The sequence below is a fragment of the Heloderma suspectum genome, chromosome 7 (assembly GCF_057233095.1).
Source record: "Heloderma suspectum isolate Gila_16-S chromosome 7, 16-S_ref, whole genome shotgun sequence".
Lineage (NCBI taxonomy): Eukaryota > Metazoa > Chordata > Lepidosauria > Squamata > Helodermatidae > Heloderma > Heloderma suspectum.
This window is the reverse complement of record NC_139464.1, coordinates 41,136,482-41,197,429: the sequence shown is the minus strand read 5'-3', so window position 1 is coordinate 41,197,429 and position 60,948 is coordinate 41,136,482. Positions and strand designations below refer to the sequence as shown.

At 45.5% G+C, this 60,948-nt stretch overlaps 2 protein-coding genes across 4 annotated transcripts; one reads left to right on the top strand and one right to left on the bottom strand.

Annotated features, from left to right (window-relative positions):
• The first annotated feature begins 7,433 nt into the window (after positions 1-7,433).
• On the top strand, positions 7,434-16,311 carry CIMIP4 (ciliary microtubule inner protein 4). Its single transcript, XM_084811739.1, has 5 exons — positions 7,434-7,509; positions 10,418-11,082; positions 13,534-13,684; positions 15,447-15,557; positions 16,137-16,311. The coding sequence occupies exons 1-5, from the start codon at positions 7,443-7,445 to the stop codon at positions 16,226-16,228; spliced, it is 1,086 nt and encodes a 361-aa protein (XP_084667865.1). The 5' UTR covers positions 7,434-7,442; the 3' UTR covers positions 16,229-16,311.
• A 2,898-nt stretch (positions 16,312-19,209) lies between these two features.
• On the bottom strand, positions 19,210-56,973 carry CSF2RB (colony stimulating factor 2 receptor subunit beta). Of its 3 annotated transcripts, none has more exons than XM_084809730.1 (15): positions 56,696-56,973; positions 53,318-53,485; positions 53,046-53,227; positions 50,188-50,311; positions 46,975-47,138; positions 45,604-45,761; positions 43,279-43,450; positions 39,932-40,073; positions 39,675-39,838; positions 37,329-37,477; positions 37,070-37,238; positions 33,793-33,883; positions 31,885-31,954; positions 24,628-24,713; positions 19,210-22,840 (listed from the first exon to the last, which is right to left on the bottom strand). In XM_084809730.1, exons 3-15 carry the CDS (start codon positions 53,104-53,106, stop codon positions 21,742-21,744), a joined length of 2,649 nt encoding a protein of 882 aa, XP_084665856.1. In that variant the 5' UTR covers positions 53,107-53,227; positions 53,318-53,485; positions 56,696-56,973; the 3' UTR covers positions 19,210-21,741. The 3 variants fall into 3 exon arrangements, with proteins under 3 accessions (XP_084665856.1, XP_084665857.1, XP_084665858.1); XM_084809731.1 differs by having other exon boundaries at positions 53,046-53,224; positions 56,696-56,915; XM_084809732.1 differs by lacking the exon at positions 53,318-53,485 and having other exon boundaries at positions 56,696-56,970.
• Positions 56,974-60,948: the final 3,975 nt, after the last annotated feature.

Here is a 60,948-nt window from a genome sequence, read left to right as displayed (position 1 = left end):
TCTTTCATTATAATTTCTTACTGTGAACCATGGTGGGGTATATTTGTAATGAAGGGTGATATAAAAATACCTCAAATAAATAAATAAAAATAAGCTCCAAATAACTACTATTATTTTATGACACAACTTAGGAAACAAAAGGCTGGACAACCCTCTTGGTATGCGAACTTCTGTTAAACTACTGCAGATAACTCTCAGCTGGTACCTATGTTTACTTGGGTTTCTGTAGCAACTACAGATCACAGATGGGAATAGTTGTTCCTTAGCAACCGTCCTTGGTGACTGCTCATAGTTCCACCTCTTTGTCTACACTTCTAGACTTGTCCAGGACCTGCTTGATTCACAAGAACTCCTTTGGCACCTCAGTTGAGACCATGGAAGAGGTGAGGTACACCTTTATGAGGAGGATTTAACTTCTGGGCACCTCAGAGACAAAAATAACCCCTCCAGGGCAGGTAGGCAGGCACACACAACCAAGGGCACTGAGACCCTATGACCTACACAAAGGGTCTTGGTTTTTAGGCACAAGTCCATGCAAGGAGCCTTGCTGCTTCCTTGCTGCTAGTCCAGGCCACATGTGGCAGGCATGTGGGGCCCTCCTTGGCCACCTCTGGCAACTGATCTGGAGCCACTTCTGGTTGGTGACTCTGGGACAGGCCTGGCATATATATAGCTCATTTATAATCATAGTCGTGCTCTTCCCAGCCAGAGGTTTTATGAACCTGGTCAGGCAATATCTATACCAGCCTAAGGAGGCCAGTGGCTTGCTTCAGTGCCAGAAGGAGCTTGAGGGGTTTAGTCCCTTGCTTCAGTGCCAACAGCAGCCAGAGATGGCTCGGCCCTCACTCCAATACATACATGAGCCCGAGGAGACGAGCCCCGTGCTACGATACCTGCAGCACCCAGAAGAGTTTCCTATCTTGCACCAGCAACTACCACAGCCTGAGGAAAAGGCTGATACCTCAGTCCAGCAGTCGAAGGAAATCAGTCCTGTGCTCCAGTACCTACAACAGCTGGAGGAGATTGGTAGTAACCTACTCCAACGGGACAGCTGCCTCATGTCTTCCTGCCCAAGAAATGCCAGCAAAGTGGAGGATGTGACTCAGGTGAAAAATACGTGGGGGCTGGTGAAGCTCATGATTTCTCAGGATCTTCAGGGGCAAAGAGCACACCACTAGGTGCTGATATGGAGAGAGGGGAAAGTGTGTGTGGGAGGGGATACAAGTGTTCATGTTCAGCAAATGTATCCCTGAGCTGAACTTGTTTTAGGCTGTGCCTTATAGCCTACCAAGGCCACCCAGTTCTGGTAATAATAGGAATTTGGTAACATATTTGCAGTTTCACGCATTGGTAGGATGGTAGGTAACCAGCCACAGGACTTACTGGAATCTGGATGGTTTCACCACAAACCCAGAAAGCTTTACCAACATTGTGGGCCATTTAACTCTTGAGCTCATGCTTATTACACCCAATGCAACGTGATGACATTCAGTATATCTGAGCTTCACAGTATTCTTGAGTGACAGCCAGAAGCATTTGATTAAAACTCAAAATCCAGGTCTACTCTGAGCCATTGTTAATACTGTGCGCGTGTTAACAGAGGCATAGGGATGAAGTGACCTGTCAGTGCCAAAGGCTAGCATAGCTCATTTGCAAATCTTAGTGACATAATAATGATGGGAACAATTAAGGTGTTGGGAATTGTGGTAACTTGTCTGTCCCAGCTATGTGTTGTAGCCAACTAAGATGAGCAAGGGCCCTTGTATTTAAAAACAAACCAACCCTATATTCAAAAGTCAGAATCACAGTCCCCATATCATCAGGTCGTCTTCTTATTAAACCCCCACCACCCTGTGCTGTTTCTCAACTTTGTGTTGTTCCTCTCATGGCTCCTTAGATGTGGAACTCAGCTAGACTCTTTGTCTCACTCTTAAGAAATTATTTTTAAAACTAAGCTTTTCTCGCCTATATTCCACTCTTCCTGTACTATTTGATTTCTGTTTCTATTTCTAGGTTAATTATTTTGTCCGCCAACTCTCTCTCTCTCTCCCTTGCTTCCTTAGCTTGTGCTAAGTTCTTCTTTCCTTTCAACTCCCGTCTCCTTTTTTGTCATGCTTTTTAGAGTGTGTGAGCCGGTGGGAAGGGAGTTACGTGTTTTCTATTTTTGTACAGTGCCTACAACTACATAAAGCACCTTTACAAGCAATATATGGTAATGAGGTTGAATTAAATTCATTCGATTTGAAAACAATACATTGGATTGGGAGGGGAACGCTGTATTTAACTTTGGAGACATAAAGTAATCTCTTGCTCACATTTTCAAAAATGTTTAAGAAATCACAAAAGCCACACATATAACCATTTTGAAGAAAGACAGGGAGGAACCGCCCATTTCCCCAACAAACACAGGTTCTCACATACCCACGATTTCTGAGGTACCATGAATGAGAGGAGCTGGGGAGGGGGCATCTGCAAGGGCATATTTAACTCTTCCCCCACCCACCAATTCTCCCTGCACTTCTCTCCTAGTCCCCTTTTTCTAAAGGACATATTTCTGCTTCCAGAGCCTGGTTACTGGGGAGGGGACAGAAAACCAGCAACAGCCTGGGTTTGTGGAGGGAGAATGGTCAGACTGGGGAATAGGTTTGCCAAATTTTGAAACCCCAAACCCCCAAAGTTTTGCTCTTTGCAGTGCCAGCTTCAGGTTTTAGGGGGCCCTTGGGCAAGATGCCCTCAGTGGGCCCCTACCTGAGTGGGTCCATCTACTCAGAAGCAAGGGTCTACCTGAGTGGGTCCACCTACTACTCCCCACTGCCCATTCACTTGCGATTTCCCTCTGGACCTGGAGAGCACAAGGCCAACCAAGGATGCTTGCTCTATCTTCACACCCTGGTCAATGCTTACATGCTTGGGGAGGGCAGGTGAACTGAGTGTGGATTTGAACCCGGGTCTCCCCAGCCCTAGGCCAACGTTATAACAACTTGTAACAGTGTGCTGATATACCATTTCAAAAACTGTTGTTCAGGAGTGTCCCTGGGGAAGAACGTATTTCAAAATGCATTGCGAAGATGTTTTCCAAAAAATTAGTTTTTTGTGCACCTCGAGCTTTCCCTCACTTCTTTCCCTCCAGCATTGTAATGACAACAGCACATGGACTGTAGCCCTTTACACAAAGCTGTCATACTCCAGGGACTCTCCCGTGCTTTGTGTGACCAATATTGTTTTAAAAAAAAAAAAAATGGGGAAAGTGTGGTATTTTTTCTGAATGGCCTCTATAACACCAAAGAAATCTCATGTAATTGCACAATTCCACTATACCACAGCACCACCTAGGGGTTGTGTAATGTAACATATACAAAGGCGGAGAAAGAAAACCCCTGGGGAAAAACATGTAAAGGAGCTGATTTTATTCCTGCAAAGAATCCAGAACCAGAAGCCTCAGTAAAGGTGCAGGTTAAAAGCTTCATGTACAAAAGCCCCCTGGCTTTTACAGGGATGCCCACTGCACTGAGAAAGCCTATCCCTTGCTTGTGCATGGGCTCCATTCAGACGATCACGTGGAGGTCAGAAACACTGACAGCAGGTGAAATCCCAATACAGACACAGAGAGGCAGAGGAGAGAGAGAGAGAGAATATGTGAAAAAAAGGAGTTCTGCGTTTAAGTATGATGGCAGCAGATGAATGTTTGAGAACACATTTTGCTGACAAAGATGCAAAGGTTTCATGGGAGATTATTACGAGGTGTGTGTGCTGAATAGGGCAGCCATGAGGTAGTACCCAATGGTACTCCTACAGAGAGTAGACCCATTGAAATGAATGGGACAAGTTAGTCATTGGGGGAGCAATCCTATGACCGCTAGTCAGAAGCTAGAGGGCCATAGGATATGTGGTTTTCCGGGAACCGACCTCAGAGCTCAGACTCCGAGGTCAGTTCCCAGAGAACCAACCTTCCCCCACTTCCACGCTGCCTTGCAGGCAGTGAGGATCTGCCCCATGCTCCGCGCTCGGAACAGGAGCATGGAGTGTCCAAAACAGGACATTCCAGTGGGCGTTCCGGGGTGGGGAAGGCAGAATGCCAGCACAACACATCTTAAGTGTGTCCAGCAGCCTCCTCCCTTGCTCCACCTTCCCATGGCTAGACAGCCACAATTGGCTGTCTAGCCGCAAATGCAGGGCAGGAGAAGTGTGGAGGGAATTATCCCCTCCATGCTACTCCTGCCCTGCTTTGGATAGGTGGTCACCTCCAAGTTCAGAGGCAGCTGCCTATCCCCATAGGATTGCACCCTTAATGGCTTTACTTTATGTACAACTAATATTGAGTAATAAATTTGGAACACTCAACAGTGGCCACAAGACTGGAAAAGGTCAGTTTACATTCCAATTCCAAAGAAAGGCAATACCAAAGAGTGTTCAAACTACCGCACAATTGCACTCATTTCACATGCCAGCAAGGTGATGCTCAAAATCCTACAAGCTAGGCTTCAGCAGTATGTGAACCGAGAACTACCGGAAGTACAAGCTGGGTTTCAAAGAGGCAGAGGAACGAGAGATCAAATCGCCAACATTCGCTGCATCATGGAGAAAGCAAGAGAATTCCAGAAAAACGTCTATTTCTGCTTCATTGACTATGCTAAAGCCTTTGATTGTGTGGATCACAACAAACTCTGGCAAATTCTTAAACAGATGGGAGTACAAGACCACCTTACCTGTCTCCTGAGAAACCTGTATGAGGGTCAAGAAGCAACAGTAAGAACCAGACATGAAACAACCGATTGGTTCAAAATTGGGAAAGGAGTACGACAAGGCTGCATGTTGTCGCCCTGCTTATTTAACTGATATGCAGAGTACATCATGAGAAACGCCGGGTTGGATGAATCACAGGTCGGAATTAAGATTGCCGGGAGAATTATCAGCTGTCAAGGGCTCCTTGGAGGCCTCTCTCAGTCTAATCCAGTAGCCAAGTCCAGACACAGACAAAGGGATTCCTTTCAAAGCTTTATTCTTCTTTTTACAACTTAAAACTCTACCGTTTGCACCTAGATCTGAGCAGCACAGTACCTATGCCCTAAGTTGGAACAGTTGGTCCCCGTTTGAAAGGGAATTACTGGCAGACACCTGAACTTAAGGACTAGGGAGAGTCCCTCCCCTTTTCCCTTGGATCCTCTGGGCGCAGCCGTTGTTTGCGCGCCAACCGGGCACTACGCCTCTTTTCTGCGCCCTCCATTAGGCGCCGCTCTCTGCGTCGGCGTTGCGCGTCCACCAAGTCTGCTATCCGCGCTCTGTCACTCCCTGGACTGCTATCTAAGCTAGGAATGCTGGTGGGAGGAATCTCCGTCAGCTGTTGGCCCTGGGAAAGAGGAGCGTGGTCCTCTCCCAGGAGCGACGGCTCTTCCTCAGAATCAGAACTACTCTGGGATTCTATGGGCTCAGTGTCCACCCTGACATCAACAACCTCAGATACACAGACGATACCACCCTAATGGCAGAAAGCAAAGAGGATCTAAAGAGCCTTTTGCTGAGGGTGAAAGTGGAGAGTGAAAAAGCTGGTTTGAAACTCAACATTAAAAAAACTAAGATCATGGCATCTGGCCCCATCACTTCCTGGCATATAGAAGGGGAAGAAATGGAAGCAGTGACAGATTTTATTTTCTTGGGCTCCAAGATCACCACAGATGGTGACTGTAGCCATGAAATTAAAAGACGCTTGCTCCTTGGGAGGAAAGCTATGGCAAACCTAGACAGCATAGTAAGAAACAGAGACATCACCTTGCTGACAAAGGTCCGCATAATCAAAGCTATGGTTTTCCCAGTAGTAACGTATGGCTGTGAGAGCTGGACTATAAGGAAGGCTGAGCGCCGAAGAATTGATGCTTTCAAACTGGTGCTGGAGAAGACTCTTACGAGTCCCCTGGACTGCAAGGAGGTCAAATCAGTCCATCCTAAAGGAAATCAACCCTGACTGCTCATGGGAAGGACAGATACTGAAGCTGAAGCTCAAATATTTTGGCCACCAAATGTGAAGAGAAAAGTCACTGGAAAAGTCACTGATGCTGGGAAAGATTGAAGGCAAAAGGAGAAGGGGATGGCAGAGGATGAGATAGCTAGATAGCATCACCGATGCAATGGATATGAACTTGAGCACACTCCGGGAGAGAGCAGAGGACAGGAAGGCCTGGCGTGCTATGGTCCATGGGGTCACGAAGAGTCGGACATGACTTAACGACTGAACAACAGCAACAATATTGAGTAATATGTGTCTTCTTTTACAGAGGACAGTCCTCTATTTGAAGAGCTGTCAGAGGACTGACCTCTATTTGAAGGTGTCCTCTAATTGAAGGATGCTTCTTGTCCATTGGTTTGGGGATTTGTTTGGTCTCTCTCTACTACTTCCTCCTTTGTGAAATCTGGAAGTTAATAATAGAGGAAAAGGAATGAAAAGGAACTAGACAAATTTAAAAAATTACATCCATGGCAGAAATAATTTACAGCTAAGTGTTCGGTTAAGTGTAAGAAGTTTTGAAGTAAAAGAGGGAGTCAAATCTGGTCAGGGAGCTGGGTTAGGGTTGCCAACTTTTCTACTAGTTCCTGTAGTCATATTTTTAACAGCTATTTGGTCCATAGGAATTGACGGTGGATAATGTTTATCTTCACGCTGTGAAATGATTCGTGGGCTAATACTGATTACATGTGTTACGTGAATTTCCTGTCTTTTGTCCATGAAGCACATGGGTGTCGTTCCCTCCACCCCAACCTCCTATTATATCCTCAGAACAACTCTGTAAGGTAGGCCAGGCTGTGAGATAGTGACTGGCGCAAGGTCACCCAGGTCAAAGACCAGAGCAATACGTGTGAATATTACAAATACCAGATCTAATACCACAGGGGTGGGCAAATGATGGCCCTCAAGTTATTATTGGACTCCAACTTCAATCAGCCCCAGCCAACTTGGCCAATGGATCAGGAATGATGGGAGTCAAAGTCCAACAACATCTGGAGGGACATAGGTTGCCCACCTCTGTAATACTAGATCAAGCAGCTATTTAAGGCTGGTTAGGAATTTGGCAAACCTATGTTCTATCCATTTTCAAACCAGAAGCTTTATAATAAAACATTCTAACAAGATGTAATGTCAATGTATTGACACAGATATAATACTTTTTTTTTTTTTTTACAAAGCATGATGTGAGAACTGAGAATGCATCCAATAAAGTTTACACTTGGAGACATCTACAGGAGAGCTGGTATATTGTAGCAATTCAAAGAATGTACTGTGAGTTGCATGTTCCAGGTTCTAATCTTGGTTCTAATCTTGGTTTAGCAGTAATTTCACTGCATAGCCCTACAGTGGCGACTTTCACCCCCAACTCTTCTGGAGATATATTACAGGCTGCTTTAAATTGAGATAATGACCCATACTTTATTTTTCTGTACAACAGGTGCCCATGGACACGGCCATCTCAATGCCTGCCGCCATGTACCATGAAACCAGAATGGCCAATGGTCCATCAGGTAAGGATGGATGAAACTGCCAGTTTCGGTTTTGCTCAGTTTCTCATTTTCCCAACCTTAAGTTTGTTTTGTCCCGTTTCCACATCGGTCTGTGATTTTTAAAAAAAAAAAAAACACTATGAAAATTCAAGATTTTTGTGCACATTTCTTGTCATAGATGAGATGCATTTTTATATGCATTTTTTCCTAATATACTCATTTTTGCAAGCAATTTCCCCTAATAGAATGGGGTTCCGTATGTCATATTCACTAATATGCACATCTTTGCCTAATATATCACACATTTTTTGACTGGAGAGCCCCATCGTAAACTTCAGAAATGTGCAAATATCAAAGTATACCTGGGTGTACATGCATTGATTCATGAAGTTCAAATGAGATAAGTTCACATTAAAATGTGTGGCGAACTCATTTCTCCTGGATCCCTACCACCAGGTAGGAGATATAATATGGGGATCTTCTATTTTTCTCCAGAACACTCTACCTTGTTTGGGCTGATATAGATCCCCAGGCTATAAGGGTGTGTTGCCCCGGCTGTAGGCTTTGAACTCTTAGGTTAGAGGTGCCAAGATAGTGATAAATCAGATCCAGGTTTACTTACAAGGAGATACTTTATTGAGTACAATCAGCACACAGGCGTAACCAATGGTTGGATCAGACAGCTTCTCTGAACCCAGAGCCAAGGGGTTAAATGGGTCTTATACCATACATATTAGCAGTGAGGCAGCATGACAGCAGCAAGCGCCCCCTAGTGTTGGTTCTCAGCATAGACTAGCCATGCTTGGTTTTCAGCACAGCCACCTGCAGTTCAGCATAAACACATAGCTTCACTTCCCAGGCCAGTCTTGATAAGATCTTCTAGCTTGCTGGTGTGGAATGTATCAGGCTTTGACTCATCTCACATGCTCAGAGGCCTACTGAGCATGTGAGATGAGTCAAAGGGAATTGTACCCACAATGAACTTAAGCAAGCATTATGGATCTCTAGGCCCATCTAACACTACAGGTGACTTGGTTATGCTCCTGGGGCCAATACATTGGGTTTGGCCATCATCCTCTTATTTGCTGATGTCAGATCCAGCTCTTACCAAACTGAAGACAAAGACAGTCCTAGACATTCAGGTGCAGCACAAGCAGGCTCTCCTAGTGGCTCAAGCCAACCAAGAAGTCTGACCTGGAAGCCCTTGTGGAGGTAAAGTAGTACCACCTGACCCACTCCGACCTATCAGCGTAAAGGACCTTCCTTGTGAGTGTGGCTGGTCTCCCCGCAGTTCCTTCTTTGAGCCAGAAGTGAATGGTGAGGTTTAGGTCAAATCCTGGCCTGACATCTCTCAGGTCTCCAGGATCCATTGTGAACTTGAGTCCTGATACCTGAATGGATTCTGACAGGTTTGCATGAGAAAAGATACATACATGGGCATGCAGTAAAAGTGTATTGATAACGTGTGTTTCTGTGAATGCCAATTAGATACATAGAATCATAGAACAATAGGGTTGGAAGGGGTCTACAAGGCCATCGAGTCCAACCCCTTGCTCAATGCAGGAATCCAAGTCAGAGCATCCCTGACAGGTGGCTGTCCAGCCTCATCTTGAATGCCTCCAGTGTGGGACAGCCCACCACCTCCCTAGGTAATGGGTTCTATTGTTGTATTGCTCTAACAGTCAGGAAGTTTTTCCTGACGTTCAACTGAAATCTGGCTTCCTGTCACTTGAGACCATTATTCCGTGTCCTGTACTCTGGGATGATCGGGAAGAGATCCTGGCCTTCTTCTCTGTGACAGCCCTTCAAGTACTTGCAGAGCACTATTGTATCTCCCCTCCGTCTTCTCTTCTCAAGGCTAAACATATACGCTGCTGCAGGAATACGGCATCTGATTCATGGCACTGTCTATGCCATCAATGCCTAAACTCACTTAAATCGTAGCACCATCATGACTACAGAGTACAGACATCAAATGGAGTTTGGTTCTGATGCTGTCATCACCTGCTGCTCTCTGTAGTCTTTTTGGTGGTGGGGGGGGGCTGCAGAACCCTGGACTTTGCCCCCAAGTTCCAGTCCTAGCTGTACCACTGTCCATAGCTGATAGTTTTGGGGAACATTTTGGGGAACATTTGTAATGTTCCCCAAAACCTCTGTAAGTCCCCCAGTACAGTGTCTCTTGAAGTCTGGTGTATCTTGAAGTCATGGCAATGGTGATGCATTGTTAGCTCTGTGTGTGTGCTTAAGAACACTTAAGGACAATGCTTAGAGATGTTGAACCACTTAGAAATATTTTTAAATATGTTCAGTGGTATATAAATATATTCTGTATGTGTGTATACACGCACACACAAATAAATTTGAGAAACACATAATCTGCTTCATATTCTACCCCATGCACATCAGGAACAGGAGGGTGATGCTGCTGCTTTCCCCAGTGAGGTTACCAGTTTTATGATCTTTCCAATAAAACCAACCATAAGCTATGGCAAAATGTGGCCATTTGCTGTTGTATTTCTAGCATTTCCCAACACTCCCTCAAATAGTGGACTCGGGTGGTGGGTGCCGACAGAAATAGAGCCAAAACGGTGCCACTGAGAAACAAGAGGGAGGTATTGGCATGCTTGGGGGGAAGCCCAATAATTGCAGATGTACAAAAACAACAACAACCCACGCCTTTTTCCAAAATCCTAAGGGGCAACCCTTCTCTCCCTGAAAACAGTCCTATGAGGACTGAGCATGCTCACTAGCTACAGAATGGTAAAGGAAACCAGAACACTGGTGTGGGGGGAACAGAATGGCATAACTTAGAGATCAGCATGGCTGGCTGGAACCCTGAAGAGAAGAACTCCTCTTAAAACATGAGGAGGATACACTGCAACTTTTTGTTGCAGGTCCTACTTGTTACACTTTTCTTTCTGTCTTCCAGAAATGCCTGGATATGGAAACAAGGAGCAAGTCACATACAACGTGGCTGGGGTACAGTCCAACAACAAAAGACCCCCCTCAAGGAATTCTAGTAGGAACTCCCGTAAGAACTCCAACAGCCCAGCAGAGAACAGAACAACTACGGGCAGGCCTCCAGTCATGCATCAGGCATTCCCTTCCACACAGCTTTTCCAAACCAGAAACAACAGTAAACAGAGCCTCAGACCCAAAACTCCCTCTGCCCTGTGCATTCACAGTGGATCACCGAAAATATCTGCAGGGAGGAAGGATAGCCTGGATAGCAGCACCTCCAAGGGGCTAGGGAATTACCAGAAGGGGAGGCCTGCAAGTTCCTGGCAGCCTGCCAACGCTAACCAAGAAGAAATGGAAGACAGCTATACTAATTCAGATGAACTAACAGGCAGGCAATATCGGCCTCTAGGGACCCGATTGCTTGGATCTCCCCGAAAAACCATAAAGGGCAGCCGTGAAGACACGAAAGAAGCTGAGAATGTTTCGAGTGCCAAAGAATCACTGGTGTCCGGTGGCCAAGATGTTAAAGCAGAAGGAAAGCCCTTGCAGGAGAAGAAAAACAGCCTAATACCTGCCAATATCAAGGCTAAGTATGGCACATCTGTGGTGGAGAAGCTGATCTCTGAAGAGCAGGTAGAAAAAATAATGATCTTACCTTTTAAGAGGGTTGATAGTAAGAGCACCTCAGTAACAGGACACACTACTCTTTTTTATTTGAAAATATTGAGCCCCTCACTGGAAAAAAACTCTTATTTGGCACCTCACACATGGCGCTAAATAAGCAGTACTAAGTAGCAGTAGTTGCATCAGGGCTGGTCCTACCATTAGGCAAAGTGAAGCAGTTGCTTCCGGCAGCAGATGCTGGGAGATGGCAGAAAGGTGTTGGAGGAGAGAAATGTAGGCCATATGGCCTGCTCTGCACCCCCTAAGTTAGCCTGCTTCCTACAGGTGCGGAAGATGCTGTCCCATCATCAGTGTTGAAGACAGATTCATCTGCCAGTCCAGTTGGCTTTGGGGCATAGGATGGGAGGGGGCACCATCTTATTTTCTGCCTCAGGCAGCGAAATGTCTTGAGTCCGTTTTGAGTTGCATACTGGACATTATTTTAATTACTAACCAAGAAATTGCAAAACAAGGCATAATTACATCATGACAGCCAGTGTGATGTAGTGGCAAGAGTATTGGACTGGGAGCTGGGAGATCCAGGTTCTAGTCTCCACTCAGCCATGGAAGCTCACTGGGTGACTTTGGGCCAGTCACACACTCTCAGCCCAACCTACCTCACAGGGTTGTTGTTGTGAGGATAAAATGGAGAGGAGGAGGATAATGTAAGCTGCCTTGGGTTCCTTGCAAGAGGAAAAAAAGCAGGATATAAATGCAATAAATAATAAATAAATAAATAGTGATTATTATAGCATACAGACATTTCTATACCTGCCAGTTCTCTAATTGAAGAGACAAGAGGTTAACGCCAATGTAAATCAGAGGACATATATCAGTTAAGGGCACAATCCTATCAATTGCACCCTCACTGCTTGGAGACCTCTGAACTCAGAGGCTTCCGAGAGGTCAGTGCCCTGCTGGGCTGAAGCCGGCGGGGCGGGAGGAGTGACAGAGGCGATCCTTGCCTCCTTGTCCTCTGATCTCCTTTATTTTTGCTAGATGGGTTTTTCAGCCCATCTAGCAAGGGCACTTTGGAGGGGAAGAGAAGGAGAATGGAGGAGGTTCAGGATAACTTGTATCCTGGGCTTTCTGGTCTCCTTCCCTCCTTGTCTACGGGAACGCCCCCTTTCCTGAAGCTCCGAGGTGACTTTTCTAACCTCGGAGAGGCAAGCTGGCATGGTCCGTGCTGGCTGTGAGGGGTCAGGGTCTGAGGTCAGATCTACAAGTCCTCCTTCTGAGGTTGGAGCGCTGTTTCTCACCTTGGAGGGATTTTCTGAGCAATCTTATGGTCCCTGGGACACTCTTCCAGGGACCATAGGGTTCGCTAAGCCACTGATATATTACAGAGTAATCCACCCTTCCCTAACCTGGAGCCCAAAATGTTTTGGACTACAACTCTGATCAGTTCCAGGCAGCATAGCCAATGGTAAGAGATGATATGTTCCCTTACTATTGCTAGGAGTTGTAGTCCAAAATATCTGGAGGACACCAATTTTGGGAAGGCTAAAGTGGCAAACATGTCATCTGAGATTAGTCTTTTATGTAAAACCGACTGTTGTTCATTGAGACTGATTTTTTAAGGAGAAAAACCAACAAAATGATGGAGAATTGCTGTCACTGATTAATTTCCTACTTACTATGGATAGAAGTCCCAAATATGAACATTTCATAAACATTATGACGAGATGGCAACCCTTGTTCTAGCCAAGTTTATAGAAACATGGATAGAAACATAGGTAGAATCATAGAATAGTAGAGTTAGAGGGGGCCTATAAGACCATCAAGTCCAAGCCCCTGCTCAATGCAGGAATCCAAGCCAAAGCATCCCTGACAGATGGCTGTCTAGCTTCATCTTGAATGCCTCCAGTGTGGGAGAGCCCACCACCTCTCTAGATAATGGGTTCCACTGTTGCATTGCTCTAACAGTCAGGAAGATTTCCTGATGTTCAGCCCGAATCTGGCTTCCTGTAATTTGAGCCCATTATTCCATGTCCTGCACTCTGGGATGATGGAGAAGAGAGCCTGGCCTTCCTCTCTGTGATGACCTTTCATGTACTTGAAGAGCGCTATCGTATCTCCCCTCAGTCTTCTCTTCTCAAGGCGAAACATGCCCAGTTCTTTCACTTGCTGAAAGAGACTGAATATACCTGGTAAGGTTATCCATTCAGAGCATGGAAAGGACCACTAGTTCAGCCTTCCCCAATCTGGTGCCTTCCAGCTGATTTGGACTTCAACTCCCATCAGCCCCAGCCAGCATGGCCAATGGTCAGCAATCCTCGGACTTGTAGCCCTAAACATCCGGAGGGCACCAGGTTGTGAAAGCCTGCCTGAGTGTCTTGAGTGCACTCAAACACAGCTGGTGGTCCCAAGAACCTTGGAACCTCGGATGTATTTTGACTCCATCATGTTCCTGTATTCCAGGCACGCCGTGCTCTCTGTGAAGCCGGACTGATTCAAGGACAGAAACGACTCAGCGACTGGACATTCAAGCCACTAGAGAACCCTATGTCAACTTCACCATATGCAGATTATTACGAACTAGGTTACAACCTGAGGGCCAACGTTTTCCAGGGTGAGGGACTTTCTTAGATCTATCTATGTGTGTCCCATGATGGCTGCAGTTATGGCTTGAACTGGTCTTGGAGTTCCAAGTTTACTGGTATCCCACAACTAACACCACTTTTTATGCTCTGCTCTCTAGGAGGGGTGAAAAAATATTGCATCTTTTAAAGGGTCTGTTCCCTTTGGAGAGGAGACCAGCGGAGTCTTGTGTCTTTGGAACAGGGATGGGGGGACAGCCTAGGGAAGCCTCCCCCAACTTGGTGCAGTCCAGATGTTTTGGACTGCAACTCCCAGCATCCCTGGTCATTGGCTATGCTGGCTGGGGCTGATGGGAGTTGAAGTCCAAAACACCTGGAGGGCAGCATCTTGGGGAAGGCAGGCCTAGTGCCACCCCCTTTGCCTTTAACAGAGGTTTGATATGCAGAAAACAGCAGGGGAAGTTGTTCATGTCACAGAGACAAACAGTACATTTGCTAACTGCTGCAGATCAAACAGCTGTTAATGATACAGCTAAAGGAGCCTCAGAAGTTGGCAACAAATGCTTTTCTCACAAAAACATCAATTCAATTCAGCCCCAACTCAACCCAACCAGCTCTCAGCTTAGGAAAATCCCAAGTGGTTGCTCACATTCTTTTGGCAGATCTCTTACCAGTATCTTCCTGTGCCTTGAAGCTTTCTTGGTGGCTGGTATTTCTTGCAGACACTTGCCCACTAATCACTTTCTATTGTCTCTTTGACCTGCTACCAGAGTTGGCACGTTTTGAAATGGTGCAGCCTTAACTGCAGCCATTCTCAAGTGATAGCCTGTCTCCATGCCATGAAAAACATTGCCAGTTGGTTTCTGCATAGAGAACAACTATTACAGGCACAATTATCAGTCAGGCTATTCTCCCTTCCCCACCCAACCCAGTTCAAGCTACCAACCAACTCCCACTTGGGCAAGGGTGCATGGCTAAGAACCCATGGGTTCCTCTTCCTGTGTAAACATGCTGAATATGAGGTTGTCTGTTTATTTATCTAAAGCATTTTTACCCTGCTCTTCAGCCAAAAAGGCTCCCCGAGAAGCTTACATGAGATCAATAAGAAACAAGACAGTCTCTGGCCAGCAGGCTTACCATCTAAAATAATGACACAAACAAAAGGAAAAAACGGAATGAGGAGGGAAAAGGAAGAAAGCAAAGTTAGGCACTGATTTTTAAAGTTACATAGTGGTTCTTACTGACCAGCTGGAATAGATACATTTCAGGGAGAGGAGAAGGCAAATAGCAGGTGGTCTTTCAGCAGAGCTGATGGAGTGGTCCTGCTTCCCATCTCTCTGCTGCTACAGCCTGATGGAAGGGCTGCTGCTAGGTAATAGCTGATGGAGGGAGGAGCTGGTCACCAGGCAGAGCCAGTGACACTGCCCTGTTTCCCTCCCTCTCAGGACAACTCTCACAAACTGACAACTTCTTTGATCTCCCTGCTTGTAGGATCAACCCTTCTGTCTTAATGATCCTGTAATACAGTGTAAAAATTTGTGGTGAGGTACCACATCAAAACCATGAAATGTATCATTTGCAATAAAAAATCTGAACCTAACATTATGTTTGAGTGAGCTACAAAAATTTCTAAGGTGCATGTATCACTGTTTGAAATACCCAGGTCACACGACTACTCTTTATCTTCTTCTGTTGGACCAGTTCTTCCTTCTTTCAGGCCACGAACCATGATTCGACATATGGGTGGCTATGGCACAAGTGGCTGAAGATTTCTCGAAATGTTATCTCTTGCAGGAGGACCATTAGAGAACAAAAGCCTGATGAAGGATTCCTATACCCCAGATGTGATAAAGAGGGCAGTCCGGGACCCCAAACATTGGCATGGAAGGAAAACGGATGACCTAGGTAAGGAGCCCTAAATTTTAAGAGCAGAAAGGGAAAGCCAGGAGGAGGTCAGAGGCTAGTACTATATCACACAGCCACCTTCCATCAGATCTGTAACATGGCAGATAATAATACCAGCCTATTTTACAGGGTATTGGTAAGGATTGCAAAGATAATACTAGCGGAGCACTCAGGAAAGAGAGCTATATATAAATAGTATTATTATAATCTAAATGTTTGGATTTCGCCCAGTTCACAGCTTACAAAGCTCGCATCGCACTCCTGGGTACATCTTTAAAGGAACTGGTTGCAGTCTCGCTCTCATTGCTGTCAGTGATAAAGACCCAGCCACATCACTAAGTGCCCATGGCTAGTTTACATTAGGGTGTCCATTTCCAAATAATCACATATGCAGCCTGGCTCTTCCGTATTTCCACTGCACAGAAATCACTGGCTTTTCATGCCCTCATGACCCCTTGTCTTTCCTGGCCCTTTTCTAGCCTCTCCCCAAAACAGCCCTTTCTGATGCCCACTGTGAAGGGTGCACAGTAAACATGTACAAACTGTGGGAATGTATTTATTTATTCCGCTTCTCAACAGGGAGATGGTTCCAGAAAAATGCCCTAAACCTTAACCTGCAAAAAGCTTTGGAGCAAAAATATGGGGAGAAGAACAAAGGCGGCAAATCCTAAAATGGCATAAAAGAGGCACGTGAGCCCTCCGTGAAAAATATCTGGTTCTCCCTAGCAGTGCAATAAACCTCCGTGCAGCCTCTAGTTTTGGGTACTCCTTATACATGATGTTGATAAAGCAGCAAATAGGCTTGTTCAGTTGGTCAGAAAAAGAAAAGTCTGCCCTGCACTTGAGCTTCTAGTAGCCATTTGACCTGAAGAAATCAGCAGGTGAAGCTTTTCAAGCCAAGAAGTTAACTGTGATTACCTGCTAATTTCAAATGGCCATTGAAGGTACAGCTTATTACAGGTCCTGATTCGAAAGCTGGCAACTGTAAACTAGGGTGCAATCCTATGCATGTGTAAACATGCTGACTGGGGCATGCTTGGAGCTGTAGGACTTATTTCTGTGTAAACATGCATAGGATTGTGCCCTTAGAGATGAAAATAGAACCTTGCTGAAATGCTGACTGGAGGATATGGAATTCTATATTGTGCGTAGAGCACAGGAATTGAACCTCAGGCTGGGAGTCCTATTCTGGCACTCCAGAGTTTCCCAGATAGCCATGTCCCCTTTCATAAGAACATAAGAAGAGCCATGCTGGATCAGACCAAGGGTCCATCTAGTCCAGCATTCTGTTCACACAGTGGCCAACCAGCTGTTGAATGAGAACCCACAAGCAGGGCATGAGCACAACAGCACCCTCCCACCCATGTTCCCCAGCCACTGCTGTACATAGGCTCACTGCCTCTGGTACTGGAGGTAGCACATAGCCAACAAGACTAGCAGCCATTGATAACCTTCTCCTCCAGGAATTTGTCCTTTCCCCAACCACTGATTGTTGGTGGTTTCCCAGCTTTTGTGCAGTTATTTTTCCCCATTCTAAGAGGTTGAAACGCTTCTCTTAAGACTTAGTTATTGGCAGTAAGTGCTTTAAGCTAAACTATGCTGGTATCTTTGGAGGTTTTGGCCCCGCCCTGCCCCTTTTGCCTTTGGTGTCCCACTCCTTGCCTTGCTCCCCATCCTGGAGCATGGCCCCTGAGACTTCTCCAAAATTGGATTTGGCCCTTGGGTAGAGAACCTCTTTCTACACCCCTGGTATAGAATGTGTGTGTGTGGGGGGGGGGGGTAGGAATAGCAGAGAAAGGGAGCTAAAAGGAGACAGAATAAGCATGAAAAGGTTCTCCTCTTCAAGGGTACTTCCAGATGAGGCATTTATTATGCAATCAACCTGCCTTATAACCAGTTTTACAAGGGGTCTAGGCATCAGTTTGCAACCCTCCCATATTTTCACTTCCAGTGGAGGCTGATAGCGCCGATGTCAGTGGGGCCATGAATCTGCTCTGGGTTTAAATCAGAACCATTCAGAACCCTAAAGGAGCTATCCAAGGCACTGAACCTATTTTGGGGGTTGGGCTCAGAACCTTGGATAGCTCCTTTAGAGTTCTGACTGCTTCTGACTCAAACCCAGAGCGGATTTATGATTCAACTGACACTGGAGCCACCAGCCTCTACTGACTACTTCTGCCTTTTTTCCTTCCAGGAAAAAAACAAACAGACATTAAGAAGGAAAAGGCAGAATAGCTGCACAATGCCTTTTCCATTGGTAGCGCTAGGAGCCCTCCATACGAAAGTACCCCTGTTCTACTCACAATATATCCTAAGGCAATGGTGTTATAGAATCATAGAATAGTAGGGTTGGAAGGGGCCTACAAGGCCATCGAGTCCAACCCCCTGCTCAATGCAGGAATCCAAGTCAGACCATCCCTGACAGATGGCTGTCCAGCCTCGTCTTGAACGCCTCCAGTGTGGGAGAGCCCACCACCTCCCTAGGGAATGGGTTCCATTGTCGTATTGCTCTAACAGTCAGGAAGTTTTTCCTGATGTTCAGCCAGAATCTGGCTTCCTGTAACTTGAGCCCATTATTCCGTGTCCTGCACTTCGAGGTGATCAAGAAGAGATGCTGGCCTTCCTCTCTGTTACAACCTTTCAAGTACTTGAAAAGCGCTACCATATCTCCCCTCAGTCTTCTCTTCTGAAGGCTAAACATGCCCAGTTCTTTCAGTCTCTCTTCATAGGGCTTTGTTTCCACTCCCCTGATCATCTTTGTTCCTATACATATTAAACTTCCTGAACTCATGGAATTTTTCTCACATGGATCTGCCTGCACAACGCTTGTGTGTCTCCCACAGAATCTCTATGAATTGCACAGAATTTGAGGGGCATGTTTTTGGCAGAGTATCAACCTGGGATCAATGTTTCACGAACAGCAGTGCTGGGTTTCTTGGACCAATCAAGCAATGACACTGTGGAAAGACGCTGGATTTCCATGCAGCGTTAGGTCTTGGTTTTGGAGGACCCTTGGGCAAAACACCGTCGGGTGGGGTGGGAGCTCCGTCCCTCAGTGAGTCTATATTGTTGTCAAGCTCTCCTCCTCTTATTATTGCTACCGACTACATGCTTGCCAGGCAGAGAGACAATGAGCCAATAGGTAATGGCATCTACTGCTCCTCCTTCCTTGCCCACCACCACCATTGGCTGGGACAGAGTCAGAGGAGGGTGAACAGCAGGTTGCAATGGTGAAGAGGAGGAGCAGCTCCAGGGAGCTCTTGTCAGTGGGCCCCCTTCTGGGGTGTGGGCCATGTGCAGGTGCCTGACCATGCCAACCCTTCATTACAGCCCTGTTTCCATGATAACACTGAAAGAGAGAGAGCTTTTAATACCCTGCTTCCCAATAATCAGTTTCTGCCCCAAAAGAGGATAAAGCACAGAGTGGAGAAGCAGGTTTCAAAGTTCCTTCACCAAGAGAAAGGGTTGCTTGCCAGCAAGCTCTGCCAATTTGGTTATTCCAATTTGGCAGGTTTGTCCTTGTGCCAGCCCCCCACCCCTGGGATCCATTTCAAAGTAGAATTGCTCAGGCTGAAACTCCTTATTTTTGTAGACTCTGATTGCTATCCAAGGATTTTAAAAACCTGAGATAATCACTGTACTCTGATTGTTTGGGGAGTTTTGTTTTTTAAAGAAAGGTTTTATTGATGAGAGTGAATTCTTAGGGTACAAAGAATTTCAAAGACTTACTACACAATATTTTGGGGCAGTCAGACCACTGTAGAAAGCCATTGCTGAATTTTCTGTACAGGCTGCAGTACTAGCTTATATATTTTACTGATAAAATTTATTACCTGCTTTCCATCATAAAATAATCCTCAACAGGGATACAAAAACAACTAAAACACAGTAAATCCATTCAAACATAGACCAATAAAACAGTAAAACAGGAGAACAGAAACACAGATGCAGCAACACAGATACAGTCAAAAGTCTGGATGAACAAATAGGTCTTCAGTTGATGCCGAAAACATAAAAATTGGTGCCGTCCATATGTGAAGGAGGAGGGAGAGTTCTCACAGTCGGGGTACCTGTATTGAGAACGCCCTCTCTTGGGTTGCTGCATATTGAATCCCAGGCAAATGCAGCATGGTCAAGAGGGGATCCCCACTTGATCTTAATATAAATGTAATAATAATAATATCCAGGCAGGTACATAAGGGAAAAGACATGTCATCAGGATTCCAGCTCCTAAGCAATGTAGACCTTTATGGGTCAGCACAAGCACCTTGAACGTGACTCGGTAGCATATTGGTAGTCAGTGCAAATCTTTCAGATCTGGGGTAATATATTCCCAGAAGGCTGTCCCGCTCAGAGGCCTAGCTGCAGATTTCTGGCCAACCTCAAAGGTAGCCCCAAGTAAAGTGCATTGCAATAGTCCAATCTTCTAGAGTTGTGCAAGAATGTCTTTCCTTTACCTTCTCTCTCAGAGTTGGTCCCAATACTTGCATTGCATGTGAAAAATTGTTTCAGACCTGGACTGATTTCTGGCAATTCTAATGTCGATTTGTTCTAGGATTCAATAAGGACAATATGTTGCTTCCCCCAAACCCTCTTGGATAATTCATAATATTCCTGGGCTTAAGAAATGATCCAGCCAAAGTTAAGCACTTTTAGAGCACAGTCCTATACATGTCTACTCAGAAGTAAGTCCTACAGAGTTCAATAGGGCTTACTCCCAGGTAAGTAGCTATGGCTATAGGCTTGCAGCCTAAAGTGCTTAACTCTGGCTGGATTATGCCCTTGTTTTCCCCTTCTAATCATTTTTGAAACAGAGTTCTCCTTAAAAAAATAAAAATAAACAACTAGCATTGCATTACATTTAGAGATGGAATATTAAAATCTACAAGAATATTTGGAACTTTGAGAAAATGCATATGATATAGAATATCGCAAAAAGCATTATGGTGTGATGGGAAAAGACTGTCAGAGAACATATTTAGATTCATAAATACTGTAAGGAAAATAGCTCCCTCAAATAAAAAGTAGTGGGTTAAATCCATATTTAGTCATACTTAAAGTAGACCTGTTGTAACCAGTGGGAGGTCCCATTGATTTCAATGGGTCTACTCTTAAATATGACTAGGTATGGATTGAACCCTAAATCATTTTCTCCAGAAAAGTGAAACAAAGCAGAGAGGCATGAATTATAAGTGAATCCATTTTCCCAAAAGAGGCCCTTGTTTTCTTAAGAGGAGTAACAGCAATCAACCAGAGAGAGAGAGAGAGAGAGAGAGAGACTTTTAAAATATTTTATGGCTTTCCATGCTGAAAATTCAGGGGGCAGTATGAGTCCTCGCATTCAGAAGGTCAACAGCCCTGAATGTTTAGCTTCATCATTTGTTTATATATTTTCTTATTATAAATAGTACTGGGGCAAAATTAGACATGACATTATTCACGTCTTTAGCCCTGGCATGCTTGCTTTAAAAAAATTTAAAATAGCCAGTGTGGGGGAAGGAAGGGATTGAGAGCCAGATCAGCACAATGGCATGGGGGAAGGGGGCATGTATGTCCCCCTACACAATCAGAAGCCCTCCCCACTCCCCCACCTCTGTGCCTGCTATTCACATTAGGACTTTCTGGTCCCCAGGCAAATGCATTATTTAATCCTGCTGACTGTTTTATAATTCTGTACACTTTTATTTTTCTATATTTACGTTTTAACTGTTTTATTATTTTTGTAATCTGCACTGAGAATATGAATGAAGGGTAGTATAAAAATATTTATAATAAGGATCAGATGGAACAGCTCTCCCAGATGTGCTGGACTATGACCCCCAGCATCCCCCAGCCAGCAGCTTCCCACATCTGGGAAGGTGCCAGATTGAGACTGGTGAAGGCGATGGTAGAAGATGGTCATGCTGCAATGCACCTTTTTATATAAATTGGCCCAAGTGTACAGACAACATCTGCATTGGGACAGCAATAGTCCTCCAGCATGTGTGATGCTGGCATGGAAACGATGCCAGCATCACACTGACATGAGCCAAAGGCTCTGAAGATTTTCCATCCACCACACAAGGTGGTGAAGCAAAGCGAAGCACATTTCTGCAGCCCAAAGGCCAAAGTGGTTTTTCACTTGTGTGAGTGACAATAGTGCAAACGAAAGAAGATAGGAAAATTCTTGGGTCAGGCAGGGGATTTACTGAGACGCAGACACTCTCCAATCTTGGCAATGCTGAGGGGGGTCCCATAGCTTGCTCCCAGTGAGTTTGCTCTCACAGGGAGGCTCTTTGACTTTTTGACTGGTTTCTGGCAGTTGGCCTCCTGCAGATCCCCCTGGGCTTTTAGAGGCTTCCTTGGCGGCCTTAGAGTCAGGGAAGAAGCAGTAGTCACCCACCTGGCGTAAGAAGATTGGGCTCTTGTCGTCAGGTTTAAATATAAGAAAGACCTTGTCCTGCTTTGGTTCTTCCATGGAGAAAGGGACTTCTTCCTTTGGCACAGACCCCAGCATACTAGGAAGGCTCAAAACATAGTCATCAAAGACTTTCTGAGGTGATGCTGAAGGAACAGCCAATGATTGCCCCTTAGCTGGGAGCACAGTCTCTGCTTTCTTCTGGGACAAGAGATCTTCAGTTGTTTTGGGCAACTCTGCAGCATCTGTTGCTGCACTGGCACAGGTAAGCAGCATCCCTTCCTCTGAGGCCACCACAGGAAGCAGAAGTAAAGAGCCCCTCTCTTTGCTTATGGATAGATCTTCAGTGGCAATGTAGTCCAAAGGCCCAGGTTGACAGGGGCTGTTTGGGCTGGAAAGACTTTGTGGCCTGTTTTCTCCTTTCTCCGATTTGCCCCTTGCTAATTGGCTTTGAGATACTTCTTGCCTTTTAGGAAGTAGTTGCTTCTTCTCCTCCTGCACCAGTTCATTGACAATAGAGAACGAGGGTGCAATCCCTTTCTTGTTCCCCACAGGCACCTGCTGGGAACCCAAGCCATGGGGCAGTCCCACATATTGCAGACACACTGATGTCTCCTTCCTTTCCAAAGGGGCAACATCCAAGTCCTGCTGAACATCAGGTAGAGGGGACTCTGGTCCGCAGCGAATGTATGGGCCATCAAAATCAAAGATCTGAGTATGATGACTACAGACTGGTTGATCTCCTACAATAGCTGGAGTCAAACATTGGCCAGCTTTATCTGCCCAAGGAAGTTCTGTTTTTTCCATATCCTGAGAGGCAACTGGATGTGGTTTTATGGTCCCTGATCCAGCTCGAAGAGACTCCAAACGGCTAACCAGCATTTGACTGCAGCAGAGAAAATAAGTGAAGAACATCAGTCAGTAAAGGGAGATCCTTCCATATACACTATGAGATGAGAGAGATGAAAAAGGGCTCCAACACTATGAGAAATACCCAGCTAGAAGGTGTACCCTAGAATAGTAGATGCCCTCCCTTGAGATAGAGGGCCAAATGCTATCCTCTGTTTTAGCAGTCCCAGGCAGGCAAAGTCGGGGTTCATGCAGACCATTGCGGGATGCTACACACGGTTGATGAGCTGCATATGGCTTGATGGGGCAAACATTCGATTCATTGATGGGGTAGGGGAGAAACATTGTCTTCAAATACCCAATGATTTACATGATGAAGGGGAGGAAGATGGAATCAAAGATTAACAGGGCAATGTTATGTATATCTAATCAGCAGTAGCCTCCACTGAATTCAATGGGACTTACTCCCATTGCTGAAGAATCAGCAAAACAAAGTTAAGGGAGCAAGCCATTTCACAAAACAGTTTCTCCTCAAATTGCTGGGTCAGTTTCACAAATCTTTGATGAAAACACTGTTTCTCACCAGCTCGAGGCACAACCCTGTAATCCTTATCCCTTATTTCAGAGATGGGCAGCTTGTGGTCCTCCAGAAGTTTTAGCCTGTAACTCCCATGATCCCTTACAATTGGCTATGCTGGCTAGAGTGGATGGGAGTTGTAGGCCAAAATATCTGGAGGACCACAAGTTGCCCACTGATGCCTTATTGTAACTAGGGAAGTGTAACTTAACTGAACACACGATCTTCCCCATTCACCTTAGGAAGATAGGAAGCTGCCTTGTACTGAGTCAGACCATTGGCCCATCTAGCCCAGTATTGTCAACACTGACTGGCAGCAGCTCTCCAGCGTTTCAGGCAGGATTCTTTCCTCGCCCTACCTGGAGAAACCAGGGATCGAACCTTGGACCTTCTGCATGCAACACATCTGCTCTGTCACACTGAGCTATGGCCCTCCATCTCCTCCTCCTTCTGTTGTTGCTTCCCCTGTGTTAAACTTTCACTCCAAACCAGACATGAAGCCAGAGATCTTCAGTTAGGATCTCTCAGGGTTTTCATTTAGCTGATTTGTAGTCACAGGGCTGTTTTGAAGGTTGGGGTGGTGGTGGTGGGGTTTCTGGGAAAGGCTATTTAACCCTTTCTTCCCATTTCCCCTTCCTGAATATAAATGCCCATCCCCTGTGAGCACCTGGACAGCAGACTGAGCAGGCACACAGGTCACCTGACCACACCCTTCCCTCCTATGGTGAAAAGTATTTTATTTCTATTTAAAGAACACCAATTATTTCTAACTTTGCATCTATTCACAGAGTAGCATAAATAAAGTTTACGGTCGATGTCCTCTTTTTTGGCAATACATAAGAGGCCACCCTATACCTCACGGATAGGAACATCCATTCATAAACAGGGCCACTACATCGCTGCAAATACGGTTTCATACCAGTTCAATTGCTGTGGCTTCCCACAAAGAATCCTGGGAATTTTAGCATGGTGGTGAGGGGGCTGAGAACTTATTCTTAAACATTTCTCAGGCCCTCTCACAAAATTATAACCCTCCAGGTTCCATTTGGAAAAGAAATAACTATTAGACCAGTTTACACTGCAATCCATTGCACATCTACTCAGAGGCAGACCCACTGACTTGGATAAGGGTGGTGAGTGTGAACAGGATTTCAGTGTAGTAGTGTAGACATGTCCCTGTGACTTATCAGTGTCCCAAGAGTGCCTTGGATTAGACCAGCTAGTATGTCACACGTTTATATACTCACCTCTCAAATATGTTGGCATAGCCGATTCTTTCCTCTAAAGACCTCTGGCTACTGCTGTCCTCTGAGCCATCTGGCAACTGTACTTTCTGAAAAGAAACAAGGGCAGATGGCAGCCATCCCTAAACCAATGGGGGTAGGGGGTTGGGTGGGGAGAGCTGGAACAAAAGTACCAGTGTGCACAATCCAAATTTAACTGGTGTGTGTGTGTGTGCGTGTGTGTGTGTGTGTTTCCATGTCCATCCGTCCATCCCAAGTGCTTTTCATATTTGGTAGTCATTCAGAGCAAGTCTTGTGCTGTTGCTTTCTCATGGGTGCCTGTGTGCTTTTTTAGCACCTATGTGCAAGTGAATACACACACACACACACACACACCAGTTAAATCTGGATTGTGCATCAGCATCATTGTGCATCTTTTGCATCAGCATGAGCTTGTTGAGAACTCATGAGAGAGGGAGGCAGCTTCCGGTGGGGCGGGGCAGCACAAAAAATGAACTCTGGTTCCAATGTTTAGCTAAGCACGTCAGGGCTTGCTTTCACCTACTGTCCTAGGCTGATGCAGTCCCTCCCACCCATATTTCCCAGGGCTGATTTGGCCACTTCACAAGTTTGTACTTGCTTGTTGTGGAGTGGAAACATGCAGAGAATTAAGGAGCGGGGGAGACAAGAGAGGTCAGGTGCAGGCAAGTGTGACACACAAAACCTGGAGAGAATGAGAATTTAGAGAACCCCACTCCTAGCTGATCCTTAGTCGTCTGAGGCTAGGGCTTCTAAATCCAGTTTAGAAGGACAAATTAAGAGGGATCTGAAAGGAGCCGGATGAAGGCGTGGTGCAGGAGCCCTGGGTTGGCTGGTAGGCCTGAGGGTCTCCATTGCTTCTCTAGTGGTGTTTCCTGTTGCAGAATATGCATTAGCTAATCCGCAGATGGAGGAGGTCATGACAGCAATGGAGGCTGGTGGCTCCAATGTCAGTGGGGTGGTGCATCCACTCCAGGTTTCAGTCAGAACCAGTCATCAGTCTAAAGGAGCTATGCATTGTAGACAGGGGAAGGCAAAGTGATGCGACACTGGATATATAAATATAGCCCTACCTTTCCTTTTTGGCCCAGAAAATTAACTGTCTTGTTTTAGCGTGTGTGAATTTTAATCTCTCTCAATTAGACCTCTTGCCAAATGCTACCAAGTTTAAAAGGTAAAGAAGACTGTGGGTTTAGCCGCTGTTATGTGGGGCAATACACCCTCGCAGGACTCAGCATAAAGCAGGGATGGGGAACCTGTGCCTCACCAGAGGTTGTTGAACCATAACTCCTTGTTGTTGTTCAGTCGTTCAGTCGTGTCCGACTCTTCGTGACCCCATGGACCATAGCACGCCAGGCCTTCCTGTCCTGCGCTCTCTCCCGGAGCGTGCTCAAGTTCATATTCATTGCATCCGTGATGCTATCTAGCCATCTCATCCTCTGCCGTCCCCTTCTCCTTTGGCCTTCAGTCTTTCCCAGCATCAGGGTCTTTTCCAGGGAGTTTTCTCTTCGCATTAGGTGGCCAAAATATTGGAGCTTCAGCTTCATTATCTGTCCTTCCAATGAGCACTCAGGGTTGATTTCCTTTAGGATGGACTGATTTGACCTCCTTGCAGTCCAGGGGACTCGTAAGAGTCTTCTCCAGCACCACAGTTCGAAAGCATCAATTCTTCGGTGCTCAGCCTTCCTTATAGTCCAGCTCTCACAGCCATACATTACTACTGGGAAAACCATAGCTTTGATTAGACAGACCTTTGTCAGCAAGGTGATGTCTCTGCTTCTTGCTATGCTGTCTAGGTTGGCCATAGTTTTCCTCCCAAGGAGCAAGCGTCTTTTAATTTCATGGCTACAGTCACCGTCTGCGGTGATCTTGGAGCCCAAGAAAGTAAAATCTGTCACTGCTTCCATTTCTTCCCCTTCTATATGCCAGGAAGTGATGGGGCCAGATGCCATGATCTTCGTTTTTTTAATGTTGAGTTTCAAACCAGCTTTTGCACTCTCCTCTTTCACCCTCAACAAGAGGCTCTTTAGATCCTCTTCGCTTTCTGCCATTAGGGTGGTATCGTCTGCATATCGGAGGTTGTTGATAATTCTCCCAGCAATCTTAATTCCGACCTCTGATTCATCCAACCCGGCATTTCTCATGATGTACTCTGCATATAAGTTAAATAAGCAGGGTGACAATATGCAGCCTTGTCGTACTCCTTTCCCAATTTTGAACCAATCGGTTGTTCCATGTCTGGTTCTTACTGTTGCTTCTTGACCCTCGTACAGGTTTCTCAGGAGACAGGTAAGGTGGTCTGGTACTCCCATCACTTTCAGAATTTGTCACAGTTTGTTGTGATCCACACAATCAAAGGCTTTAGCGTAGTCAATGAAGCAGAAATAGACGTTTTTCTGGAATTCTCTTGCTTTCTCCATGATGCAGCGAATGTTGGCGATTTGATCTCTAGTTCCTCTGCCTCTTCTAAACCCAGCTTGTACTTCCGGTAGTTCTCGGTTCGCATACTGCTGAAGCCTAGCTTGTAGGATTTTGAGCATCACCTTGCTGGCATGTGAAATGAGCGCAATGGTGCGGTAGTTTGAACACTCTTTGGCGTTACCCTTCTTTGGAATTGGAATGTAAACTGACCTTTTCCAGTCTTGTGGCCACTGTTGAGTGTTCCAGATTTGTTGGCATATTGAATGCAGCACTTTAACAGCATCATCTTTTAGGATTTTAAATAGCTCGGCTGGAATACTGTCATCTCCGCTAGCTTTGTTGTTACTAATGCTTCCTAAGGCCCACTTGACTTCACTCTCTAGGATGTCCGGCTCAAGTTCAGTGACCGCACTATCATGGCTATCAGGGACATTCAGATCTTTCCTGTATAGTTCTTCTGTGTATTCTTGCCACCTCTTCTTAATCTCATCTACTTCTGTTAGGTCCCTGCCTTCTTTGTCCTTTATCATGCCCGTCTTTGCACAAAACGTTCCCTTGAGATCTCCAATTTTCTTGAAGAGATCTCTAGTCTTTCCCATTCTGTTGTTTTCCTCCATTTCTTTGCATTGTTCATTTAAGAAGGCCTTCTTGTCTCTCCTTGCTATTCTCTGGAACTCTGCATTCAGTTGGGTATATCTTCCCCTTTCTCCCTTGCTTTTCGCTTCCCTTCTTTCGTGAGCTACTTGTAAAGCCTCCTCAGACAGCCACTTTGCTTTCTTGCATTTCTTTTTCTTTGGGATGGATTTCGTTGCTGCCTCCTGAACAATGTTACGGACCTCCGTCCATAGTTCCTCAGGCACTCTGTCTATCAGGTCTAATCTCTGAAATCTATTCCTCACCTCCACTGTATATTCATCAGGGATATGATTTAGGTCATACCTGAACGGTTTAGTGGTTTTCCCGACGTTCTTCAATTTAAGCCAAAATTTTGCAAGAAGCAGCTCATGATCTGAGCCACAGTCAGCTCCAGGTCTTGTTTTTACTGACTGTATGGAGCTTCTCCATCTTTGGTTGCAAAGGACATAATCAATCTGATTTCGATATTGACCATCTGGTGACGTCCATGTGTAGAGTCGCCTCTTGTGCTGTTGGAAAAGAGTGTTTGCTATGATCAGCATGTTCTCTTGGCAAAACTCTATTAGCTTTTGTCCTGCTTCATTTTGTACACCAAGGCCATGCCTGCCTGTTATCCCGGTGATTTCTTGACTTCCTACTTTAGCATTCCAATCCCCTATGATGAAGAGGACATCTTTTTTTGGTGTTAGTTCTAGAAGGTGTTGTAGGTCTTCATAGAACCGATCAACCTCAGCTTCTTCGGCCTCAGTGGTTGGGGCATAGACTTGAATTACTGTGATGTGGAATGGTTTGCCTTGGATTCGTACTGAGATCATTCTATCATTTTTAAGATTGTACCCCAGTACTGCTTTTCCCACCCTTTTGTTGACTATGAGTGCTACTCCATTTCTTCTCAGGGATTCTTGCCCACAATAGTAGATATGATGGTCACCTGAATTAAATTCGCCCATGCCTGTCCATTTTAGTTCGCTGATTCCCAAGATGTCGATGTTCAATCTTGCCATCTCATGTTTGACCACCTCCAGCTTACCTTGATTCATTGATCTGACATTCCAGGTTCCTAAACAATATTGTTCTTTACAGCATCGGATTTTCTTTTCACCACCAGACACATCCACAGCTGAGTGTCCTTTCGGGTTTGGCCCAGCCGCTTCACTCTTTCTGGCGCTACTTGGAAATACCCTCTGCTCTTCCCCAGTAGCATATTGGACACCTTCCAACCTGAGGGGCTCATCTTCCGGCGTCATCTCTTTTAGCCTTGTGATACGTTCCATGGGGTTTTCTTGGCAAGAATACTGGAGTGGGTTGCCATTTCCTTCTCCAGTGGACCACATTTTGTCAGAACTCTCTGCCATGACCTGTCCGTCTTGGGTGGCCCTGCACGGCATAGCTTATGGTTTCACTGAGTTACGCAAGCCCCTTCGCCACAACAAGGCAGTGATCCATGAAGGGGTCATAACTCCTACTATCCCTCATTATTGGCCATGCTGGCTGGGGATGATGGGGGATGAAGTCACATGGCCTTGAAACTACTACAGGCTAACAGAGGAGGGGATATGTTTTTATTTTTAATCCACTTTGCTAAACTTATTTGGACTTATATACCACTGAACATATTTAAAATATTTCTAAGCGGTATTCATCAAGTAATGCGTAAATTTGGGAATCATTTGGAGATGGGGCAATTGCGACATGACAAGATATATATTTATTTATGTTCACTAATGGCCGGCGTACCTAGAATGAACGTCTGCCAAAGAGAGATGGTTACAAATTCATCCCTCCAATGAAATAATTTTTAATTAGAGCTCCAGCCATGGTAGCACCTTGCACTGGCCACTGATGGAGACAAAGTGTCAAAATGTGTTTGGGCCATTTGTAGTTTTTAAAGGTGTTCACCATATATATTTTTACATATTGCCATATGTGTCCTTTTACATTAGTATAACGTTTTTAAAACATAGTTTTCAAGTTTTACAATTCTGTTTCTATTTTATATATTGTGACATTTATGTTTTGGACACAGTGTTTTTAATATTTGCACTTTTTAACATTAAATCAAGAGAGTTGGTGTCCAACAACATCTGGAGGGCTACAGGTTCCCCACACCTGGTATAAAGGGTTCTAGGAAAAATGCCTCCTCCTGCACTGGCATCAAGGCAGTCCCAGGGCATGGTCAGAAGGCACACGAGGCTGCCACCTTGCTGAAGCTAAGCAGGTCTGGGCCAGGTCAGTGCTTGGAGTGGAGGCCATCTGGGACCTGCATGCAACCACCTTGAGTTCCATGATGGAAGAAAGGTGGGATACAAATGTAATAAATAAATAAGACTCAAGCCCAGCCCTGGGGAAAAGCTCTCATTGAACCAGCAATACCAGTGCCTCTCTCTTAGTCCCTGTGCAGGACTACTGTGTCCCTTAAGGGCTTCATGTGACTCTTTTGGGGGTAGACCGGTGGCACTGCAAGGATAAAAAAGCCCCCCTCCTGCCTTCTCAAGCATCATCGCCTGAGCCTCTTCATAACAGCCTTCCCCAAACTTGGGTCCCCAGATATTGTGGGACAACAACTCCCATCATCTGACCATTGGCCATGCTGGCTGTGGATGATGGGAAAAGTAGCCCAATGACATGTGGGGCCCCGAGCTTGGGAAAAGCTGAGTTAGAAACTGCAGACCTGAGGGCAACTTGTGGTCTTCCAGAGTCTTGGGCTAGGACTAGAGAGACCCAGGTTCAAATCCCCACTAAGCTCATTGGATAATCTTGGGCCAATGCCCAATTCTCAACCTAATCTACCTCATAGGGTTGTTGTGAGGAGGGGAGTGGGAAAGGGGTGGAGATAACCAAGCATACCCGCCTGAGCTCCTGGAAGGAACGCGTGGGCTATAAATGTAAAAAAAAGATATCCGTAATTAAAAGCTACAGGATCTCCATCATCTTTTGCAGCTGTGCTGGGCAGTCTAATAGGGACAGTGACAATTCCCTTTTTACCTCATGCCCTGAGCTAGAGCAATATATATTTCTTGAGGTACAAGAAGATAACAGTTCATCTGACAACTAAAATGAAATGCTGTAATTGGCCGACAATCAAGGATGCTTGTGGAATTCAGTCTTCATGAATTCCAATACAAGCTGATCTGATCCACACCCTGGACTAATATGCAGATGGGAAATTAGATGTCTGCTGGCTTTTGCATTTTCTGAATGTTGCTGTGCAGTTCTTGGTTCTAAAAAACATATCAAAATACATTTAAAAATGTGTAGCTTGAAAGAAGACCGGCCAGATGGGCGATTAAGAAATTTAATAAATAAATAAATAAATAATTTAAACCGGTATTTAAATGCATTTTTTAAAAAAACACAGGCTAATGCAGAAATGAGTTGGATCTGATTTATGGGTGGACCCCAAATGGTTTGGGACCAAGTTACATGAAAGGCCACCTGCACCCGTACAAACCTGTCCAGGCACTAAGATCTGCCTTAGAGGCCTTGCTTATAGGCCTGCCTGTAAGACCAATCCAGTTGGCGGGCATGGAAGACTGAACCTTTTCAGTGGTGGCCTCCAGTCCCTGGAACTCCCTGCCCACTGAGGTGCATAAGGCCTCAACCCTGTTAATTTTTAAGAGAGACTTAAGAACTCACTGATTTCAGGTTGCTTTCTCTTGAATGTAACTGTTGCAAGTGTAACATTTGTCTGAAGGGTTCTTGTTTTGTTTGGCCGCTGTGTTATTTCTTTTTAACTGGTTTGTACTTTAAAACAACAGCATTCCGCTGTTAAGTAATCTGTTTCAAGTAAGTTTATTCTGCAGTAATTTGTTTGTTATTTTGTTTTAAATTGTATTACATTTTTAAAAAATCTTTACTCTGTAAGCCTCCTCAGGAGGACTGTGTCCAAAATGACGGCATACATACAAATGAGTACAGAAAAACAAACAAACAAACACAGGCAAAAATGTCACAGACTGGAAATAAGACAGCTTTGCCTATCCCAGGATGGAGAGGGTGATGGATAGTTCCTTGGCCTTAAAATCTTTCACCAGGGTCAAATACATAGTGCAGAATTCTCTCAGAGGAAATGGTTCATTCAGTCTCATAAAAAAATGTATCAGAAGCAACGTCTTCAAACAAGGAACCCCAACAGAGTGTGCGAGGCAGAGATACTGACCCAAGTCCAAGTGAAATCTCTCTTACCTGAAAAAACTCTGGGAGCAGAAACATCCTGGGAGGACTTGGGATGGTAGATTCCCACTTCCTCTTCTTGCTGCCATGAAAAATGCATTAAAATTAAATGTATTAAAGGTGCCCTTTAATACAGACAGAGCACCGTTCCTCCCTCTACCCCTGCATTCTGTCAGCCAGTGGGGGGCATCACTACTTGGAAAAAAGCCAGGCAAAATCTGCATGAAACCGCTTCTGAAAGGAAGCTGCCCCATGTGGCATCCACAATATAGGGCGCCTTCCCCATCCTGGAGCCCTCCAGAAGTTGCTGGACTACAATTCCCATCAACCCCAACCAACAGACCCAGTGCCTGGAGATGATGAGAATTGTAGTCCAACCACATCTGGAAGGTATTTGGTTGGGCAAGGCTACTATAGAGTGACTCACTGCCTGACTCATCCCCATCACGTTAAGAGTCCCCACAACACTGCTAAACAGTCCTAGCAGGAACTGAAACTGGTGTGGAGACTCTCCACACAATGCACGTAAGCCACGCAGCGACCAGTGGTTGCCACATGATGCGGCCTCTGTGTGGAAGCTGTTTGGGGGGTGATTCCCACATGTCATTTCAACCTTGTCACTTGGCCTTTATTTTGGATGTTTAGAGGAAGTGCACAATAATATCTGAGTTTTGCCTGATATCAGCTGAGTCACTGGGCCAACTCGGAAGCTCTGAGGTATAGTTAGCAGCTGCTTAGTCCTTTTGCTTCCGTGCTACTTTTCTTGAGAAACTTCTTTGTGTTAGATCCAGCCCATCATCCTAGAGATGGGCCTCGTAGGGGACTAAGTGCAGGGTGAGGTCAAGTCAATCAGGGTCATGAGGAGGAAATTGCAGAGAACCATTTGCGAAATGGGAAGGGATGACTTTTTGGCCTATGGATGTGAGATTTCCTCTACTCTCTCTTAATGCCTCCAGTCCATCAGGCTGCAGCAAAGGGAGACATGAGACAGTGGGGCCCACTCCATCAGCTCAGCTGAGAGAACAGTTCCATTTGTCTCTTCCTCTCCTTCAACTGTTTCCATTCAAGCCAATCATCATGAAAATTATTATGGAACTTTAAGAACCGGTATCTGAGTTTGCTTGTTTTCCTCTTCCCTCCCCATCCCTTATTCCTTTTGTGTCATGACTTTTGGATTGTTGTAAGCCCGCAGGCAGGGGCAGTCATGCTTTTAATTTGTGTGTAAGCACTTAGTAAATATTAGGTGCTTTATAAGTGATAAATAATAATGGTACTCTTGTCTTCCAGCAGAGGCTGCAGTGATATACATATGTCCATATGCAGTAACGCCGGGCTCTTCATGTTGGTGACCATTAAATGATGATCTGTTCATATGTGGTGGTTCACCACTGTAACAATTTCTTCTGGGACATTTGTAGGTGTTTGGTGACAGCCTCCCAGTCCACATGCTGAGCTGCTGCATGCTGCAAACAGCTCAGTAGGCATGGAGGGGAACAATTTCAACCCCCCCACCCCGTATCCACAGTCCTGCTGTGTGCTGCCTAACTGCAACGATGTCAGCAGCACACCATGTTTTAAATCTAATTTTGGCTTTTTTAGGCCACTGTCACAGTTTGCAGCAAATTTAGGGGCGGCAGGGACCACACTTAAGGCCAGGGGCCACATGGGGCCCAGATCTTGCCCCCTCCACACACACACACTACAATAGATGGTACCGACCACTGGACTGGACTATTTAGGGTGCAATCCTATGCATTCCATTGAGAGTTACAGGACTTTTTCTGTCTAAACCTGCATAGGATTGTGCCCTGAAAGCAGTTTCCACATAGTAACTGTAATGTGTCTACACAACCTAAGTCTTGATTCAAGACAGGGGAGCACTATATCCAGATGTCCATCCCACTTGCAACCCAGGCTTACCCGAGAAGATATTGATGGCAACACCACACGCCTGCCATCATCAAAATGATAGAGATCACTGCTGCCAGTAGAATACCCCAGAAACGAAAAACTGAAACAGAACGGAAGATCACAACAGGAAAACAATGAAAGATCAAGTAGTAGGAAAGTTAGAAGCAGTTTACTTTGAAATTAAATTTTTAATTCAGATCAAAGCAGCATGGCTTTTGTTCCAAATGTAATTAAGGAATGATACCCAGGAAAAATGGGGGAGCATACCAAAAAGGCTTCTAGACCAGACTACTGCAGTGCACTCTTAAGTCGAGCTGCCTTTAAAGACAGTTGGGAAATTGCAGCTATAGTCCAGAATGCTGCAGCTAGGCTGCTACTGGGAGCCTAGCAAAGATAACACATCTCACCCATATTGAAACAACTTCACTGGCTCCTGGTATGATTCCGAACTCAATCCAAAGTATTGTTTTTGACCTTTAAAGTCCTACATACAGAAGTATAGTGGTGCAAGCCCATGGGAAAGCACTGAGCAGAGGCCCATCACTTTTTTCATAACAGGAACTTTTTGGCTGGTAGGCATGTTTGGAATTGTGAGAGAGTGTCATGGTGCTCTTACAAAATGGCTGTCATGGAGAGGGGCTGCCTATTCACAAAATGGCTGACTTGGTGGGCACGGCCAGTCACAAAACACTAGGGCTATGCACCGCTTTGGCCCGAGGCCAGAATCCTGAGTCAAAGCAGGCTGCTTCGAGTCCCGTTGAGTCCCTTCCGAGGTGAAACAAAGGGGGACGAAGTAGCCTGGAGCAGGTCGGAGACTCTCGAAAGCACCTCAGTGCACTTTGGAGCTTTGGAGGCCCTGGCCCAACCGCGCTGGCACCTCCAGGTCCTTACCGGAGCCTAACATCACCGTCACCACCATGTCTGCCGCTGCCTCCGCCTCCACCATCATCTTCACTATCGCTGCCGCTGCTGCCTCCACCACCACCATGGCGGCTGCTGCTGCCATTGCCGCCACCTCTACTGCAGCACTGTTGACATCACCACTGCCATCATCAACTTCCAGGAAGTTGCCATTTTAAAAATGGCGACTCCCTGCAATAAGATCTGGCACGCATCCAGGCCTCAGGAGCTGGCAGCGGCAATGACAATGGTGATGACAGTAGCAGAGGAGGTGGCAGAGGAGGAGGCCGTGGTGGCGATGGGGAAGGCAGCAATGGAGGAGGAGGAGGAAGCTGCGGCAAGGTAAGGAGCTGGGAGTTTGTGCGGGGGCATCAGAGGGGACCCAAAGTGGGATTCGGCCAGCCGTATCCTGCTTCGGGTTCAGGGCCGAGTCAGGTTGGGGGCCCCTCTGATTCGGCCTGAGCCGAATCAGCCCAGCCTCCAAAGTCACAAAGCAGCTTCTGAGTCGAGTCGGGGGGGAGGTTGCTGCACAGCCCTACAAAACACCCATTTCTCAGAAGGCAAACTGGTTTGGCTAAAAGAAAAAGAACTTGCCCCAGAACTTAAGTACAACAAGGCAGGGAAGAGGCAGAGCATGCACCAAAGCAAAAAACAAAAAAAGCCAGAGAAAAGACACCCACAGCCACAGCACAGGCAAAACATGCTCCCTGCTCCCCAGTCCCCACCATGTGGCGCTGGAGGGCAGCACTTCACTCTGCAGCATGCCAACCTCCCAGTTAAAACTTTTAAAAATCAGGAGGGGCAGGGAGCCTGATGGGCACCAAAGGGGATGTCTGTGGGCAGATTGCTGCCCATGGGCACTATGCTAGGGACCCTAGAGACGTCATCTGTGTCATCATCTGCCAGGTAGATGTAAGTAAGCTCATCAGAAGGCAGGAAGAATGAGAACCTCAAGTGGGGTCTGCTAGCAACAGATGTTGGAGAAATCTGCAACGGATTCAAAGGAGTTTGGATTTCTATGAATCTGACCTGTGGATGCTGCAGCAGACCAGGTTTTGCTGAGTCATGTGGACTTGCGGACAGGTTTCTCACCTTTGGAGGAGGATTTATGCCAATTTGCATTAGCACTAATAAGCATTAGCCTGCATTCGCCTGCTGTAGCCACCCAGAGCTTGGGCGGAGGAGCAAATGACATCACATGACCCACAGAGGGCTGCGGGGAGGGGTCATCCAGCCCCCATCCAAAAGTAGTATTGCCTCCCTGATTTACAGACTACCCTTGGGACTTATCTCAGTGTTTCCCATCTGTAAAATGGGTATGGTTTTTCTGGAATTTGCCAAGAAAGGTGGGTGGAGGGATCCCCACTTTGTGGCAAAAGGCATTCCCCACCACCACCCAGGGGCCATTGTTCTTTTGCAGAAAATGTCACACTCCCCCTAGTTTAAAACTGGACCTAAAGAAAGTTCAGATCAGTCCTACCAGGGCCAGCCCTATTATGAGGCTGAGCAATGCAGCTGCTTTTTCATTTATATTTTTGGATGTCATGAAACAGCAGCAGGTTGTTGCTTATTTAATGTGTCATCATTATATTTCTACTGCCTAGGAGGAGGTGAGGATATTTTGCCTCAGTTGCAAAAATAACTTGGCTGGTCTCGGGTACTATTGCGCTTTAACTATTGCACCATTTGTTGCTCTGCCTCAGGCAGAAAAACATCCTGGGCCAGACTGATAATAATGATTACTTGCTAGGGAATAACGGATTTTGTAAAATCTATTCCATCCGCATTTCGCAAATTGTCAGGTGTCTTTTGTGCTGTCGTCTGCTCATTGATGGAAATGGATTTTCCCCAACTTCCCAAATTTACACAAATTCATATTTGCCCTTGTGAAAATGTGGAAATCCCTCCCTAAATGGACATTTTCATGCTTTATCCTATGGAGGAAATGCACATTTTTGGCCAAATTTTTTATTCTACGTATTTTTCTGTGGCTAAATTAGTGTTTAATTTCTAGTGTTTAATAGTGTTTAATTTCTCTGGTGTAAAATTCCAGAGAGTTAAAACAAAAAACAAAAAAAACACACACACCAGTCCACAAGTCCATGGAATCCATGTAACTTGGGAAAAGCTGGTCCACTGTGGAATCTCTGGATCAGATTTACAGAAATCTGAACTCACTGGATTCCATGCAGATTTCTCCAACATCCCTAATACTCGCTATATAATACTCTGAAACGTTAAAAAAAAAGCAGCCAAAAGCCTGTTGAGATAAGAGGAAAGAGCAACAGAAACTTTCAATCATTCCTCCTGCTAAAGACAGTAGTACAACTAGTAGAGACCCAAAGAGGACTAGGACCTTCATTCAGAAATCTCATTTGTGACTCACCCTTTTTGGTTGCCCACTCAAATTCCTCACTCCACTCGCTCCATGGCCCATCGCGGTCCTTTCCATTCACTTTTGCTCGCACCTTTGCTGTGTAATGTGTGCCTGGTTCCAGGAACTGTGAGGTGAAGAGGAACTGTTGCTCACCACTGCGATCCTCGACACTTCGGGCCTGAGAAGAGAATAGTTGAATGTGAAAATGAGGGAGAAAACAAATGATGTGTTTCGTTCACCTGCCATGAAGCTATTGACTGCTGCTTACCTCCTCAGGTTTCCCAGTCTTCCAGTATGAGATTTCATACCTCTTTGGAATGTTTAGAACTTTGTTTATGACTCTGGCTTCCCATTGCAAGCTGTAGTCCTGGTTGTTCAGTTCTTTCACCAACAGGTTGTAAGGTGGGTCTGGCTTGACTAGAAAACAAAGGATGTGTCAAGAGCATAGGAAGCTGCCTTATACCAAGTCAGACCCTTGGGCCATCTAGCCCAGTTATTGTTGACACTGACTGGGAGTGGCTCTCCAGGGTTTTCATAGAATCATAGGGTTGGAAGGGGCCTACAAGACCATCGAGTTCAACCCCCTGCTCAGTGCAAGAAGCCTGATTCCCAGGCAGTCTCCCATCCAAGTACTAACCAGGGCTGACCCTGCTTAGCTTCCAAGATCAGACGAGACTGGGGATCAAACCTGAGAACTTCTGCACGCAAAGCAGGGGTTCTACCACTCAGCGATGGCCTCTTCAGAGCTGTTCAAGTGTTCTCCTTGCATGTAAGCTCTACATGTGAGGAGGGGAGTGTGGATGAGCATGCTAGCCCCCTCCTTCACTGTTCTTGTCACCCTTTACACTTGGTGAGTCACTGTCTACAAAGGAGAGCTGCCTCTATCCATGGGAGCTCTCTGTGAGATTTTGGAACCCTGGACTCTGAAATCTCGGGGAAGTTGCCATAGATGGAGGGGCTCTCCTCTGCAGACAATCACCCCCCACCTGTAGAAAGAGATGATAACAGCAAGGGAGGGGGGTATAGGTAGCGTGCTTATCCCCACTCCCACTTCTTGAGCTTACATAGGAGGAGAAAACCTCAATGAAGCTTTTCGTTCTTTCCCATCTGGTGCTGGATTTGAGACTGGAGCATATTTGGTACAGTAGACTACCAATAGTTGGGATGTACAGATTTTGTCAAATCTGTTCCATCTGCATCACATGGATTATCAGGTGCCTTTCATTCCTTCGCCTGCTCGTTTATGGAATTGGATTTTTTCCAATTTCCCAAATTCATGCAAAGTCACATTTGTGCAAATTCACATTTGCACAAATTTGCACTTGCAAAATGTGCAAATCCCCCCCCAAAATGCACAAATCCCCCCTCCAAATATGCATTTTAATGCTCTAGCCTCTGGAGGAAATCCACATTTTGGGCTTGTGTTCTTTTATTTTATGTATTTTTCTTCAATTAAATTTGTGTAAAATTCCAGAAAGTAAAAATAACTGGTATACAAGTCCATGGAACCCTTGAAACTTGGGAAAAGTGGGTCTACTGCAGAATCCATTCATAGAAATCCAAACTCATTTGATTCTGCGGTGGAGTTCTCCAACATCCCTAGTGACTCCTTCTTAAAAAATGTGATAACCTTACTGAAGTAAGGTCAGGGTGAGCCCAAGCAAAGTACGTGTGTGCCCCAGAAGTCCCTGTGACTTCACAAAGGGGTCACATGGCAAGGTCGCCATGTGAAGGGCATGCTTTGAGCCTGGACTCATGCACTTCTTCCATCATGACAAATGCCCAGCTGGCTGCTCATTCATTTGACAACATTAATAAATGTAATTTATATATGGGTGGCTCTAAGTCTTACAAACGTTGGGTGCCAGCTAAAGACCTATTTGTTTACCCAGGCTTTTGACTGCATTTTCCCCTCTTTTCTTTGCTGCCTAGTATAAACTGTTATGTATCTAATATTGTTCTCCCCTGTTAGATTATGTTTGTTTTTTTGTTAATGTTGTATTATTTTCCTGCATTTTATTGCTCCTACACCACTCTGGGGTTATTTTATAATGAAAACTGGGTAAGAAATTTCTTAAAGAAATAAAATGAAATCCCATTCCTTCCATCATGGAATTCAAGGCAGCAGATGTAGGGTCCCCAAAAAGTCTCCCATTCAGTCATTGATCAGATCCAGACCTGCTTAGCTTCAGCAAGTTGCTGCATCGTGCACCTTCAGACAATGCCCTTGTTGGAAATCTGCTTTATCTGCCTTTTAGCTAAGTGTCCAGTGGGTGTGGCCCCAGTGGAGGCTGAGTGAAGTGGTGAATCCACTCCAGGTTTCAGTCAGAACCAGTCAGAACTCCAAAGGAACTATCCAAGGTGCTTCCGTGCCTTGGATAAGCTGTTTTAGAGTTCTGACTGGTTTTGACTGAAAGAGCAGATTCACTGATCCACTGACATCGAAGTCAGAAGCCTCCACTGTGTGGCCCTGTGATCTGTCTATCTTCACATTAATGTCTTTGTTGACTGTGCACTGGTAGATTCAGCTGGACAAGCCACAAAATCAAGAGCTATAGGAGCTAGCATATATGCCCTTGGGAGTCAAGAGATGCAATTTCTAAAGGGGGCTTACTGTGCGTCGTGGCCTCGATCACTTTCTCCTCTTCTTTTGGCCGTACAGTCACTTGGTATTGGCTTTGCCTGTTGGGGCTGGTGACGTTGATCTCACAGCTTTGCAATACGTGATGAGGGGTGAGAGACACATTCTCCACATGGATGAAAGAGCATTCCTTCTCTCTGAGGAATAATGAGTACAACAACAGGAAGAAGTTAAGTAAAATACAAGGCGAGCAGATTCAGAGATATCTTGCTCAAAAGATGCTCACTTACTCCGATCCTGCGCTGTCTTTGTAGAAGAGTGTGAACAAGAGAGAGCTGGTGACCTCTTGCCTCACTTCCCAGCTGCATTTTAGCTGATCAATGCCATCAAATCGACAGTGGAGGTTCTTGGGCTGAGCTTCAACTTTACTATCTAATGAGTGGAAACCAGAAATCAGCCTTGTGTGGGGCCATGCAAAATTTGACAAAAGCAAACACAGGGAGGAAGAGCGAGGGGAGATTTGGCAGTGAGTGCTACTAGAAGTACAGAAGAGGATTTATAAAGTGTCAGGTTAGCAGCTGAAGAAGAAGAAGCTAATGCATTTAATGCAGTCCATTTTTCATGACAGAAATGGAGATTCTCCCTGCAAAAGACACCATCACCTCCAATGCCAATTGGCTTTCATTGGTGTTTCATTAGAGGCCCACATAGAATTGAAGTGCATGGATGGAGAAAGAGCCCTAGCTCTTATTCTGATGTTGCATTGTCCATGTGATGTTTTCATAACTTTGCTTCCAAATATCATGGGGTTGGGGACTGGCAATTTCAAAACATATCTCTGGCATAAGCCAACAGCACATGTCCATTTGCCCATCTCATGACCTGCTTCTGTCCCAGGAGCAGCATGCAACATTTTCAAGCAAAATGTCAACAAAGATGTTTCAGTTCAAGAGAATGTTCCAGCGAAGATGGGGTGACTAGAGTGTCATAAGAAGAGTCCTGCTGGATCAGGTGTGGATAACCTATATTGGTCTGGGGGACAGATTGCTCCCCTGGGCCAAACTGGTGGGCCAGATGATATCAAGGGGCAGGGCCCCACCTTGAAGCTCCACCCCCTCCCACAACATCATCCACCACACCCATTTTTCCTTTCTCCATGCAGAGAGAGGCACAGAGAAAGGGACTCAGCAGCTGATCGCAGGACTGGCTCCAGCAGGCAGTTAATGAATCCCTCAGCTGCTTCATTCACCACTCATGTGAGCAGCACAAAAAGGAAGCTATCCCCTTGTTATCTCTGATCTTCACATATGTATATTTATATTACCTCAATGATGGATCTGTTAAAGGTATGGGCCTCAAAGTTGCAATTTCCTGGCATTTTGGAGCTTGAGTGAACCTGGAAAGCCCTTAACACAACAGAATGAGCTGAAAGGATTTTTGTTAATTGGATTGGTTAATATAAGATAATATTTGCTTAGGAAGCAATCCTATAGCCACTAGACACTGTCTAGAGGGCCATAGGATTTTACAGTTTCTGGAAACTGAGGTCAGAGCCCTGCTCTGTTCCTAGAAACCACGCTCCCCGCCCCCTCGTAGCTGGCATGGTTCTCTCCACATTGCCTACATCTCCATACCAGGAAATGGAGTGCAGAGATGGGGAAAAGGGGGTGGTTCTGGGGACGGGGAGGGGAGGAAACTGCAAAACCTGCTTTACACAGCTTCCTATTGGGTCTCCAGGCCCCTTCCCTTCCCCGAGGCCACACCTAGACAGACAAAATCACCTATCTAGGCAAAAATGCAGGGCTGCCAGAGCACGGAGGCGAGGGTCACCTCCATGCTCTAGCTGCCCTGCATTGGCTAGTCACTACCCTCTGAATTCCGAGGCTGACAACTATCTCCATAGGGTTACACCCTTATCGTTTAATTTTTCAATAATTATTTACAAATTCCTTGACAGCCAACATTTCTGCTTTTTCCATCTGTCTACCTGAGGAGCTCTTGGTGGGTCTTCTTAACTGGAGAGTTTTCAGTGAGCAAAGAAGCCACTTCTGCTGCTCCACGCAGTATTGATATCTGGCCTTTGTGAATGGAAGGAGGACTTTTGTCTCTCTGACTGCCCCTTTGTTAACTTCACCACATTAGGGATGGCAGAGGATTCTGCCACGGATCTCAGGGAGGCCGAATGCCAGTGTATTCGGCCCCCTGAAATCTGTGGCGGAACGGCCTGCCCCACCGTGGATCCCCCCGGGACGAGACTTACCTGGGGTGGATCTTCTGGGCGGCGGCGGCAGCTGGTCTTCCGACCGGCTGCCGCTGCTGCCATTTGCAGTTTTGTTTTGTTTTTTTACACACACGTGATAGGCTACGTAAGTTTTTACGTAGGCTAAAACGTCTGGGTAAAAAAAAAAAGGCGTACGCAAATGGCGGCCGCTATGGCCGCCGCCATTTGCATTCCTTATTTTGGGCCGTCTTAGTCTACGTAAATAATTACGTAGACTAAGATGGCGAAAATAAGGGGGATGCAAATAGCATCCGCTACGCTATTTGCGTTCCACTTATTTTCGCCGTCTTAGTCTACATAAATATTTACGTAGATTAAGACATCAAAAATAAGGAACGCAAATGGCGGCGGCTCCACAGGGAGCACAGCTCCACTCTCCTCCTTCCCTCCCTGCTGCCGTGGTGGCAGTGGCGCCGGCAGGACAGGAGGAGGATGAGTGGGGAGCACTGCTCCCCTCTTGTCCTCCTCTGTCCCGCCACTGCCGCTGCAGTAGCAGGGAGGGAAGGAGGAGAGGGGAGCGCCACTTCCCCGCACTCCTCCCTTTTGCACACAAAGTCACTGTGTGCAAGTCTTTTGTTCTCCCCCCTGGGGTCGGGAGGGAGAATGAAAGACCTGTGCACATAGGGGCCCCGCTGTGCAGAAAACGGAGGATGGGAAGGGAGCGCTGCTCCACTCTCCTCCTCCCTTTTGCGCATAGCGACCCCGCCGCCATGTGCAACTGGCTCCTTCTCCCCCTCCTGGGACCGAGGAGGGGGAGAAGGAGCCAGTTGCACATGGCAGCAGAGTTTTTTTGCCCAAAAGGGTGGCGGGTGGTGGCAGGGACTCTTGCAGCTACCACCCACCGCCATTTTGCGCAAAAAACCTCAGCAAAGTTCCGAACTTTAAGGAACTTTACCACGGCTCAGCCTGCCTATGCAGGCTGAGCTGAGTCCATGGCAGGGATCCATCGGGCCCCAAAAGGGCTGGCTTTCCCGGCGACAGACAACCCTAGGTCAGACTGGATAGATCTGTCCATTTCAGTTTCTTTCAGTTTCTCATTTTATTAATCTGGGACTTTGAGAATTTCTCCAATCTTAACTTCAGTTCACCCCAAATGTTGAGAATTTTGTTTGAAAAGTTCACATGAAAATTCGTAAGCATTTTTGTGCAAATTTCTCCTAATACATGCAGTTTTGTTTGCATGTATTAGGAGAAATATGCACAAAATGTGTATGAATGTTCATGTGAGGTTCAGGATGAGCAGAAGTTACAAGTGGAAAAATGAGAAACAGAGAAACCGCAATTGACACCCATACTGCCGGATTTGTCTTGCCTCTGCCAGCATTCACACAAACAACCAGCTCTTTGTAGGATTACCTTCCGACGTTTTCCATGTCACCACAGAGCTCCAGTCACTGAAATGGCCGACAAGACCACTGACCTGCCTCAGTTTGCTTTGAACACGAGCAACATAGGTGCTCCCGGGCTCAAGTTTATCACGTTGGAGAAGGCAATCGGTGGTATTTGAGACCCACAGAGAGGAAGATTTCTGGCAAAGGAGAGAGATTGGCATGGAAAGGGAAATACCAAAAAAAATGAAAGCATTTATTAATTACATTTATATCCCACCTTTTAAAGCCAAGAACTGCACAGGAACTTTCAGGAAGTGTGAAAGCCAGCAGATAACTAATTTCCAATCTGCACCTCAGCTCAGCAGGTACAAATCAGGACAGACTATATCAGAATTCACAAAGATCAAATTCCTCAAGTATCCCTTTCCTTATGCCCAGCAGACTGCACAGGGCCATGTAGGACATTTTGCTGCCTGAGGTAAAGGACAAGATGGCGCCTCCACCCAGTCCATGTATTATTGATTGATTGATTGATTGATTGATTTCTTACATTTATATCCCACTTTTCTTCCATCGTGGAACTCAAGGTGGCTACATGTGGTTCCAAGTAGCCTCCCCTCCAAGCACTGACCAGACTCAGGCCTGCTTAGCTTCAGCAAGGTGGCTGCCTCAAGTGCCTTCAGACCATTTCTATAACCAGCAAAAGCAACACCCCGTTCTTAGATTATGATGATTTGTTTTTCTGTCTGTTGTGCAATGATTTCATAGGGACATAGGAAACTGCCTTATACCAAGACAGACCACTGGTCCATCTAGCTCAGCACGGTCTACACCAGCCTTCCCCAACCTGGGGCCCTCCAGTTTTGGAATTCAACTCCCACCAACCCCTGCCAGCATAGCCAATGGTCAGGAATGCTGGGAGTTGAAGTCCAAAACATCTGAAGGGCCCCAAGTTGGGGAAGGCTAGTCTGCACTGATTGGCTGTATCTCTCTAGGGTTTCAGACAGGAGTCGTTCCCCGCCCTGCCTGGAGATGCCAGGGACTGAACCGGTCACCTTCTGCTATGGATGTAAAGATTTTGTTAAATCCGTTCCATCTGTGTTTCACGGTTTGCCAGGTATCTTTCATTCAGTCATCCGCTCATTGACAGAATCGGGATTTTTTTTTACTAGGATTTCATTCTACTTATGCTAATTCACATTAGCACTAGTGAATGCACATTAACTAATGTGTATTTGTGCATTTGTGCAAGTGCACCAATGTGTACTTGCACTAATGTGAACTAGTGTTTATGCAAATTAGCACAATTCCCTCTCAAAAGTGAAAAACCAGATCGCAAGTCCACAGAATCCATATGACTCGGAAAAAGCCGGTCCGCTATGGAATCTGCAGGATAGATTCGTAGAAATCCAAACTGATTTGAATCTGTTGCAAATTTCTCAACATCCCTACCTTCTGCATGCAAAGCATGTGCTCTGCCACTGAGCCATGGCCCTTCCTAATATGTTTTAGTCCTCCCATGTCAAACATTTCAGGAATCATTTCAGGTATTGGTAGACAGAGGAATCCTATTGATCTTAGGGGAAATTAGGGGAAACTGCAATAGCATTGTGAGAAATGTGTTTCTCTCAAAAATAATAAACTGCCTGTAGTTTAACTCAACTCTGTATGCAACAGCCAGTTCCAAGCTAAAACAAATCGCTCATGCATTTAAAACACAAGTGTGGAGGCTGCAGGGCAACATGGGCTGGCCCTGCCCCACCACCAGCATGCCCAATGGCCTCACCAGTCACACATTGGCCACACCACTCACACATTTGGAAGCTTGTGGAGGGTCCCTACATGCATACCAATGAACACACAAAGTACACCTGCCCAAAAGGGAGGAGGGAACTTGGCCAATCAGGTTATTTGTAAACCACCTTGGAAAGATGTGTATCCTAAAACTTGGGATAATAAATGAGTAAGAAACAAACAAACAAATAAATACATCCTGAAGTTGTCAATGGACTAGGGGCCTTTTTTTTTTTTCTTCCTGCAGCAAGATAATATGGTTATTCTTCCAGAATCCATTCGGAACTTCTAATTCTTGGAAGTCAGTGCAAATGCTCTGGCTGGCCTTAACTGCTTTTGCAGAATATGTCCACCATTAAACTTTTAAATTGTATTTTATCGTCTGTATTTTATTGTCTTGCATTTTATGGTTTTAACCATTGTGAACTGCCCAGAGAGCTTCAGCTACTGGACGGTATAGAAATGTAATAAATAAATAAATAAATAAATAAATATCACTAATTGCATGACATAAATATGAACAGAAATGCTGCCATGACTGTAACAACGGTCATACCTCCCAGGGTTCCCAATCCCTTTTGTAGCTTATGTGAAAGTCCAGGGCCCCATCCAGCCAAGGGCTTCTATTTGTTCCACCATCTGCTTCCCATGCCAATAGGAAGCCACCTTCTTTTGTCTCACTGATGGCTAATTTCTGGGGTGGAGGAGGCTGGACTAAGAGAGTGAAGAGAGAAAAAACACAGGTTAAACTTTGCTCATGTGGAAAAGCCCAGATCTGCCTATGGTGACCAGCAATGGAACAGAGCAGCACCCGCATACTTTGATAGTTGTAAAAAGTGAATGTTAACAGGAGCAGCTTTTCTTACCTTTATATTTCTTTCCTTGAGTGAGCAGCCCGGGTTTATTAAATTCAGAATTTGTTTCTTTTAAAATGTTTTGATTGTTTAAACGTGGTATTTTATTCTTTTAACTTTGCTGTTCACCACTCTGTAATCTTTTGATGTGGATTGGTATATAAATATTGTTAAATAAATAAATAAATAAATAAGTTGCATTTGCCAAAATTCCCTTTTCTATACAACTACGAACAGTAAGTAAAGAAACCTTTGGCATCTGGTTAGTGTAGCCGTATGTCCTCCTTCATAAGGGACAGTCCTCTATTTGAAGGGAAGTCCAGTCCAAGTCCACTTTAAAGATGAAGAACCTTCTGAAGGCAGAGCCAGCAGGGGCCTGGAAGTCACACACCAACAGTGAGCACCTGGACCACAGACTGGGCAGGCTCATAGCTCACCTGGTCACTGGGTCTTCCCCGCTATGGTGAGATGTATTGCATCTCTATTTAAATTACAGTGATTATTTCTAAATTTGCATCTGTACATACAAATTAACATATGTGTCACCAAGACCTGGTTGGATGAAGGGGGAGGGGTAAACCTCCCCCAAACATGTCCATCACGGTATCTTGTACAGCACCAAGCTTGACTTGTGGGGTGGGGAGAAGGTAGCCTTCATCTATCACAACTTGTGGCCCTCCAGATGTTTTGGCCTACAACTCCCATCAGCCCTAGCCAGGACAGCCATTGGTGAGGGTTGATGGAAGTCACTCCTGGTCTATAAGGATTCCATATTCCTGGTCAGGTACCCTGTCCAACTGTCAGCCAGTGTCCTGGTACTGGGAATCTGAGGTAGGATCAGGATTCTGTTTGTGTACTGTACACACTGCTGCCTAACATTCTCCCTGCCTGAGCTGATGGAGGTGGTGTTGGCTATGGTCCAGGATTTCATAGTCAACATGTTACATTGTGTCTGACCCAACAGGTGTTAGGAAGTTAGGACACACTTGTGATCTGGTTTTCTGTACTCAACTAGGGGAAGATGATTGAGCATGGGGGGCACTTTCACATTTCTGGGAGACTTGAATACATACAATTGTCGAACAGGCTGACATTCTGCTGGACTTCCAGTTCCTGCTCTGATTTGAAAATGAAGGTATTTTCCAGCAACACATGGAAATTCGTCTGGTTCATGCGGCAGCTCCAATGTATCTGAGAGTCACCTTTTTGGGAATTGCACATCATGTTGATGAGGTTCCTATAAGCACCAGAAAAGCCTCATTTTATTTACCAATTAGCAAAGTTGCTAGCAGCTAGGCATGTCCCAAGCCTTCCTTAAAAGCTGAGCAGGTCTAAGACATTTTGGTACCAAAGTCCCAGAGAATGGTGCGTGCATGGTACTTGATGTAGTTCCACTCTGAAAGCTAAGGAAGACTGGCCCTGCAAGCTCCCTGGATCAGACACCACTTTGGAACAGTATTTAACCCAATCAGAGCTTACAAGCACCCTCCTAACACTAATTAACACAGGGCACGGCATTCTGTTTATGAGAGCCACTCAGCCACTAAGGGTGCAAGGTCTGGAAAGCCATTTTACTGGTGCCCTGTTTTATACCTGTCATAGCAGCCCATCACACCGAAATTTAGCATGTGAATCTTTTCCTGCAAGGCTGGAAGCTGAAGCTAGGGCTGGTGAGAGATGAGGAGGACCATTTCCCTTCTTTTTTAGGGACAGTTGAAATAGGCCATGTTGTTTCTATTGTATTTTGGATGGCAAGGCAAAATTCTTGCGCGGTGGGAAGAGAATCAGAGTAGCATTCAAATGCAGCGAGAGTTTTCCCACCCATATAGCTCACATGAATGAAACATCAGCCAGCAGTTCTGGACTACTGACAAGTTGTTAACAGCCTTGAGCCTTGTTATGTTAAGGAGGATAGCCGAAAAAGAAAGAGCGTTCCACCCATTAATAATATAAGAAGTGCAGCTAGGTGCCGCTCATCTGCACCTGATATCTTTTCCCCAGGTGATCACTGCAAGACAGAGGGCTGGCCAGATTGGCTGCTAGCATAGATGGTTGTAAAAGGAGATTAGACAGACAAGTCATGGGGCAAAACAGATCATTAGTTATATGGGTATTATCTAGCTATCACAGCTAAATGGAACCTCCAGGGGTTAACTTATGACAGGTTAGGCACTAGGCACTGGGTGAATCAATGGATACGCAGGCAGTGTGATGTGCATGGTACAAAACAAAACAAAACAAAACAAGTGACCACCAGTAGTGCATCCGTATTATAACTTTATAGATTCTAAAATTTAAAAAATTTAAGGGAGTAATCCTATGCGGATCAACGGTTGCCTCCAGCCCCAAGGGCGACCAGGGAGGGAGGAGTAGTGAGGAGTGGATCTCTTCTGCACTCCTGCTGCCCTGCCTTCGTGGCTAGACAGCCAATTTCTGCTTTCTAGCCACGGGACCTCAGAGTGCAGGGAGAGGCGACCAGATGACACATAGGAAGTGTCATACTGGCACTTCCGACCTCCCCATCCCAGCCCACCCACGGGAATGCCCCATTTCCCCCATTCTGTACTGCTCTTCTGAGCACAGAGCACAGGGTCGATCCGCACTGCCTACAAGGCGGCACAGGGGAGGAAGGGAGGTTCTCAGGAAAACAACCTCGAAGCACGGGCTCAGAGGTTGGTTCCCAGGAACTGACCAATCCTATGGCCATCTAGCCGCTAACTAGCGGCCATAGGATTGCTCCCAAAATTTATAGTTTTTAAAAATATCCATCCATCCATCCAAACAGATTTTAAAATGTGAAATATTTTGGTAATGACCCCAATAAGGTCTGCCTGGCGACAACGTTATTATCTTTTCCATGCCAGGTTAAGACCTCTCTCTTTTCCCAGCCATTTGGCAGCACATGATGAGTTTTCCCTGTATGTGTCTTTAGTTATGACTAACCGTTCAAAGCTGTTTTTAGTTAAATCTTGTTTGTGTATATTGTCTGTATGCTTTTATGTGAAGGGCTGTTAAACTTTGTATATTGTATTTTAACATTTTAACTTCCGTAAACTGTCCAGAGATTGGCTATGGGGCAGTACAGAAATAATAATAATAATAATAATAATAATAATAATAATAATACACCAGCTTCAGTCACTGGAGCTGCTGTTTCATACTGAAATTTTTCACATGTTAAAACCTGTTCAGATAGATAGACATTTTTAAATCTGTAAATTTTAAAATTTTAAATGTTTAAATCTGTAAATGTATAAGCTGGATGCGCTACTGGTGGTTATTTTCTTTGTTTTGAGGTATTTTCATCTGTGTACAGTGTCGGAGGGTTATCACCACATCTCAGTCTCCTCCTCTACTGCCACCACTGCCACTCCTTCCTTTCTTCGTGACAGACCGATGTGAAGTTCCTCACTTCCTCTTTCAAAAGAATACAGAACAGGAAGGCAGATAACGGAATGAAGCATGACATGTTTATCTTCTGGAGGAGACCAAGAAGATTGCTAACAAATTCTTCCCTTTATTTTTCTTTTCCTTCCTCACAAAATGCACCTTAGCCTTTTCTCACACATTACCATTATTAATGTGTGCAAGAGTGTGCAAAACACAACATTTTAACAACATATTATATATGCTTTTTAAGCCAAGAACTACACAGGAACTTTCAGGAAGTGTGAAAGCCAGCAGATAACTAATTTCCAATCTGCACCACAGCTCAGCAGGTGCAGATCAGGTCAGACGCATTCACAAAGGTCAAATTCCTCAAGTATCCCTTTCCTTATGCCCAGCAGACTGTACAGGGCCACGTAGGACATTTTGCTGCCTGAGGTAAAGGACAAGATGGCGCCTCTCCCCAGTCCATGTATTATTTATTGATTTATTTCTTACATTTATATCCCACCTTTCTTCCATCGTGGATCTCAAGGTGGCTACATGTGGTTCCCAGGTGGTCTCCCCTCCAAGCACTGACCAGACCCAGCCCTGCTTAGCTTCAGCAAGGTGGCTGCCTCATGGGCCTTCAGACTATGCCCTGGGATGTGTGGAAGCTGACTGGCAGGACTTGAGATGGGACAGCATCATGTACCACACCTGAGGGCAGCATGCTAAGTTAGGGGGTGCAGGGCAGGCTGTGTGCACACACAGCTCGGTCGTCCACCACCTTGCAGCCACTCCCCGCCTTTCAGCACCTGCTGCCTGAAGCAGCTGCCTCACTTTGCCTAATGATAGAGCCTGCCCTCTCCAGCATTCATTCACATTACTCTGCAAGGACTAAGAGCTCAGGCACTCACACATTCTCCTTATAGTAAAGGCTCATCTTGACAAGGTCCCTTGCCTCCTGGCATTCAGACCAAGTGCAGGCCGTGTAGGACTCGTAGTCAGTGGAGCAGTTGAGGGTCTGCATCAGTGGGCTCTCTGAAAAGGAGAGAAAAATGTCTCTGAGGATATTAACTGTCAGCACCTTGTCAGGGAGGAGCAAACAAACAATCAAAAAGCAGGGAGTAAATGACTGACTAATAATTAATCCCTCTCTTGTTATTCATGAATTTAAGATATATAGATTTTCCTCTCTCTCAGACTCACGGTTCTGAGGGTGGCAGGAGAAGAAGTCTCTAGGGCGCAATCCTATCAGGATGCCTGTCAGCCTCTGAACTCGGAGCTTCACCTTTGCACCCCTCCCGCTCTGCACTTTTGCTGGATGGGGTTTTTACCCATCTAGCTGGGGATCTGTGTAGCAGGAGGGAAGGAAGCTGGGGAGGATGGAGGATTCTTCATAAGCCAGGCTACCCAGTCCCCTCCCCTCCATGCCCACAGAACCACTCCCTTTCCCTCCACTCTGAGGTCACCTTTGCCACCTCAGAGAGGCAGCCAATGTGCTTCTCTCCACGCCAGCTGCAACGGGGAGGAGGAGAGGATGGGGAGCTCAGACTCCCAGGCCCAAGGTCAGAGTGCTGTCTATGATCTCAGATCCAGGAATTTGAACTATCTTATGGCCCCCCAGATGCTATCTAGGGGCATAGGATTGCTCTCTTAATGACTTCAGGGTATTTTCTCCAGATATGCTTACAAATATATGTGTCTATTCATTATCCCTTTATCTTCAAGCCGACCCCCTATCTGCCAAGCTACTGGCAGCCCAACTTAGCATGCATGGTCACTAGGAAGTAAGCACCACCCAGCTCAATGGGGCTTATTCCCAAGTCAGTATGCATGGTGTTGTAGCCTTAGGGTGCAATCCTATGTATATTTACTCAGAAGCAAGGCCCAGTGTTTTCACTGACTCTCTAGTAAGTGTGTTTAGGACTGCAGCTTAAAACTCCTACTGTCACATAGTTTTCTTTAGGGATGTGCATTAGATTCAGACAAAGTCCAAAACCCAAATAGAATCAGGCCACTTCAGTCTGGTTCTGTTGGGTTCTAAGGTAAAGCAGGCTTTCCTCCAAAGTGAAAAGAACCGGAGCTGCTCCAGAACAAGGCTTCGCTTGTGACTCATGTTTCGGATATGATACATGTCCACAGACTTTATGTCTCCAAATAGCATCTTTGGGTTTTGGTTCTCTTACTGCTGCAGGGAGTGGGGAGGGAGTGCAGTTGAGTGGCTGGCTGGTCCACCTGTTACTACCGGGACACATTTTACTGCAGGGGACACATTTTAGCACCAATCACTGTGCTTTGTGGGAGGGCAAGGATGGGACTGTGAGATGACCATTCTTCCAATGCCACCATGCTTCAGTATGAAAAAGCCTTAGGCTGGTTTTCAAACATTCAACCTTCAAGCATTCAGAGGAGTCTCTGAATAGAACCTGTGTTTGTACAACTGGTATGTGGATAGTCTCTCTCTGCTCAGTTGGGGACCCAGGGTTCTTGATCAGATATACAGATATTACACACATCAAAGCTGCATGCACATAGGACCTATTCAGAGGATTGCCTGGATGTGTGAAGGCTGGGTCAGGGCCAGAGGGCCCGTTCCCACTTCCCGCCCCTACGTGGTCAGTGCATGGGTGGTTGTTATACGAACAGGGCTTATCACAGACAGTGGAGGTATGGAGGTAGCACTTGTCTATTGCAGGGACCCTTGGGGGAGCGGGTGATACAAACCTTTGTGCATCACACTCCCTACAGGGGTCCTGAAGGTGGAGACCAAGGCAACCATTGCCAGAGCTGTAGTATGAACTTTGTCACCACTGCAATATTATCCCTAAGTTCAGTGTTTTTTATTTAGACTTTGGAGGCAATGTCAGCCACTCATGTACATGGGAGAAAGTCAAGTGTGCACTTCAGGCCACCAGAAGGGTGCCACCCAAGTATCCTCTGGGAAACCTCAATGTCTAGCACAGGAATGTTGAACCTTGGGACCAGGGGCCAAATCTGGCCTTTCTGGGGTCCCAATCCAGCTCTGTGGTGTTTAGATGGCCACACACTATTTCCACCAGCTGCCCATTGTTTGGTTGGTTTCCCAACTTTTGTAGCTTTTTCCCCATTCTAAAGAGCTGAAAGACCTTCCTAAGACTTAGTTACTGGACTTAAGGGGTAGAATCCAACTAAAGTTCTACTTAGAGTAGACCCATTGAAATGAATGGGGATTAAATTAGTCATGACTAACTTAAGTCTCATTCATTTTAATGGGTCTGCTCTAATTAGGACTTTAGTTGGATTCTACCCAAGAGCTTTAAGCAAACTATGCTGGTATTTTTGGCATTTTGGCCCTGCTCTTTTTGCTTCTGGCCACTGGAGTGTGGCCTCCGGGAGCTTCTCCAAAATTGAATTTGACCCTTAGGCTGAAATATTGTCAACACCCCTCGTCTGGTGTAATGGCTGGATTTTTCCTCCTCTCAGCACCGTCCCAGATTGCAGCCTACTGTGTCTTCCATAACTAAATTAGAGCCACTGCACCATCTCCTATCTGCATAATGCACCCCTTCATTTCCATATCCCCTCCCTGATTTTCATTTATTGGTGTGACCCAGCTGGCTTTTATCAACTGTGCATAATTGTGCATTGACCATTTCATTCTGCTGAGAAACCAGGGAGATGGACACCAGAAGGAACATGGAAGAGGAAATGAAATGAAAGGAGGAAAAGGAAATGACAGAAGAGAGGGAGAAAAAAAGAAAGGAAAGAGTGGAGCAATTAATACAAAACTCACGCTGAGCTTCAATGATGTAAGAGATGAGGCTCAAGGTCAGGACAACGCTACAGAGCTTCATGTTCTTCCAGTCTCTCTTCTTTTCTGAATAATTGTGCTGTGGAAATTCTGTTAAGTGCAGCTGATGCCTGACCGCCTTCCTGGTGACTGTTCAATATTGGGAGCTTTTTCTGGGTCACCTGCTGAATGTGAGAGTAAAAGTATCCATTATAAGAAAGGGTCATCCTGGACTTTCTTTCACCACCTAGCTCACTGGTTTCCAAATGTCCTACCTTCGAGGAATCCCTGTCCGCATTGCCTTCTCTGCCAATGAGCTCCTGATTGTCTGCCACAAAATCACCATTTATTTTGGAGGATCCTGGAGCTTGTAAACACCCTAGTCCAAGTGGAATCCTCATCCACCATTTTGTCCTCACCAAGTTATCTGGGAACACTCTCCACTGGTGTTGCACATGGTAAGAGAAGATTGAGAGAGGTGGGGAAATTGCTTGTCAGGGAAGCTTGTCTGCCATTATTGATCAGCTCATTATGAACCTCTAAATGTATTTATTTACTTATTTACAACATTTGTATACTACTCCCCATCCAAACAGATTCCAGAGCAGTGAACACAAGAAGTACAATATTTAAAAAGATAAAGATTAAAACACCATATTAAAATTATTAAAAACAAAATGCCAATAAAAACCATGGCTGGTCATTTAAGGAATGCTTCCCAGGGCACCCCAGAAGATAGTTTGAAGCCCCTTGTCCTCCTAAACTGTTGCCACATTTAAGAAATGGCTTCCAGCAAGGTCAGCACAGACAGGACTGGCATCAGGGGTAGGCATGGTTGGGCATCTGCCAAGGTCCCCACCACAGCAGGGACAGACTGACAAGAGTCCCCTGGAGTCATTCCTCCTCTCCACCATTGCAACCTGCTTGTTCACCTGCCTCTTGCTCTGGCTCAAACAACAGTGGTGGTGGTGGTGAGAAGGAGGTAGGGATGGTGGAGGAATCCATCCGGGGGGGGGGGTCAATTCCACTGAGCTTTTGCTGGCTCAGCCCCCTGGGCTTGCTTGTCTGTGAACTGGCCCAACATGACCTGCATGAGTTGGGCCAGCTCGCAGACTTCCGCCACTGGAACATGGTGCGCAAACCTCTCATGCTCTCCTTGCCTATGATGACAATGGCAAGGGGAGCATGAGGGGTTTGCACACAGCGGCGGTGGTGCCACCACCACCACCCACCACTGCCACCATGCACAAACCCCTCGCACTCTTCTTGCCAATATCAGCACGGGAGAACAAGGAGTTTGCACAGAGTGCCAGCGGCAGGCGGCAGTGGCAGGAGTCCCCATTGTCACCACCCACCACCCGCTGCCACAGGCACTGCTGCTGCCGCCACTGCGCACAAATGTCTCCTTCTCCCTCCTGGGTCCCAGGAGGGAGGAGACATTTGCGCATGGTGGGGTCACTGTGCGCAAATGTTTCCTTCTCCCCCCGGGACCTCGGGGAGGGAGAAGGAGACATTTGTGCTTGGCGGTGGTGGTGGGCAGGGGGTGCTGTCGGTGGGGACTCCTGCCATCGCCACCTGCTACCACTGGCACTGCTGCCATCATGCACAAACCCCTGATTTTACAGCATCAGACATCCCTAGATGAAGGAGCAGTGGATGCCCCACTGCCTACATGCTCACAGGCTCTCTGCCAGTGTCGCAATGATCAGAAAGAGGATGAGGAGCTGGTGACAGTGGTGATGAGAAGGTAGACTCACTGAGGGAGGGGACCCATTGAGGGTGTCTTGCCCAAGGGTCCTCCAAAGCCTGGAGCTGGCACTGAGCACAGATGAAAGGCAGAATCACAATCTCAGTCATCTCACCCACGGGAGAAAACTGCTCTGGTTTCTCTTCAAATCACACAAAGCTTTCACCTTTTACAGAAAGAACTGGGAAAAGACAGAAACTGTTCTGTTGAGTTAGATCAGGGACTCCCAGTCTCACCATGTCTCCTCACCAAGGAACTTCCCCATGTGGAGCTCAGCAGACAGAATCCCACCATCACTCAGAAGCAAACTAGACATGTCATGGGTGACTCATGATCAGCTCTTCTAATGTCATTTCCTTTCTCTAAAAGTGGCTGTGGGGGCTGAATTAGATTGGGCCCATGACGGGAGAACTTAACCATTCCACCTACATCATTTCTCTAATTGAAATCGCCCTCCTCCTACTAAAACTCCTTTCAGCCATAGGAAAGGGCGGGGTGGGGCTGGGGGACAGAGTTATTTGTCTTTCCCACCCTGCAAAGCTAATAACAGTGAAAGTAAAAGAGGCTGTTTTTTTAGGTGGGGAAATATCCTGGTGGAAAGCTTAAAAAAAAAATCAGTCCTCTCTCAGCCCCAACCCAAATCAGCTCCCTCCCTTTCTGACATTGCTTTTAAATGTTTGGGTTTTTTTTAAAGGATGTCCAGAGATCCCATCTGGTGATGGTGCAAGACGTTATGCCACTTGAGGCAGAAGAATGTGCTGTATGCTGTTACAGTACAGGTGCTCTCCAGGGCCACCTCACCCACAATACCTCTCTCCAAGGAAAGGCCTGCTCTGTAGCAGGCAGCCACTGCCTGCACAGAAAAGGTGGCAGGGACAGTGGGTGGCCCTCCCAGAAGTGGAGAGTGGTGCATGGTCCACCAACCCAGCTGATCTGCTACCTAAGCTGAAGGTCTCACCCTGCCTCACGGGAGGGCCAGTTCTGATCCCATCACAGATCTTCCATGTCGCTTCTCAAGGCTTGTACCCAGACAGACATCCTAAACCTGGAAGGGCATCCTAAACCAAGTGCTAGCCAAGGCCTATGTGTATACATTCTTGGGCAAATATGCCCTACCCATCTGATTTGTCCCCATTTTTTTTTTCTTCCTTTGGCAGTAAACACGTGAACAAGGCTCATTCATGTACCAAAATGGACACATAAGCCAAAGGTGCACAACCTTTTGGTCCTGACAGCTGCATCTAGGGCTCTGATAGGGGCCCCTCATGTGTGTGCACACATTTGTAAGCATGCACATGTAATTCTTACCAGTTTGGACATTTTTCCACTAAGCATACAAAGCCCAGTTCAATTTTATGCATATCTACTCAGACATCAGCCACAGAATATGATACGGGGGGAAAACAGGCTTTTAAAACACAGGCCTCCCATTGCCACACCTTCTCCTTGCATGACTGGTTTAAAAATACCCTGTACCTTAAATACCTTTAAATTGTAAAGGCATTTAAAGAGCAAGGTATTTAAAGTATGAATGCCTATCAATCGCTCTTATCACTGAACAGGTTTTCCCTGCTTAGTGCTGAAGAAAGCCTCTTCCCTCTCTCCCCATGAACCCAACTGTATGTCCCAGAGCTGATAGTAGTCCCTCATCATCATAAATATGTTATACTATGACAGGAGTAGGCAACGTAGTGCCCGCCAAATGTTTTAGACTACAGCTTCCATCAGCCCCAGCCAGCATGGCCAGTAGCCAGGGAGCTGTAGTCCAAAACATCTGGAGGGCACCAGGTTGCCTGCCATTGTTCTATAACCATGTTCAGTTAGCCAAATGCTTACTGGGGAGTAACCATAACAATAGCCCCCCAAACCCCACAATTTTCTTCCTCTCTGGGATGAGTTTCTTTACCTGTGTAATGGACACATCTGGAACCACTACAGGATTAAGCCTCTTACTCTTCCTTTGCTGCCAAGTACAGATACAGGAACCTTCCCATTCTTCATTCTTCAAATCTCCTCTTTGATAGACAAATCAAACATTTAGAGCCACAAGATATCATTTTCATGGGACAAGTGTCGTCTCCCTCAGCCTCCACTCCTTGTGCATTTTATATGTTTCACTTTTCAGTATCTCTGATTCAGGGAAGAGAAACTTGTTCTCTTTTTGTTGTTATGCTATTTCACAAGGTTTTTTTTTCCACAGAAGTATAGTGAAATACTCTGATGCTGGCAAAAGGGAACTGTTTGTAACGCTTTATTTCCTGTCATCTTAGGGATGTCTGTCACTGGGAAAACTCATTCTTTTTTGGCTCGATGGAATTCTGTGTTGTGTACAACTTGCTTTGTGTTGGCAAGCCAAGCTGCAGACTGTTCTCCAAACTCCAGGAACTTTTTTGCACATTTTTTTTTAAAGTTCTGCAATTTGAACAAATTTCTGAGCAATTTGCTCAAATTATGGCTGAAATATGGCTGAATTTGCATAATTGGTGCAAAATCGGCCCTAATTTGTGCAGATTGCTCAGAAATGTGTGCAAATTGCAGAAACACCACCCACCCACCCACCCATGTGGAAAATCTGCAAGCTGGCCTGACTCACTGCTAATTGAGACAGGTGCCATAATGAGAACCAGAACAATGTCTGGAAAGCCGAGCCTAGGGAAACATGTCAAACTCCACCCCACAAATGGATTTCTCCAACATATATCTTCCCTGCAAGTCAAAATGCAAGTAGGAGTTGGTGATGGATGAACTGACTTCCATCATAATTCGTAATTTGCCTGCATAATTATAAACAATAAGTTATATGTAATGATAAATGATAAGTTCAAATGGAAGTTCTCCAGTATTACGAGTTTTTGAACAATCTTTGAATTTTTGCAAATATGCATTACCAAAATGCACCAAGGAGACATGGGGTTGGATCTGGATTTCAGCTGGATCAACTGCACTTCCCCGCCCCCTCCTTCCCACAGCAGCCTCTCCAGACTCCTGAAAATGCTACACAGAGAGTTAGGAGATGGGGGGGGGCTCTCGAGGAAGGCAGATCCTGGAACTGCCATGGTATGCATAAAATAGTGTTCATTTCTGCAAAAGTAAAAACAATAAACTAGTCATTAAAACAACTAAGGGCACAACCCTATGCATGTTTAGACAGAAAATGTCCTACAACTCCTGGCATGGCTGACTGGGGAATGCTGGGAATTGTACAACTGTTTTCTGTCTAAACATACATAGGATTGCACCCTAAGGGAATGATCCTGGGCTCCCTTGGGAGATTGCTGGGGATGTGGCAGTCCTCGCTCCTGGTCCATGGAGAGGGAGGTCTACCCACAATGGTCCACCCAGCACAATAATGGAAAGCTCTGCCTCAGATACTGCTTCACAGTTGCTGCTCCAATGATGATAAGCGTTAAAAGGGGCAGCCTGGGAGAGCTTGGTGGAAGCCTTAGGTCCACTGGATCCAAAGCCCCCTCATTCCCCCCAACACCCCCCCCCTCCAGAAAGGGTGAAAATGTATGCCAACCCTGGAATTGGCATGCATATAAGTAGTGAAAGTTGGTACCCCTCATCAAACTCTAAACCATGCCCCTTTTTCAAAAGTGGCACATGCCCCACCCCCTTTGGAGACTAGATGTCCCGCTCTAGCCAGAAGTCCCACCTTCAGAAGTCCTGCCCCAGAAGGAGTGATCAGCTGGTCAGGTCATATGACCATCAGGGTCACCTGATTGGGGTCATGTGACCCCTCTTACAAACTCATCATGCCACCATGGACCAATCGGATGAGGTTTTAGAGCCCTAACAGGCCATTTCCAAACCATCTCTGGATTGGCTCAGAGGAGTCACGTGACCCCTCTAAGAACTTGCCCCATCACAACAAACCAATACGAAGAGGTTTTAGCAGAAACATCCTATCCTGTCAGCCAGTCAGAAGAGGTGCAGCCAGATTTTATATTGTTTTATTGTGTGTCGTTTGGTTTTAATTTTTGTGAACTGCCCAGAGAGCTTCGGCTATTGGGTGGTATAGAAATTAGATGATAGATAGATAGATAGATAGATAGATATTCTATCAATGTAGCCATTTAGCTTGTCCAGCTAAATAACCTTCAATAACATAGTGATCCAATCACTATGTTCCCCTGTGTTGTTAGAAAGTTTTATGTTAGACATACACTCTAGGCATATTTAAAATGTGGCTAGGCCCCGCCCACAAAACTATACTCACCCCTGTAAAGTATCTTTGTATCATTACTCCCCACATTGAGATGTAGAAGCCACCCTGCAGATCATCAGGGTTATATTACTCAAAATGTAGCAGCCTTTTATTTTCCCATTGGGAAAAAGTAAACATTTTATAAAAAGCAGAAAAACAAAAGTTGCAGCATTTCAGATCCGAAGCAAAAGGATCCTTTTACAACAACTCTGTAAGGAAGACAAAATTAAGCGTTTTGTAAAATCCGTAAAAATAAAAGTCATGGGATTACAACAGCCCCCCAAGGTAGACATGCTTTAAACATAGCTAAGATTTTGTAAAAAAAAAAAAAAAAATCAGAATCAAGAGGTGCTGTTTAGCAAGAGCTGGGGTAGGGAGACTATACTTTAAAATGGAAATAAATTCTCATTTTAAATGTGCTTTGCCTATTTTGCTTGTAAACTAGCTGTTAGCAGTATGGTAAATTTAGGAATCCAAGCATCCGATCCTGGAGATTGTGGAGTTCCCTAATTCCCAAGAGACAGAAGATTTTGCAATAGCTGTTATGCATATAGGAAACAAAAGTAACATCTTAATTAAAAATAGATGGTGTGCAGCCCATCTATTTATATGTGGGGGGAAATTGAACTGTATAGACCAATGCAACTGGTGCTTGAAGACTCCGATTAGCAAGTCAGGATTGGGTGGGGTTTGCAGGCTTTTGTTGTTCAGTTGTGTCCGACTCTTTGTGACCCCATGGACCATAGCACACCAGGCCTTCCTGTCCTGCAATCTCTCCCGGAGCGTGCTCAAGTCCATATTCATTGCATCAGTGATGCTATCTAGCCATCTCATCCTCTGATTGCAGGCTTTTATATATATGTAAAATAGAGAAGATCCTGCTACATTCAGTAAACAAAGATATCTCCAGTAGCTATGCCTTAAGCGTATCAACTGTATTCATGGACACCTGGGAGGTGGATATGGTGGTAAAGTTGAAGTGGGGAAAGTAAGCATTTTTTTTTTTGTAAGAATCACAAGGTTTGCACCAACTCTGTAAGGTAGACAGAATTAAAGGTTGCCAAGTAAAGCCTAAGACAAACATCCTGTGCTGTAATCCAGTAAATCATCACCCCCCTGCATATTCCAAAAGGTGGGGGTATATGCTGGTAGAGTTGCAGGAAAAAACTATTTTTTCTTTCTTTTTTAAGTGTCATTTTGAAAGAATAAACTTTTATCACTAATTCCCAAAATGGAACTAGATACAAAAAAGGGTGTACAGTTGACAGGGGGAAAGTAAGCTTTTTCTTTCTTTTTTTTAAAGAAGTATTTTGAAAGAATCATTAAACATAGAAATCACAGGGGTTGCAAGTAAAACCTTCAAGGGTCTTTAAAAAGTAAATAATTATTTAAGAGCCACTTAGATTTTGTAAAAATCCTACATGGGGAGCCAAAAATAATAAAATAAAATAAAACAGGCAGGCTGCCCTTTAGAAAAGAGTAGGGATCGATGGTCTAGACTTCTAAATGGAAATAAATTCTCACTTTTCCTGTTAGCAGCTTGATAAAATGTGATTTCGCACTAGCAGCATTTTAAGCTGCTATGTACATAGGAAACAAAAGTGAAATTTTAATTTTTTAAAAATTAGACTGTTTGCAGCCCATCTATTTATATGTAGGGGGAAATTGTACTGCTAGTTGTAGTTGTTAACAGCAGCCTTGTAAAGTAGGACTGCAGTCCCCATTGGTACTTAAAGTGGGGCACCTTCTGTTTTTAACTCTAGAAGTAACCCTGCAGATCACCAGGGTTATATTATTCAAAGTGTAGCAGCCTTTTATTTTCCCCACTGAGAAAAGAAGTAAGCATTTTGTAAAAAGCAGAAAAACAAAAGGTTACAATGTTTCAGTTCTGAAGCAAAAAGAACCCTTTACAATAACTCTGTAAGGAAGGCAAAATTATACATTTTGTACAA

Coding starts and splice junctions, on each gene's coding strand:
- CIMIP4 (XM_084811739.1), top strand. CDS start 7,443: ATGGACACGGCCATCTCAATGCCTGCCGCCATGTACCATGAAACCAGA. Junction 7,510..10,417: donor AATGGCCAATGGTCCATCAG/GTAAGGATGGAT, acceptor TCTGTCTTCCAG/AAATGCCTGGATATGGAAAC. Junction 13,685..15,446: donor GAGGGCCAACGTTTTCCAGG/GTGAGGGACTTT, acceptor TATCTCTTGCAG/GAGGACCATTAGAGAACAAA.
- CSF2RB (XM_084809730.1), bottom strand. CDS start 53,106: ATGAAGCTCTGTAGCGTTGTCCTGACCTTGAGCCTCATCTCTTACATC. Junction 45,762..46,974: donor TGTCAGCCTGTTCGACAATT/GTATGTATTCAA, acceptor TCACTCTCTTAG/TCCAGCCTCCTCCACCCCAG. Junction 39,839..39,931: donor AAAGACAGCGCAGGATCGGA/GTAAGTGAGCAT, acceptor ATTATTCCTCAG/AGAGAAGGAATGCTCTTTCA.